The sequence below is a fragment of the Dermacentor variabilis genome, chromosome 5 (assembly GCF_050947875.1).
Source record: "Dermacentor variabilis isolate Ectoservices chromosome 5, ASM5094787v1, whole genome shotgun sequence".
Taxonomy (NCBI): Eukaryota; Metazoa; Arthropoda; class Arachnida; order Ixodida; family Ixodidae; genus Dermacentor; species Dermacentor variabilis.
In genome coordinates, this window is record NC_134572.1 from 113,531,004 (window position 1) to 113,603,092 (window position 72,089).

Consider the following 72,089-nt stretch of genomic DNA (forward strand, 5'->3'; position numbering starts at 1 on the left):
TGCCCACACCTTGGCCTCGTACTATATTTGCATTGACGGCTACGGAGTAACAAGATGCGTTGGTGGAACAATATCGGCGGCTTGGGCCTATTTAATCTAGAAGCATCCTGAATTTAGAATGGCTGTATGATTTGCGTGCAGTGGTGTGCAGTGTTCTGGTGCACTTGAACATGTATTTTTATGCAGCTGGTAAATTCGTACAAGTGATCTTGTTGTTTTCGCTAAGCTGATTGATTAGCTATACCCTCCATACGCTGCCACTTGGACTTTGGTGAATCACCATAGTTCGAGGCATCTCGCTCCAGGCCTCGACGTGACCAGCGTATGATTTGTGACTGTGCTCCAAAATGTGTCTATGGACTTTTGTGCGCTTCGCCTTTGTTGAAATGCTGCCGCTATAGCTCGCAAAGCTATAACTAGTATAAGATACTTTCTAAATAAACGCCAAGAGCAGCAAAAAAATGTCACCGTTGATTGGTGCTTATGTATCGTTTCCATTGGCTTTCCGGCGTGACGCGAGATAGATAATCGTGCATCACTTTCCATGCACTATTTCAGCGCCAAATTTGTGACCTCCTTCTTCTTAAAAAGAAATGAGTGTCCATTGCTGCTGTAGGTGCGAAACTAAACGCGTTTTAGTGACGCACTTCTAGGGTTTATAGCTCTAGGGTTATAGCCATTATGGTGTTGGTATATCTTTCCTGGTAGTTAATCACTGACCCCAAGTCTGCTCTTCATTGTTTGGTTTCTGCCTTACACCGAGGACCCCACGAACAACTAGTTCTAGAAATCAGACTGCTGCTTCACCATCTCGTCGAGCAAGGACACGACATTACGTTGCAGTGGATTCGAAGCCACTGTGGCATAATGGGCAATGAACATGCCGATGCAGCAGCACGATCTGCACATGAGGAGGGCTTGCAAGACTCCATTCCATTCTCAAGAACAGACGCTGCAACGAAAATTCGTGTGCTTGCAAATGAAGCCATCAAAATTTTATGGAACACACCAAGCTAAAAGCATACACGTCTACACCGACTGGACCCATCCCTTCGACTTCGACCCCCATCTGGACTCTCTCGACTCGAAACAGCAGTACTTTGCCGACTGTGGCTTGGTGTCGCCTACACAAGATCCTTTGCCTTTCGAGTCGGTATGGACGACAGCGCGGCTTGCAGACACTGCGGCGGCGAGGAGACTATCGAACACGTGCTTTGCCACTGTCCTCAGTACAGCGCGCACCGGCTGTCACTAGCAACCGCGTTGGCACGCCTTGACGACAGGCCACTTTCAGAACAGTCAGTTTTTGAATGCCGACGTGAACTGTCGTCCATACCGACAGCAAAAGCCGGTCAAGGCTTTGTTGACTTTTCTACGTGACAGTGGCCTATTAGAAAGACCATAATGGCCCTATTTCGTCCCTTTTCATATTTTTTTCTCACGCTTTTATTTTTGTCACGCTCTTCTTACCGTCTTTACTTCCCTTTTCCCTTCCCCTAGTGCAGGCTAGCAAACCGGAGGTTTTAAGTCTGGTCAACCGCCCTGCCTTTCTCTCATTTGCATTTCTCTTTCTCTTCCTGGTAGTTAAACTAAATTTCCGATTGCAGGTGACAGGGCAAGCCCTGTCGCTATTTCAACTTTCACGCAGTTGACCCGAAAATAGAATTCGCTCCTTTCCTCACCGCTTGTTTACTTGGAAGAAACAAGTGATGGATGCGTAGAATTACCTGGCGTGATAACAAAATTATGCTGGGCAACTTCACTGTTCCGAAGTAGAGGTAATACATGCGGTCTTGAATATGCAGTGCACGAGGCGTCTAAATTTGACTTCATGTAATCTTTGCGACAAGAAGCAATTAGAATCCACGTAGTTTTTTTTTTTTTCAAATGTAGAAACATGGGAAGTTGTGTGCCTACTCTCGATACCAAAGCCTTTTCAGACGCGTCGTGCAGTTTTGTGTCCTCGTTGTGTACCATTTATTGGCAGTTCTCCCTTTTGTTTCCACACGTTTAGTCACTATTTAATATGGGCACTGTCATTGCTTTGGCGGTACGGTGAACGGGCGAGCACGGTCGCGCTTGTCGGGAATGTAGCAGACGCCCGGAAACGGAAGTTGGCAAAGTGTGGTGTGCAGTGATTTGTCGTGAGAGCATAACCTCGGCTACAGAGGCATGATGTGATACCACGATGTCGGGTAACTGCGCTTCTTTCATTCCTTGTCGTTCAATCCGAGCTTTGATTCCTCGTCGCTCTCATACGGTGTCGTAAATTAACTGCGCTGCCACTTCGGTGGCACTCGTATCTAAGCGTAAGAACGTTTTCGCTAAGGAAGTGCGTAAGAATGGCGCAGCTTAGTGAATTCCGCCCCAGGTTCCCATTTGGGGAGATTTTTCTTTGTAGTTGATATCTGAAGAAAAAGAGCCTCTTGGGTCTACCACCCGTAGGAAATGTCTTAAGACATGCATGCCTCCAGTATTTTATAATAATTTCTTCCTATTATCGCGCGGAGAAAAGCCTAACGAATACCGAATCCTAGCATCTACGCAGCAGAGGAAAATTTTTTTTAAAAATTGCTGGCTCTCCCGTAATTGAGAGTAGATATAAGCGTGTAATGGCAACTGGCAAAGCAGATTGGTTGGAGCTGATCCTAGCTACAATCTTAAACTGGGTGTAGTGCAGTTTCGAAAATGCACATTCCACCACACCGCACGACGCCATACTGTGCACTGCTCCATATGGACGCTGCCCAGCTAGAAGAAGAAAACCGGCTTAAGCCGGCACGACAGGCAGCGAAGGACGCCAGGGAGACAAAACGCGCTGCCCAGCAATAAGGAGAAAATCGCCTGAAGGAGCTGATACAAAATACGCGCCACGGAGCTCAGGGACCACGGGCGTTCAACAGAGCATAGGCAACCCTGTCTCAGATCCAAAAGATGACAATCAATTGTATGGTGTCTTCTATCTGCCTTTTGAGCGTCGCTATCAAAAATGGCAAATAAAATTTCAGCGTACCAGAAGATACAGCTTGAGTGATATTTGGCACAAACATTAGGAAGAACTCGCAAGCAAATTCCCGGCAACTGCAGCTTATGTAACCTTAATGTTTACCGGGAAACGCTTACGGCTAACCCTATGCACGAAGGCGGGCTTTCTGGTAGAAATGTGCCCTGTTGCGTCGGCCGATCCCGGAGGTTGTGCACAGCCGTGCCACAAAAAATATTTTAAAATAAACATCCTTTTTCAGGTTTCTGTTATTGTTTGTCACTATTAATATTTCAGTATGACAGCACATAACCTGAAAGGCATGCGCTGTCCGTGTTCTGTTTTATGACATGTGTTTGTGGGCTGTCATTCTCAAAACTCCGAGGTTTCTCAAAAGTCCGAGGCATAACTTTGTCAAGAATTTAAAACAAAGTATGAACAAGTTTAGTGATGGTATGGTGTGGCAATATAATGTCTTGTAGCAAGGCTGAGCATATATGTATACGTAAATATATAGGGGAATGTTCGCTCACGGGGACGCCGCACGCCGGCGCCGACACCGGATTTTCTAAAACACGGTGCCCTGAACGCTATCGCGTTAAACAAAAAGAAAACAATGCATTACCGAGACGCTGAATGGACTCTGTTTATAGCAAATCTACAAACACGGAACTTTTGTATTGCCAATCGTCGACGTTTAGCAGCAGATATATCTTAAATTATTCCCCTCATGTGTTGCTTCAAACCACCGTCCATTCATGCCAATTGCGATGTCTAAATGCTCTAATCCCTCATTAACAGTCAATGACCGTATGCTTACTATGGTGAGCCGACGGCAGCTTCGCAGCACGGCGAAGTTGCAACTTAGAGTAGTCGAATTATTCAATCGCACCTTACCATTTCTCGCGTTCCTTGTGGCTGGTTTCTTGAAATGACAGCCCTGAGAAGTCTATGGTGATAAATTAGATCTCCTAACCAAATAGAAGGAAAAGGAAAGAAAGAAAGAAAGAAAGAAAGAAAGAAAGAAAGAAAGAAAGAAAGAAAGAAAGAAGAAAAGCAAGGAGGAAGCAAGGAAGGGAGGTTGGAAAGAAGGAAGGAAGGAAAGAAATTGACAGAGACACCGAGGAGTGTTTACGTGTGGGAATGCGAAAGCATCGTACCGTTTGTAGACCTGGGAACGTCATGAACGCGCTCATTTTTGCACGCACGACGTGGCGCAACCCCATTGACTGCACCGTCAAATGCCCGATGAGGAACGCGCTAAGTCGCACGTTTAGTCAGCCAGATGGCTGCGCCGTGACGTGTGCACTAAGGCACGCACTAAGCACACTTTTAGTCCGTCGGAACCGTAGAGCCGCCGTGGCGTTGGGGAAGCATGCTCGACTCACACCCGCGTGGCCCGGGTTCGTCTGCCACCCAGACCGTTATGTGCTAAGTTTTCTTTTTGGAGCCGTTAATTTACTTTGTTTACATGAACCTCTCTCATAAATTTCACGTAAATCCGAACATTAGTTCACGTGTCTTAGTCTTTGCGCCGTCGGCAATTTTTGCTGCCATTTCTCGGTCCCACCGACTACGACGGATTCTCGCGTAATGGGGCATATAATGCTTTCACTTCATCCCCCCCCCAAAAAAAAATAAATACGAGAGGTAATTTTAGCCAGGGAGCATCATTCTAAATGCTTGGGATCTGAGAAAGCGTTTTGCTCGGCATTCATTACGCTATATTTCAGGAAGTTGGTTGCAGCAGTTAAAGAAATAAGGTCTTAAGGGACAGACAATAGAGAGTAGATTTTAAATCAATGTTAGTATATCCAAATTTCAAATAACCAAAATATTAAGTTTACAAGTCTGTAGCTCCGCATTGAAAAACGATGCCACAATTCTGTAAAATGCTCGTAGCGAGGCAGCTAAGAGCGACAAAATTCAGTTGTTGCACCTCACTCTGTGATGCAACACAATTTAAGTGTACGCTTTTCTCGCTAAATATTTCATATATAGACAGTAAAATATTGTATCAAATTAGGGCGATTTTGATGCTTTACCAAATTGAGTTTACTTTTTTTTATACTGAGTTACAGAGTTGTTAGCCTCGTGGGTAACCTTCTTAAATGTTTTCAAGTTTTTGTGCAGATGTTGTTTCGTACAGATGTTGTTTTTCTTTAATCTAAACTCTGCTTTAATTAATCGGTACAGTGTAACTTGCTATTTTAAATACTGGACATTTCATTTTATATAGATGAGTCCCACTGTAATTTAATTATACACTCTTTGTCTTTGACATGAGTTTGAATTCAGAAATCAAGAGTTCATCCTGAGGTACAGCTTTGTTTTAATTCTGAAGTTTATTTCTTAACTTACCCGGTTACGTTTCCTTGGTTAGTCAGTGCTACTTCAGGGGATATTTTTTTTCCTGAAAAGTTACGTGGGCTTCAGGGAATTGCAGGTTGGCACAACTTTTGGAGGCAGCAAGGCATATGTACCGTAAAGCTGAGACCACACCAGTTGAAAGAAATTCCCAGTAGTGGGATACTATCTTGTTTGACTAATCACGAGTTTGAGAGCAACGCTTGCGTTCTGATGGCCATGTACGCAGAAACTGCAGACCAGCTGTCTTGGCTTACGAATCTTCGCACGTTTGTGAGCAGAAACATTGCGTTGTGTGACTCATTTGGTTAAGTATGGCAGCCCTGTGCCGGGCAGCTAATGTATGTGTCATTTGTTCCGTAACATTTCGCCAATCGTACATGTGGAACAAGTCTTTCTCCTTTCTGAATAGCAAACAAGAAATAAAAGGCCCGCTTGCATTATCACCGTTCAATCTTCACTGCGTGAATGCGCAGTCTCGAAAGCCATTCCATAAACATAAGGAGCCAAAGTGAGGATTGAAGACTAACGAACGAGACGTCAAAGAGTTCGATGACCTCTTGCGGACAAGCAAACTGCAGAAGCCGAGCTCGACCACGCTGTACCATCAGGACCAGCGCACGGAAGGGATGATCGATGAGGTCGACGAGATGCACCCAGCATTGATTTCGTGTGCTGCTTCGTAGGCTTTCTTCTCAAATCCAAGCGTGCAATGCTTTCTTTTTCGGCGATCAATGGCTTCCGCTCAATTTCCGCCTTTTCAAGCGCTACCAGTGCGAATGGACGCGTCGGCAGGCCTAATAGATTAGGGTCAGTGAGTAGCTGCGCTTGTCTACCATTCTCGCCATTAACATCTCGGCGCACAGGTAGGGAAAAGATAGACTAAAAGAAGTACAGACATGCTTGGTTAGGTCCATTAATGGAGTTTTTTGTGGCTGGGAACAAAGGGCCTGCGCAGAACTTTTACCAAGTCTATATAATGACGTATAAGTGCACCGTTCTTGGTTTTCTACAACAAAGACTGCCCTTAGATAACAGCGGCTGTGCTTTACCACATTTGTTGATGTTTTTTTTTTCTTCTTGTTGTTTTGTGCCTCGTTTATAAACATTTGTTTTGTCGCATGCGACACTTTCTGTCGAAGAAAAATTCTGAATAAGCAGGAGCTGCACAGCAATAGTTCCGTGTGCTTAATTGTCTCAGGGACTGCGATTTGCGCTGGTTTACTTATTGCTCACCACTAGGCCAAGAAAGTCAATTCAGTATGATCGATGACCTGCTGTGTGCACGAAGAAAGCTCTCTACGACAGCAATTGCTCTCTGTACCGAGGAGGACATGCGGCGAATAATAATAAATAATAAACGCTTCAGATTTCTTTTCGCAGAGCAACTGAGGGCCGCAATTTGTTTTACTCTTGTTTTTAGTAAGAAATTATTGCCATGCATTGGTAATGGAAACCGAGTATTCTCGGAAAATATTTCTCGTTACCAAAAACACTCGCCAGCTGCGGTACATCGGTATATATCTATGTTTTCCAGCAATCCTGTTTTATAATACTACATGGTCATATGTCATAGGACCATGTCTCTTCTAAGGGGATGTCTACTCCTGGAATATGCATATTCAAGGAACTTGCAAATGCCCTGTTTTGGGGCTTACTCAGCACAGACTCACGATAGCTTGTTAAGTGTAGGAAACGAGAAGTGTTGTGCTGGCTGCGTTTTCTTTCACACTTGAAAGTCTGCATTTAAACGAGAGCGGATCTTATACATGTAAATATGGTCCCATAGACACGTATGACATTCGTTGTCGTTAGCACGTGCGAAAACCGTATTGCATCCCTAAGTGTAGCGTGTAATCCGACCACAGACTTCCATCACTCACTTAGACACCATCGTTTGCTCATGATGCAACGCTTAAGAAGCATTGGACACTCTAAATGGACTGGCGGTTATGTTCGACAGAACCTAGTGATACTGGTAATAAAAGGCCAAACTCATCAAGAATTTTTTTGAAGGAAGACGATGAGTTCATGTGCATAGCCTTTGGAGACAACCTAAGGCTGTCATTGTTTACCACAAGGTATCACGGCATAGCCAGCGCAAAGTGTAAGGAGGTCGAGGTAACGGTCCGCAATTTAGCAGTATAACTAAACTAGGATGTCTAGCGTGCTGCCTGCTACACTGGATATATGGAAGGATCGGCAGTGTTTTAGTTCATGGCTTGGCGTGAAGTAATGCCTGCTTTATGACATAGACGGGCATACACGTCATAAAACGAAGCACTACTTTACGCCGTCTAGCCAGCCTTGTCAGCACCGTTCATAATGACAAGCGATTGGCCGTTGCTGAAAGCGGATCGAAACGCTTGTCTTTCTGACTTTTGATGCGAAAGCGTCAAATGACTCATTGAGCGAAAAAGCCGGCTTCCAGTATCAGTACCAGCGAAATGGCACCTAAATTCCAATTGGCTGTGACACCACGGCCCGAGCGCGTCTCGACGGAGCTGAGCGGGCGAAAGGGGCTGCGTGCCTCAGTAGCGCACCAGGTTTTGAGTGAGGGGAGAGGGCATCGCCGCGACGCCACGTCACTTTCACTATCGCTCTCACAAGCCTGTGTTATCCGTGCGTTCCTTGTCCGCGCAAAATCTCACCTGCATTCTAACTGTGCCTCGGTAAGTCCAAATCAACACGCGCCAATTTGCGTCTTAAAGTGCACGCATGCCCGCGAGAAGTTTATAATTGGAAAGACGGCTCAGCGGCGTTCAATTGGGCAATGATGCTTTCACATTCACCGCTCATAAGAAGTGCTCAAGTGCCGCGTATTTTTTTATGACAGGCAGGCAGGCTTTGTTCTTTGAAAACGTGGCTGACAAAGCTGAAAACCAGACGCGCAAGCAATCAGGGATGTCAACTTTTTTGTAAGACACGGTCTTCTTAGTCGACTTCAGACGACTTCAGCGTACCTAGGATCTGGATATCTTGTGGTCACTTTTAGAAACAAACGGTTGGTTAGATGACTTGTGTATGCCGTATGAACATAACAATAATGCTAAATGATACCTGGTCATGCCGAGAATACGTAGCAGTATTCAGCAACTACTAATGTAATGAAAAGACGAGTATCATCATCATCATCATCGTCATCATATCATTATTATTATTATTATTATTATTATTATTATTATTATTATTATTATTAATTTTATTATTATTATTATTATTATTATTATTATTATTATTATTATTATTATTATTATTATTATTATTATTATTATTATTATTATTATTATTATTATTATTATTATGAAAAGACGAGTATAAGTAGCCCTAAATGGGATTGGATGTGAGTCTATCTGCGGCTGTCGCCCTGTGTCGTGTCGCTGCCAAGTTCAATTCTAATAAGCTACCGCGCCCTCAGCCACATGGCTGGGAGTGATCGAGTTCGATAACGTGCCTCATTGCGCGCACTCGCCGCTGAGCACGGCGGGAGGGAAGCTGCGTGCGTCGAAGCGTCATAAGTGTTCTCTAAAGCGGAGGACCGGGTCGAGCAAGCGCGTCTGAGTGCACATGCGCGCTGTGAGGAGGCGAAAGCAGCGCCGCCCTCACGCATATCTATTCTATGACTGGCACTGACGAAGTCCGACCGAAGCGTAGTATCTGTGAGTTTGTGAATGGTAAGTCATACTAGCGCAGTGCTGACCGGGTGCGGCGCAGTTGCGCTATACAGGCGAAAAGTTGATGTTCTTTTACTGTCTAGCCTCTGGAGCAGTCTGCGTGACCAGCAGCATACAGCGCGCTTTGTTGCGGCCGGCGCGGAACTAGAATGGTTCTTATTTAACGCCGAAGCCGCTAGACCAGAGTACATCGCAGGCTGTCTTGGCTGGCCGACTGGCGTACAGTTCGGGTGCCCTGAAGAGAGCATGCCGAGTTTGCCCCGTCGTCAAACGAAAAAAAAAAGACGCCCACTCGCCGCGCCCTTGCGCTCATGCACTGCGGCTGCAGCTCATGCTGCGGCTCACTGTGGCTCATGCACGCACTGCGCTGGTGCATGTCACGTTCAGTGCGCCGAAGTATGCAGGCGGCAAACCTGCGGCAATTCTGGCATCGCCGATGCGACGTGTCCGCCCTGGTACGCCTAAAATGCCAGACTATAAATTGCCCTTGAATGATTCGTGACGGCAACATGCCGCCGCGTTAAAAGACAGCTGTCGATGCTGAAAGGAGAAAACGGAAGCGCGCCGAGGCTACGCGTGTTCGACGGGACAATGAGAGTGCCGACGCACGTTAAGCACGCGTCAGCCATGCTAAGAAGACGGCCGAAGCTCATGAGGCCCGTTTAGGCTAAATTCGTGATTCGTATTGTGCCCGCGAGGAGCCGCCAAATATCGAGCAGCTTTTTGGAGGCCCTAACGTAAGAGAGTCGCCCAATTCAGATGGGTCGCTGCCCAGATTTCTGAAGAATGCTAAAAAGCCTCTTCTACGTTGCAGGGCAGCCCGGAAGTCCTGATGTCCATCATCGTAATTGTGTAATAAACATAAAAAGTAAACTAACTAGAAACATATAATCAACATTTATTCATTGAATCATTTACACAATCATGTACGTCGACGTGGATTTCTTTAGTGTCGACACTAGGTTCACGCTGTACTGCTTTCTGGACTTTTTTCAAAGCCCCGAAAAAAGAAACACGTAAAGAATACCATCTTGAAAACAACTTCACTTGGTGTTTCGGGCGAGCCCAACAACTTTTGCAATGATATGCACCTATGGCTTAAAACTATTAAACATTTTCTAAATAAAACTTAGGTAATGAACGAATAATCGTACGTTATAATATACTCTGAGTAATTCAGGATGACTGTGAACCACTTAAGATGCATCAATTTTAAAACCAAGCTTTGTTTAAATAACGCAAAACACGCCTGATAAGTAATATTGTAGGGAAAAGCTTTGCACTACGTCCTTGTGTAAATATTGCCTAATAAATTCATTGATTAAGAAATGTATCACAAAAAACAGTTTCTGATATTGGTAGTCTAGACTAATCTTGAAATTCTTGTTTGTTTAATGTATAGCTGTGTTTCTGTTATTATTCATCTTGACTTAAATAGCGATCACAACATATTTGGAGGAGGACGCACAATGGCGCTACTCGGGGCTGTAAGGCTTTAGTAAAGCCACACAAGTAAGTAGCTCCAAACAGCCCTTATTTAATCGTATGTGACACCTTATGCGAAGCCTTGCAATGGGAACCGAGCTCGCGTGATGATAGGAAACATTAATTCACAACGTGTTCGTTCAGACGATGACCGTTACCCGCTCTCGCGAACTGCTCGAATATAAACAGCTTTTTAAGCACAGGCCATAATTTATTGCAATTGTTAGTTTAGTTCATACTCATCTTTGTAAACAGACAACTATGAAAGGAAAAAAGCCACGCTATTCTCATGTCGCCACTTCGGAAGTGAAGAAGTAATCACACTATTTGTTACTAGAACAAGCACTCAAGCAACTATTTGCCTCTTACTGACAATAAATGTGAACCCTTTGTTCCTTTGAGTCATATCGTTCAATAAACAAGGATTGTCATTTATCATTGAAATCTGTTGGGAAATAAGTGCTCTTGCATACGCCATTAGGAGTACTGCTCATTCTTCAGGAGCTCCGTAGTTTCTACTATTGGCTTCTTGCACTAAAATGAAACAATGTGACCCTTTAGTTTCTCATTTCTACCACTTGAAACATACTACCTAAAATTCAAGCATCATGCATTGTTAGCCTTCTGATTGTAGCCGATCAATAAAACCGACCCTGTATAGGCGGCGTACTGTCACTTTAAAATTTCTCTGTCAGGCCTTAGCATCCTGCATACGTACTAAAACCCTCTCGAAGTTGTGAAAGTATCTGGAAAAGGATCAGATTAGGGAATGTAATTCATTAATATTTGCAGCAATTTTTAGCACACAGTGTATTCGCTTCAGCATAGTTCATAGCATCCGGATGAAGCTCAGAGGAGCGTAGTTTTATATGGGATTCTTCTTTCATTTGTGTACGTGTATATTCCTTCAGGGGGGGGGGGGGGCAGGCTATGGGCAGCCAGCAGACTAGTCCGCCTTTCTACACGCTGGAGGCGCGTTTTGAAAGAGCGTGAATGTAAGCCGACATGCAAATGGGGACAACTTGTGTACTCTTAGCACTCGATGCAGCAAGTAACCCAATTGAAATATCTGCAGCGTCAGATCATCACACTGCAGAAACGTCAGGACCACGCCTTTAGGACCATGCCCCGCAGGAGAGTAGGATTGATAAATGTGAGGTTTTTTCATCTGTGTGCGTGTGCGTGTGTGTGTGTGTGTGTGTGTGTGCGTGTGTGTGTGTGTGTGTGTGTGTGTGCGTGTGCGTGTGCGTGTGCGTGTGCGTGTGTGTGTGTGTGTGTGTGTGTGTGTGTGTGTGTGTGTGTGTGTGTGTGTGTGTGTGTGTGTGTGTGTGTGTGTGTGTGTGTGTGTGTGTGTGTGTGCGCGTGCGCGCCCCATGCCTCATGGTGAGGCACGACGCTATGTTATCGCACTATTGGGGACTGGCTAGGAATCTGCAAAACACAGAGCAGAGAATTTGTCTGGGATCGAGTACACAATAGTTTACAGCTCACCCTACTTTCTTCGAGTGTGGGCGATATACTCTCTTCTTTGTATCCCTTCTTGATGTATGAGACAACTAATCGAAGTCGAGGATTGATCTCTTTATAGCCACTGGTCTCAATGATCTGTACTGCATTTGGCTCGATGCTGATTCGTCACTCGCCCAGCCGTGCGCATGTGAAACCAGGGGAAGTTCGGCGTCGTGCAGCAGCTTGTCCCGGAAATATGGCGTATGCTGCACTGTTTCGTTTGGTCGAATAATATTGCCGGCGTACCAATTTTTCTTCGTGGTTTCCCGCGTTTTGCAGGGTGTTGGCGTCTCTTCATTCATCTCAACTTCTTTTACAGTAATGTGAACCCGTATACGATATTTGTTTCTCACATAATGATTTGTCTCAATTGTCATTGTATCCCGCTAGCTCCACTGATCTTAGCGACGCTATGGGAGCGGCTACGGCCAATTCTTCATGTCTGCCCAAAATACTTCTCGGGCTTGCTTGACTAGCTCACGCGACAACAAGCAGGTATTCTAGAAAGGGAAAAAAAAGGGGGGGTGGGAATGCCGAGTTTCCGTGCACGAGGAGTGTAGCTACAAAGTAGAGAAGCGCCGAGTTCCGGTGCAAGGCCCTTCCGGTGGCTTCCGGTGGCTTCAATCGAGGGCGCTCGACGCTGTATCCAGCCCCATAAAGTTGAGATCAGTGATTGGTTCACTTCCGCCGATAACTCCCGAAGCGTGTACGTGCCTTGTTCCAGTAAGTACATCCCCATTACCTTGCAATGGCGGTGGCGTGGATCAGAGGTAGAACACCGGGCTTCTAATCTGAACGTCGCAAGTTGAAATACCCGTCCATTCAACTACATCTTTAGTGTTGGAGTGGCGCATAACACCGGCAATAAAATGCTTAGAGCTAATGAGGCTGCACTCGTCCAGGTGCGACCAAATTGGGAAGTCCAACTAAGCTTCAACAAAAAAACACTTCCTCATCAGAACAGCTATTTGCCTTCCTGGTGGAGTGTTTGGGCACTACCGCCCTCGGGGCTCTTGCAATTAACCCGTGACCCGTAGTCCCGAGTGGCCGCGAAGCAGCTGAATAAGGCGGTGGTGAGAGTTTCGACATGGCAGATGTGGTTCAGAATCTCTGGATCCCGTAAGCCCGCCTCTGGAAACTGAACATGGCTACGTTAACACGCGAACGCTCTCGATGAGGCTAACTTAGCAGGAGTCCTTGAGGCTTTATCAGGCGTTGCCTGAGAATATAAAGAGGCAAGGGAACTGGTTGAAGCCTATCACATAGGCAAGAAAGGCAGCTTGTGCGTTAGGGAAACTTCATTATCATTATATAAGGCCGAGAAGAGGTTTCTTGAGCGTTGTATATCATGAATGTTTGATTAGATACGTGAATGAAAGTTTGCTCTGTGCGCATGTGTTGACCGACGGTATATATATGTGCCTGCATTCTGTGAATGAAGCAGTTTTGAGTGGCGCCCTGTCCCGTTCTCTTCTCTTGTGTGTCCGTGTTTTTTTTTTTGGCGTCTTTATATTTTATAATGAACAGCTACCAACTAGCCTAACAGGAAGTGATATTAAGTTGCCTGAGATATTAGTGGCTTTAGTCAGGTTAGAACTGGCGACGCATATACCGAGCTTACTAATGGCCGAGTCCTCTGCTACAGAGGTCTTCCAGAGAGGGAGAAAGGTGGGGTAGGATTTATAATTTTTATGAACTTAGCAGGGAACAATGACGAATTCTACAGCATTAACGAGAGGTTAACAATTGACTTAATAAAGCTAAATATGATATATAGATTCAAGGTAGTACAAACCCACGCTTGAGCATCCGGTCAAGAGGATGAAGAAACGTAACACTTTTATGAAGATGTTGAATTAGTAACGAGAAACGTGCAAAGTCAGTACGCTGTAGTCATGGGCGAATTCAATGAAAAATTGGGAAAAAGCTGGCTGGGGACTAAGCGATTCGCAACTACTGCATCAATTCTAGGAATATTAGAGATGTATTTAGAATTCGAAGGAAAGAATAGACTCCAAATAGTGAATATCTTGTTCAGAACGCGCAGTAACAAGAATAGGACCTCAAAACGCCTTAATACAGAAACAAGAAATGAAATGCATTTGACACTCTCTACTCATCCTAGCATAGTACATGCTGTAGAAGTGCTAAGTAGGGAAAATAGTAGTGATCTTAGGAGGTTATTGAGGTCTATATTGCTCTCAATTTGAAGAGAACGAGCGAAATTAGGCAGTAATAGAAAAGCCAACCTAAACGCACAATAGATTAAAGTGATCGAATTCAAGCTGATGCTTGCAAGCAAACAAATACGCTGTTTTTGGAAGGGGAAGAACAGGAAGAGGCATATAACATATAGGCAATGAATGAAACCTTAAGTAGGCTGATTCCAGTAGCAGCACTTGAAGTTGGAGGTAAGGTACTAAGGCAATCAGTTGGTAAGCTCGCCTGTGTTAAGAAAGGACATAATAAAGAAACGACAACGCAAGAATAAACCTAACGGAAGAAGTCCGCTGTTGCTGTCAAAGCTGATAAACTAAAAGAACCTAAGCCTTATTCGAGATTATAAAGTCAAAAGATTAAGGAAGCAGTAACAAAAATAGTAGCAGTATGATATCAGTGAGGAGAGTGCTTCGCATAGGACAGGGAAACAAACAGTGAAAGATAAACAGGATAATGTCATCAGCAATTTCTATGATATAGTAAAAGCAGCACAATAATTCTATAGTGTACAGTACCAAGATAAGCCATGCAACCTTCATTGGAAGATAATGAGGCTCCTTGTATAGCGAGCGATGAAGTTAGAAGGGCCTTGCACGACAACTGCTGTTGCAACCTCGCCTGCTGCAACGCCAATACCACCACCACCATGAAGGATATATCATGCTTGAAAAACTTGCAGCCCTTTGTAGGCAATACCTCGCGACTTCAAGTGTACCAGAGAGCTGGAAGCATCCCTGCATTATACTAACTCATAACAAAGGAGACGTTAAAGAATTGAATAGTTATAGGCACAGTAGCTCACTTTGAGTAATGCATAAAATATTCACCAAGATAATTCTTAAGAGAATCAGGACAACCCTCGGCTTCAATCAAAAGAGAGAACAGGCTGGCACGTCCGTGTCTTCATTCAGGTAATTGAGAAATTTGCGGAGTACAGTCAGCCTCTTTATATGCCTTTCATAAATTATGAAAAGTAATTTAGTAGATACCAACGATCACAGAGGCATTGCGTAATCAAGGAGTACAGGAGGCATACTTCAATATCTTCGGAAATATATACAAAAATTCCACCGCTACCAAGTTTCTCCATAGGCTATCAGTTCTCCATTGCCTATCAAGAGAGGGGTGAGGCAAGGAGACAGAATCTTAGCAATGATATTCGCTGCATGCTTAGAAGAAGTATTCAAACTATTATTGCGGAAAGTTTTGTGCACACTAAACCAAAAGAACAAGGAAAGGACACAGACTAGCGCAGTAAAGGATTAGACTTAGACACTGCGCTGATCTTTGTGTCCTTCTTGTCTTCGTTTAGTGTGCGCAAAACTTTCCACAATGAAGTCGAACCAACAAGCCCGCCTTTCAGTTTTATTTCAAGCTATTATACTGGGAAGGCTTAAGAGTGAAGATCAACGTCTAATATCTCAACAATGGTTTGTAGACGACATTGTCATGTTCAGCAACAATGTGGCTGAATTGCAACAAATTATTGATGAGCTTAACCGAGAAAGTGTTAGACTAGGGATGAAAAATAGTATGCAGAGGACACAGGTAATGTTCAATAGCCTAGCACAGGAACCAGAATTCGCGATCACCAGTCAGCCTTTAGAGTTTGTGCAGGAGCACGTTTATCTAAGTCGATTGCTCTCAGTGGACTCTGTTCATGAGAAGCAAATCAACAGAAGAAGAAAATTAGGTTGTAGTGCACACGACAGGCAATAGCGAATCCTGACTGAGAGCTTACCATGGTCGCTGAAAAAAACGGATCACTACTGTTGCATTCTACCGATGCTAGCATAAGTGGCAGACTCTTGGAGATTGACGAAGAAGCTCAAGATCAGGTTAAGGACCGCGCAAAGAGCAATGGAACGAAAAGAGTTAGGTAGAAAGTGGTGTGGATCACAGAGCAAATGCGGTTAGGCAGTATTCTAGTTGACATTAAAAGAAATACATGGAGCTGGTTAGGCCATGTAATGCGTAAGGAAGATAACCGGTGTTACCATAAGAGTTGCACAATGGTTGCCACGGGAAGGGAAGTGCAGTCGAAGACGGCAGAAAATGAGGTAGTGGGATGAAAGTAGAAAATTTGCAGGCGCAAGTTGTTATCAGATAGCTCAAGACAGGGTAATTGGACATCTCTCGAACAGACCTTGATACAGCGGCCATATAAAGAGGCTGATGTAATGATGATGGTGATGATGATGACCTCGCAGTATCAGGCGAAGTTGCACTGGGCGGTCTGAACAAATCGGTGGTTGTTTAAAGCAGGCACTGTTGATGCGCATCCAGTCGTTAACGTAAACATTTTGGTTTGACATTTCTTTTTTTCGGAGAGATTAGGCCCAACACCCAGCAACTGAAGGAACTGAAGGAAACTCACGCGACTTTGGAAATGCAATGCTCTCAAATCATATCTTAGAAAGCACAGTTGGTCAGAAAGGACAGTATCCTTTTTTCGTTGCTTTTATCCGTTTTCATGTGTCCTTCTCTCAGCGGTGACCAATAAGGCATGTTTGGCGCAGGCTCTTTTGCACTGGACCTTCTTGTCTGCTCTGCGCAATAATGCGGCTATTTCTGGAATATTGTGGTTCCTAAGACAACGGTGCTCTTACAAATTACTCCTGGACTCGTCTCTAGATACACATTCCACTCGTTATTCTTCCGACTTTTGTGCAAACAATAGTGCTTCACTAACATTGTTTTTACAGCGTTGTCTCCAAGCAGCCATTTATTTGCATGTACTGACGTCAATTTATGAAGCCGTCAGAGTTGCTTCGCATGCTGTCCAGCACGTTCGTGCAAAAGCTGCTAACTCCGCTTCTCATGAATTTCTTTTTACACTGTTGTAACCTCTAACATTAGAGGCGAATTGCTCTAGTAGACTTGAGCAAGCCATGTTAGTTTTTACGGCCTTCGTATGCAAAGCGACCCGATCGGTCTATTTGCCTGTGAATGAAGATGTATGTAGACGTCTGTTGGTTTCGCCAAGTGACAATTTCTTCTTATTTTAAGAACTGTGCTAGCGCAATAAATTGAATTTATTTGTGCCGCCCCGGCAGTCTTATGTTGGAAGACGCCAGCGCTCGCATATTGTTTCTTGTGGACGCCATAATTTGTAAAGAAACGCGCAGACTGTATAAGGCGCTTTCGTACCTCCTGTACAGGACATTCGTGCGTCCGTTTTAAGATGTAGCAACTGGGCAACTGTGCATTCTGTTGTTGTGCGACCTTTTACATTTAGAAGAACAACCAATTGTAGGGAGAGGGCAATACTTGAACTGGTTGTAGTTCCATAGTTATTATACTTTTCCATGCTTCTAGTAAATGTAAAAATTGAGTTTCGTAAACCAAGGAGTTATGTACGTGCTGGGCATCGACCGTGCAGGTTTAAATGACTCAAGAGCATCAAGTCATCAGAGCATGACAAGAGCAATTATTGCCAAGGTTCTTCGTGTCACAAATTCTGAGAGCTACTGCAGCTGCTACAAAAGCTAACTTCTGCCTGCGAACAACACCTAGCATATAAGTGAAATGAAGGAACAGCCTATACAACATAGGTAACTGGCCGCAAGATCAAAATTAAATATAGCAAGTCGGCAAACTATGTGAAAAAAAACGGTTTGATGATAATTGTTTAGATTTATCACGACAAGGAGTTCAGAGCTAAGTATACGTCTACCTCAAACCTCCTTACGTCTTCGCTTTGACGAACGGTATCAGATTCTCCAGCATGTCTCCAGCCGACTAGACGAATGGCATTTTACAGAAGCAATGATCCTGAAAATCTTGCCTTAGAGTTCATCAGCTTTGAATCCCAGACGAGCTCTGTTATGATACACCGATCAAGACAACAGACCTCAATGCCCGACTACCGAAACTGTCGGCGTCGTTAAGTACTGGTGCAAGATTTTAACTACTTTCTGTATCTCTTTCAAGCTCCCTCTCGTCGTGCAAGTTATCAAACCGGACAAAGTACAGTTAAGTTCCCTGTCTTTCCTCTCTTCCCTTTCTCACTTTCTGGCTTATTAAAACTCGGACAGGAAATAATTTTCCTTGAGCTATAAAGTTTTAGCAGAACTTAGCGATGTCTACTCGTTGGTATGCCCTCACATAAGGATAGAGGAGGCGTAGATTCCTACGAAACCCATTTTATTACAGATACAGTCAAACAGTTGAAAAAGCAGGGATGAATTCATTGAAATCGTTGCGCGTAGGTTGCTACCGTCCCAGCATGCGCCAATGCTCTGCGGCCGCAATACACGCCTATAAACACTGCGCCATCTTCGTTGGCCCAATAAAAATGAAAAGATACGTTAAGGGTGATTCAGGTTAAACGTAGAGCAGCCGCTCACGGGACAAGTGGGTTGAAAGAGGTGGGACGTGCCGGCAGGAAATTTTGGGACGCTGGGATTGTAATGCAAGCGCGGGGCAGGGATGGACCAGCAATCTCCAGTGCTCGCTGGCAGGCAATGACGCCGAATTATAACCAAAAGCATGTCCATGCTCACCATCTTTGTCCTGATTTATTGATTGATTGATTTGACTGGCGTTATCGTCCTTGAGTAACACAGGGTCTGTAATAGACACCGTATCGTGGAGACAAGATTACACGTGGCTCTGAATCCTGGGGCCCTCTAACGTCAAACCATTCCAATATGTTTTTATTACAATCTCCTGGCGTCAAATTTGCGAAACCGCCAATGCAAGCATCGGGCGGTGACCCGTAGGGTGACCTGAACAAATCAATCGAACTCTCTCCTCGCTTGTAGGAGGTTACTTTTGTTTGTTTTAAAAACGAATAACATTGCCTACAGTGAGCGGCTTGTCTTATCAAATTGGCTCACATGAGGCGAGGAGCATACTCAAGTGGAGAGGGATTCGATGGGGCCGAGCGAGTGCACTGAAAGTTGATAACCGGATGAAGAGGGTGGTGCCGGCGTCTGCGATTGGCCCGCTTTCCCCTACTTAGCTTGCGGTGGCTGGTCGAAAATGGTGGCGGCATGCAACGGAAGGTTAAGAATGCCGCTAAAACGAATCCTTAGCAAAGAAGAGTTGGCAGAGCGAGGTCGTAAACGTGCCTAAAGTCCTCGAAAACGTTGCACGGCCACGCAAAGAGGTTTATTGTACGCAAATAAACCCATGCTCTCCAGTAGGTGCGAGTAGCCAGTGCCTGAGTGATTGGCGGCAGCCATCTGTTTTTCCCTTCGGAACGGGGCAGCCTGCGGCTATTCAGAAAAAAAATTTTGTTCGGTATATTAATGCATCTTTAACGCTTACACGTCACTTTGACGTGGTGAGTTCTCGTGGTCTGGTGACGGCGCGTGACAGGCAGGTGAAGTACGTGCAGCCCGAAAATTTTTGACCAATAGCCGAGGGCTAATGACAAAAAGGCGTCGAATCAGAAATAACTATATTTTGTCCGGTCCAATTATGCATAATCAGTGTGTACGCGTTATATCAGATGGGGAGTTATCGCGGTTTTCGTGACGTCGCGTGACAGACAGGCGAAGTGGAGGTGGCTCAAAAAAGTTTTTGACCAATCACGGAGGGCTCATTGCAGAATTGGAATAGAAAAGTTTGGAATAGCTTTACGTTATAGCGCCCCTGATCCGGAACACAGTACCCGGCGGTTTGCGAGTTGACTTTTTATTCTGTTAGAGCAAAAATACCAGAATATTCATGCACCGAGGAAGGTGCGCGGATGCATTCCCTGTAGTTTCACGACACATCCTACGAAAAGATGACGTTGCCTGTATGGTGCTTCCCTCTTCTTACATTGAACTCCAAATATTTAAACAGATTTGGAAACAAATTTGAAAACATATCTCAGTACAGCTCTCTTATTTTTTCGTAAGAAAACGTTTCGTACAGGAGTACTAAGTGCCAAGTACTAAGTGCTGGCGCTTACCAACACTGAAACTGTGTGCGTATAGCACGCACGCAGACGCGAGTTAAGTCCTGCTGAAATGACATGCCGTCGAGCCTGAGGATAGTGCTGAGGTTGAGAAGGGGCTGAGATTTGTGCGTTATTGGCTGCGTTACATTGCAGTAGCAATTGTATAGACACTCCAAGGACATTTCCGTCGTCGTTGTCGTCGTTGTCATCTTTGCCGTGATGTTCCGTGTAAGATCGAAGTGCGATAACATCGCCGCAACGCGCCGTATGCTGGGGGTGCGAATAATAACGTCCAAGGGTGAGCCGCGAAGGATGACTCTATGTCGCGCACGCAAGATAGGAAGTACTTGAAGTGCGCTAAGAATGCTAAGGCATTAAAAACGTGCGCGAGCAATTTACTTTCAAGTAAAAATGCTTTCTTTAATGTGGCTTTTAGCTTACGCCATCTTTCTCGGAGGAATGAAGGAACGAAAGCTTTAATAATAATAGAAGGCAGCGCTAAGTTAGGGAGGCCTCAGTCCACGGCACCGCTAGTGAACTTTTCGAGGTACCTCTGGACGTAGTCCTCCAGATCTCGAGAACCACGAAGAAGATAAAGGCCACGGTATAAGTAAAAAATTGTCAGAGAATATTCGGGTGAAACGCAAGAAAAATTACGCTCTGCTAGTCTAATTGTGCCTTGAAAATTCTTATAGTCTCGTTCCAGGCATAGCTCAAACCACTGTAGCTATGAGATAAGAAAACGTACGTTGTCTTCTTACATCGAGGCTCGTTTGCCAATTCCGCTTTTTATAAGATTATTTTCCGGTGATGTTAATGCTACCGGCGTCATGTGCCGGAGAATGCGCGATGTATGCATTTCTGAATAATATCCTTTTTTACTGGGGTTTTTCTCTTTCCGATGATGTACGCTGGTGTACATCAATGATGTACGAATTGTGAGTGCTAGACTTAGGGCAATTAAAGCGCTGTGGTAGTGGTATAATGTTGAGCTTTCAAAGGGAAGAATTCACATCCAGCCATCTTGTAGCCACGAAACTACAAAGGAAGGCCGTACGGGTTTCTCAGAAATAAACATTTGGTGTAGAAGAAAAATTGGTCCCGGTCCGTGATAAATCCTGGTGGAGGATGTGTGGATATCAATTTTTGCCTTTCATAAGCTTTCCTTCACATTGCAGGCTTCCGCAGAACTGATTAGCCTGTGTTAAGCGTCGGTTGAATAAAAAATAGGGGAACCGACTCGCGTACTTCTATAATGGTTGTTGTCTACATACACATCACTACATATTATTCAATACTAAATCAAGTCTTATTCTCTCTCTCTCTCTCTCTCTCTCTCTCCATAAACATTGTTTATTCCCGCAAATTCCAAAAACTATTCCACATGAAGGGAAGTAAGAACAACCTATTCATCTTTATTTCTGGTCCCTGAAAGGCACATTCATGCAATAAAAGAACACTGAATAGTTATCTGCGTGAAAAGTATCTAGTGTAGTAATTAATTAATTACTGATTGTTCTTTTTAATTATCTGTAGGGATTAGTTCACACCGGCGACTCACACAGGTCGTATGGCCAAGCTAATCGGAAAGCGACCAGCCACAAATATTCTGAAATGGTCGCTTTTTCTTTCCTGCATAATCTGTTTCGGGGTACTTACAAAAAAAGAAATGTGGAGGTAAGCTAGAAGTGCTGTCCCCAGATTTCGCTAACATTTATACCACAGACACTGCCTATAGTGAACATATATAAATAAACATCAACTAAAAAGAAAACGTCCGAAATGCAAAACAGAACTGTAACCACAAATTGTGCATACGCTAAACGAGACAGTGCATATTTTCACATGGTAAACAGAGCATAAACCGAACAAGTAAATGGCTTTTCTTAGAATTTTCACTCGCTTAAAGTGGAATACAGGCATTGCTTAACGTTGGATGGTTGTTTGAGCTATGCCTAGTGGCGCTATGTTCTAATAACATGGCAAGATGATTGCTAAGCTTACAGAAAAGTAAAAACAATTGATATGCTGGTTAATATGCGTTATGTTTCAGTAGTATGTAAAACGCTGTCGTTCTTCCTTTGCAGGTAAGCAGGCCACTACTCTTATGCTGCACGTAGACGCCGGTCATGTAGGTGAGTGACGTTATTCTGTTGGGTAAAATTCCATTTAAACATGTTTCATGCGTGATTGCAGACATCTTCAATGTGTGTTGCTATACGTACCAATAGTTCAGTAACAACGTTAAGTTGGAGAACTGAACCGTAGTAATCGAAGTGATTGCGGAGGTCTCTAAGCAGCACGCATGCTATCAGTGAGGCCTTAGTAAGAAGACACGGTGACTGGAATCATTTTAACCAATTTAGTAGGGTTCATCTAGTTTGCTACTGTACATGTAGGCGAAATGATGGTGGAGTGGAAAAGAGAGAGATACAGTAGAACACTGCACGGACCAGTCTTTCAGGCCCTGGCCCCGCTTGAAACCGAATGTAGCATGCGTTGGCCCGGCCAAGCTCAGCCCAGTGACATAAATCTTGCCCATATCCGGCCGAGCCCAATAGATTCCAGTTTTGTTCGACCCATTGGTTCTTCAGCTTATACGAAGCTCGCTCGAGTTCTCGGTTATTGTTAAAAGGACACGAAAATGAAAAATGTTTTCTTCTGCATCAATAAATTACCATTTTACAACACCAAAAACACCACTCTTACAACGATAAGACGTTTGGTGAGCCAGAAAAAGCGCAAGAACGAAATACGGGTGGTGACGCCTACTTAAGTTCCCGCACCTGGGCGCTGTGACGTCTTGGATTTTGATGGCATCTTCTAGGGCCTACTAATTATATATAGCGTTACAGATTGACTACATTGTGTTCTAAAGGAACCAGATATTAAACATGGCAAGTTTCGGGAACCTTTATTCAGCCAACGCAGCCCAAATGCGAAAACATACTTTGGAATCCCTGACGTCACGCTAACGTACCGGCGCTCGGGTTTCGGCGTGAAATTCAAATACTGATACTTGGACCTTCATTTTCTCATCTAATAATCAAACTATTTTTTTTAAATAACTGCCTGCAGAATTCTCAAACAATGCTTCATTAGTCTAAACTGATTTATTGTTTCGCTTTAGTGTCCCTTTAAGGTACTGTCATGTAACCAATGGGCGGTGAGTATTCTTAAAGCAGCATCATAGCAGCTTTTTGCCTTGCGTCTCATCTTGTTGACTATTTTAACAGTGAGAGAAATAAGGCTTTCCTTATCTTTCATTGCTAGCCGAACACGCACAGATTATTGTTTGAATATTTGGTATGAAAATACACATTTTCAATTGACAGTTACGAAAATAGGGAGCTATCGGGCTGGTAACAACCATCGGACGTGGCACAATGCCTGCTCAATGTTAGAAAGTAAGATATAGACGAGTACATCCGTTGATCAACGTGCTCGTGCTTCAAAGTGGGATATGAATGGCCTACTACATTTTCTAAACAGTTGAGCCTCAATACACTATGGTCAATAATACGCATAGGTGAACACTCCCGTACTCACCGCCTGCCATGTCATCTCACTTTTGAATCTCCTAATCATTGGGATGTACAGTGATGGAACTCGAGCCAATAAAAGTTGGCTCAAAAGTTAATTTAAATATGTCGGTCTATTGGTTTTTAGGAATACCATTAAACACGGCCACTAGAAGCTTTTTTTAATTAAACAGAAATTGGCGATCCGCAAGGCTAACGCTCATATGCAATCATATTTCACACGGAATATGCCATTTTTATTGCTTTATTTGGCGTCGTGATAATGGTGTCAGTTTTTCTGTCGACAATTTGGGCATCCTATTTTCCCAATATTTGCAAATTTTAACTCTCTATCCTTGTTTCTGTACAGTTTATGTACAACGTAGGCCACGTAGTTTCTTTTTTTCCTGTCAGACTCGAATGTGATCTGCTTGTTTGTTCGCGTAAATTGGCTGGAAACCCACCTAGTGTTAATAAACGTTTACAAAGCTGTGAACACGAGGGTTGAGCCAATTAACATGCGAAAATAGCATAAAAAATTTCACTAAGGCAGTAAAATTTTCTGCGTTCTGTTCTCTTTTCCATATTTCTCTCACCAATGTTGAGAAATTTCGGAGTATTCGCGCAGGCTAAAAGTATTTCTCGAAGAACAACGGACATTTGAAAGTCTAAATTTATTCTGTTGGACTAATTGTGCGATAAACTATAGTATAACATTCAAATCGCTGGACTAATATTATAAAAAAACATAGTGGAAATCAGTAGCGGTTTGCGCTATACCTTGACACGAACAAATTATCGTGCATGAACTTTACACAATTTTCTTGCTACTACTTTATTAAGGTACTAAGAACTCGTTGAAAGCTGTCTTAATTTTTGTTTTTCTAATAAAATTATCATGCACAGGCAGCGCAAAGCGGCACATCAGTGACCGCTGTCGAAAACATACCTATTTTGTACAGCAACAAAATATTGCAGGCGACTCTGCCTCTAGGCACGTCTTCGGCTCTTGAAAGATGTAACCAGCTGTTCCAAAACACATCTTATTGATTCCTGTTATGATTGCTATAAGAAGGAAAGCTTGGATAACTGAACACAGTCCAGTGCATTTCTGATATGAAAGAGTCAAACACCTCATTGAGCGAAAAAGCTGGCCTCCAGCGTCTTTAGCAGCACCTAAGTTCCTATATTCACTGCGATGGCACGGCACGAGCAAGACTCTACGGAACAGCGCAGGCGAAAGGCAACACAGGGCGGCCGCGGTATGCTTTAGGGAAAAGGCCATCACCGCGACGCCACGTCATGCTTGTTCTCGTTCTCGGAAACCTGTGTTATCCGCGCGTTCCTTATCTGCACAAGCTCGCGCCTGCGTTCTAACTGCGCCTCGCTAAGGCCCAGTCAAAATTCGCTAAGCGCCCTAATGCACTCGCTTCGAGTTCATAACTCGAAGGACAGGTCAGCGGCGTTCAATTGGACATCAATGTTTTCACATTCACAACTCACTATAAGGGCTTAGGGGTCCTCGTTCTCCTTTTTGGCAGCGAGTCTCGCACCAAGCCGATAGCTTCCACTCTCTCTAGTACGAGTGCAATGGAAGTATCTTTCTAACTCCTTATCATTTTGATTCGTATCTGTGATGTCTAGCATCTCTTGAAGTTTGCCTTTCGCCGCCACTCCCAAACATCCCACTGCGCTTCCCCTTGTTTATATGCAGGACCGCTGTCAAAGTCACAGCGCTACTTCCGTCAAACGTCCGGCCGTCCGTCTCACGCCTGACCACGGTCACCTCTATGAATTGGCGGTCTTAGTCTTAATAACCTGGCAATAATTTTGACCAAAGGTTTTAGTGTCTCAAAGACGAAACACTTCTGGCAGAACCATTCTTAAAGTAACAATGGAAATTAATACGATTTGCATTCAAGCAATGTAGAAAGCACATAGCGACAGACCGTATTAAGACATCTTTATTTAGAATATGTCGAGGTCCTCCTGAGATTTCAAGTGCTTCAGCTGTATGCGACATACACTGTCTCTGTGATCGGCCCGCTTTGTTATAACCATCGCTCGCCAAGGTTATCTTACGATCGTCGGACGAGGACCGCATGCTTTCGGTGCATCCTTTGGCGACGGTGGAATTGCGAAGAAGGAATGACGTCGATATAACGACGGAGGCATTATGAGGACGACGGCATGACGACGATGGAATCATGCTGAAGTGACGATGATAGATAACTACGACTCAGCTACAATGTCATGACGACGGGGGCATAATCACGATTGATTGACGAAAGCGCGTGTATATCGTTATGAAGGAGAAATGTTGTTGATGCAACGACATCGCAACACTTGGATAACATTCCTGAACTCTTCAGCATATCGCTAAAGATTGCATCTCTCTCTATTTCCGAAATGATAGCGACGGTGCGACAACAGCGTGACGACTGTGGCCTGGCGACAATAGAATGACGACAAGTGTACGACGATGATGGTCTGACGAAGGCAGCGTGACGACCACTCTATGACGAAAATTGCGGAATGACGACAGCATGACGAGAATCAGGTAACGATGCTGGAATAATGAAGATATAACTACCACGACGGTATCACAACCACGGTATGACAGCAAATGTATGAAGATGACCTTATGTCGACGACGCAATTACGACGATGGCATGTCCCCCATGACATAATTACAATTAATGACGACAGCATGGTTACGATGGAGTGATGTCGATGAACTGCAAAGGCAGTATGATGGCGAGGGCATGACGACAATTTTAGGACGTTTCTGAAGCGATGACGATGGTACGACAGCGTTACGAGAATGACATGACTAGAACGGAATGACCATCACTGTATGACGGTAATGGAACTGCCATTACCCCGAGGACATACATAGTGGTTCAAGTTAGTAGGGAACAATTCGGTCCCATGGCATAATATAGATAGACGGACGGACGGACGGACGGACGGACGGAACGGATATACGGAACGGATAGACGGACAGACGGACGGACGGACGGACGGACGGATAGATAGATAGACGGATAGATAGACGGATAGATAGACGGACGGATAGACGGACGGATAGACGGACGGATAGACGGACGGAAAGACAGACAGATAGACAGATAGACAGACAGACAGATAGACGGACAGACAGATAGACGGACAGACGGATAGACAGACAGATAGACGGACGGACGGACGGACGGACGGACGGACGGACGGACGGACGGACGGACGGATAGATAGATAGATAGATAGATAGATAGATAGATAGATAGATAGATAGATAGATAGATAGATAGATAGATAGATAGATAGATAGATAGATAGATAGATAGATAGATAGATAAAAAGTGCCGGAAGGAGAGAAAAAATGCTGAAGGCATTAAAAAGCTGGGCGAACAGGGGGTGCAGTTGATGACTGGTACCGTTTTCTCAGTAATCGAAGAGCGCCCCTACTGTACACCAATCTCTTCACCATACAACTGATTTGTCGTGGCCTGCCTGCCTCCTCTTTCCCATAACCGACAGACGCCACTGACCTACCTAAAATTCACATAGGGCTCTACTTTTTATAGCCTTCAGTTTTGTGGAGTGGCAAATAGCATGTCTGGGCCTAATCTGGGCTTGACTGAGGCTGGGGCCTGACCCGAGCCCGAAGCTCCTAGGCCTTAACCTGGCCCGGGCCGATCCCGTGCAGTGCTCTAAGAGAAAGATAAGACACGAATCTAGATTATTCACATGCACAAAGCTAGGTGGAGCACATCTGCGGTCAGGCACTCAAGTCTGTAGCCTTCATATACTGTAGAAGAACTCATCTGGCTTTCGGGGCTAATGAGCTGTGAGGCCAAGTTCTTAAGACCTTTCCGTCTGTAAAAGGACGCTCGCCAAGACTATTCAAGGCACACTGCAGAGTGTGATGTTGTTAATCGAAGCGGGAACGGTAACGCAGCAATCGAAATGTTCTTAATAATTTGGTAAACGCTAGTTGAGCTGTTGTGCAGCGAAAACTAGAAAAGGGGTTTAATTTTCAGTGACCAATGAGATGTTTAATTTTCAGAGAGAAATGTGCATGTAGTTTTATTCTACCATGTCGCCATAGTGACGTGCTGCTTATTTATTTTCACTCCGTAGGCGCGTAAGCAATTGAGATTAGGCTATATTTGAAAAGACGCTTCGGTTTTCGCGCCTGGCATATACTATTCAAACTCAGACACTCTTTTTGTGACACCCAAAGCAAGGAGATCTGGATGCAGAGATTTCCTTTGGGTAATAATAAATGGGAAAGCCCTCGATGCCGGTGCACTCAATACGCTAGCGCATGGTTTTTTTTCTATCGTAGGCGGTTACGTGCAATTGCTCTCGGCTCTTGAACAACTGGAAAGGAACGATAAGAAATCGTGGTGGCGTAGTTTCTTTATTATATTGTATGCATCGCGGGGTGGTTGTGCTTATATCGCTCTGTAAGCAAACATTGAAAATGTCTTTTCGTGAACATTTAGGAGGTTGGGAAGTTCTGCAGTATGATCTCTATAAATACCACTTACTTTGAATTGCTGCGGAAGTTTTCGATTTTACATTCATTTTGGCTTGGCGAGAAACCATATTTAAAGGAGCTATAGTTATGACTCTAAACTAGGTATTTATTTACCTGGAAAGCTTGTAATACGTTATTTACTTATATCACGTGTGCACTGTTTTCTGCCATGATATGTGTTCTGTAACAAAGTAATTATAATTTGCATTTTATTGCGTGTATTGAATGTGGAGACAATAAAGAACTTGTATACCTTCGTGTAAGCGACATTTTAATCGCATCATGCTAACAGGGTGTAATATCTGAGAAATACTACATATGAAGCATTCTTTGATTGATAAACGGGCTAATTGTATTTTACCTTTTGAAATATGAAATTAACCTTTTGAGTATTCTAACTATGTTTTGCCTGCGCTTTGTTTCTAGTGTGCATTTGATGCACATTACTATTTTTGGGCTTATTTGCACTTGTTAAGAATGTCGGACCGAGAAGCTTCAAAGATATTGTTGCTCCAAAAATTACTCTTTGAAAGAGCGCAATTGCAATTCTTAACGAAAAAATATTTGTTTTCGTGGTCTAGAAAAGTTGAACTGGTGTTACCGAGGAGAAGACAGACCATAAAAATTGAATAAGTTGACATTTTGGTCAGAACGTCTATTTCATCTGGGAACGGTCTCTTGAACAAGTGGATAGTCGACTAGCCCATGCACTGTTCTCTAAATTTTGTGCAATTATTGAAGCTAAGTTGCCTTTGCACTGGGTCTTAAGCAAGTAACGACTGCATTTTTGCGTAATTCACCTAAACGAGTATACTTGTGCTGAATGCAAGGACAGTATACAATAACAATGGAATGTTGTAGAAACTTAACCATTCAACATACAGATAAGGTACAGTTGTGACCTCGTTACTAAAGCGTTACGGAGCCAGACAGCACGTTTATCTTATGGATATATCGCACGGCTGGCGCGACTACAAATTTTTGAAACTTTGATACTCCGATACCACGGTTGTTTTTGCGGCGCATTACACTACAAGATCATCTCAATAATCCGCATACCACAGGACCTTTTCTTTGATGTTCCGTGCACATTACTAGCATTAATTTTTGGGCTTGAGAGTTGCTGTTACCTACGTGTCACAGGGGCTCCCTCCAAATAAAGGAAACAAAATTGGTGGCGTCACAGCAGTCATATGGGGACGGATTACCAGCGAAGCAATTAACCTGCGTACATGGGCTGCGTACATGAGCTGCACACATGAAATCATGCATTTTTTCCGTAAAGCACCACACTACGCCGACACAAGCACCGTCGTGGTCACTGCACCTCCCATGCATCTGCCGCAACCGTCGCCACAGACGTGCCGGCACCTCCGATGCGCGTGACGTAATAACTATGAAACTGCAGGCCACGTGCAGAGGCGCTGCCGCCACACTGTTTTCCCCCTCCCTTGCCCGTCTCCATTGCTCCAGCGCCTTCACCGCGCTCTTTCCCTCTGTACCTACCCTTCTCCATTCGCCGGTATACCTCCGACGAGCATCACGTTCTAACCACAGAAGCGCTGGCCTCATGCAATGGTACCAACGCTACAGTCTTTCCCCAACTCCCCCAAATTGTCGGCCGTGCATTCCTGTCCACTCGCTGTGTGCCCTACACGGATGCAAGCCGTCGACGGTACCGCTTGCGGGAACGCATGCTGAGACTGGATGCATACGTGGGCTAGAGGTAACCAGCTTCGCTGTAAAAATAAAAAAAGCACCAGTTTTAGAAAGAAATCACCGGAGGCTGGAGAGCCGAGTAAGTCTATATGCACGTATTTATTTCCGAAGCAGATTAGGTATGTTACCCGTTCATTGTACACTAGCTTGAGAAATTATCAATGTCACACTTTCGAAATCTAGAAAAGCGTACTATGAGTCGCAACTATTAGCCCTGACTACCACAGTGGTAGGATTTCATATTCAATGAACCATGCATTAAGCGTCATTTGGCACAAGGTATTCACCTAGTTTAACACTGGACCAAATTGATCTGAAGGAAACGAAGGTAATCGCGAAAATTTTCTTTGTTCACATTTCTTAGCGAAACGCTGTTTAAGATATGATTCACGTGAGCCTCGGTAGCATGCATACTCGCGACCTGCACGGGGGATCACGCGAGAACATAACTGATAGTTACTCGTTTATCTTGTAAGAAAAAGAAGCAAGCGACCTATGTGTTTATTAATTAGAAAAGAAAAGAAGAAAGTGATAAGAAAAGTAATGTTGTAGTTCGAAATAGTTACTTCAAAGACTACACTTTCGACGCGCTGCGCTCCCAATTAGGACGCCACCACGGCGCTCAAATAGCTTTATGCCAAACGATGCCGGTCGTTATGTCTAGAACGCGGTTTTTATTTTCACCCTTGCCGTAACGAGAGCTAATTTTGGAGATTAAGATCTAATGCACGTTGCAGGAGAGTGCTGTGCAAGAACCTTGTGGAGCAGACTTCCTAGCAATTAGCGTGTTTTCCTTATAGGGTGTTAGCTGCTCTGTGTTCCGTTTCCGCGACTCCTAATTCTATTTCGTTTTTTTTTTTGCAGCAGGGTGATGGAAGGCAAGAACAGGAAGCTTCCTTGTAATTTACTTATAATAAACACTTCGCTCGAGTTCGTCGTCCTAAGTTTTCTTCGAACTACCAGCTTTTACTTTCTCAGTAGGTGGACATAACCTCAAGAATTTATGGCTGAGTGTTTATAACTTTATAAGGACATTATTTCTGCTCTGCAGTGCTTCGTTTACTCTATAAGGGTTTTAGAAAATTATGTGACTCTTTTAAACCTCTTCTTCTTTGAACTTATAAGCCAATTTTTTTATAAAGTTTATCTTGTGTGGGAATCAGCAGACATAACTACCGCTGTTCTAGAATTCTGTATATACGCGAAAGCATTATCCAGAAATATGCGCAGAAGTTCGTGCACTGAATCAACAGATTTCCGCAGAAACAAAAGCGCAAAGCTCGCTCGTGAGGTCAGCTCACATTCGGCCGTCCAGATATACTCCAGGGGAGAGTGTTTAGTGAGATAAAAGTCTTGTTTTGTCTATCTCCACAAAAAAAATATCGAGTGGATTCAAAGTGAACCTGCGCGCACCCAGTCATATTGACTGCAACCACCAAGAGAAAGCCAGCGTTGGTTGTTGCCACAAACCACAGGTGGATGCTTACCGTCATGTACCACCTGTCAACCATCAACCACGAACCTACCAGTTGCCACTCGCTAGCAGGCAACATAGTGAGGAAGCTGGCCGTGTTGTCTTAAATTGGTGTAATTTGTGTTCCTACATGTGGACAGTGTGAAGGTACCTCATGCGCAAGCACTGCTTTATTGTGTTCATTGTAACTCGCAGGACAAATGGCCTCACGAGTTTTCAGATGCAATCGAGCATAAACAGATTTCGCGTACAACATAGATCACTGGTTTATCTGCGCTGAATGTCCCGGCTTCGTCTAACTAGGCAATAAACTAATTCCAAGATCTAATTCATGCTGTTTCCTAGTTACTCTTCAACATTCTGTAAAAATTATATAATAATGTAATCTTCCAGCGATATCCACTAACATTTTAAGCCATAACCACCTCGAGAGGTTTCGACTTCGCTGCTACCCTCACTTTTACGTCAAAATGCTTTGAGATGTAATAATAATAATAATAATAATAATAATAATAATAATAATAATAATAATAATAATAATAATAATAATAATAATAATAATAATAATAATAATAATAATAATAATAATAATAATAATCTCATTATTATGATTTTTTTTCTATTTCTTTGTCTCAAACACTGTTTTCTTGACATTTCTTTTCCCTGCACGTTTTGTCTCGTATATTGCGTGTTAAGTGCACTTGTACGAAGCTGTTCTTGGGCCCTATAATAAAAAGTTGTTTGATTGATTGATTAGACAAGACACAAATACAATATACAGCAATGAAAAGAACGGAATGAGCTGGCTAACAAACGCTATCAGTAAGGACAAAACCACAACATACTCTTCAGTAAGGAGAAGACAGAAACATAAATCGAAGATAGAAAGAACGGAAGAAAAAAAAGAAAGAACAATATGACAGTTCACACTGAGAAACAGTGTAGTATCGCCGTAAAAATTAAAACGGAAATAACTGCAGTTCACACTACATGTAATGATGCCAGGCAATAGAACACATAAAATGAAAGATTACTTGTACCCGAGTGGTAATGCGTCTGGACGAAACCGGGCTCATCGCGGCCTGTTAGCTTTTTTAGAAGACGATGACTTGGCTTCTTATTTGTGGCGTATTCTTTTTTCTTCTTTGCGAGTGAGGGGAGCTCGGACATAATTTCATGCTTAGACCACGTCCACTGAAAATCTGTCATATGAACTCCTATGGCTAGCTTCTAACTTTGACATCACATGAAGAACCATGAATTAAATGCAGGGCGCATGAATATGTAAAAACTAAGTAAGCAAATAAGTGAGCTTAAAATATCTTGGACAATGTTTCGGATTCTAGCATGTTTCAGACCATCGCGTAGCAGCTGATACCTCCATTCGAAATAGCAGTCAACAGGTTACAGAGGCTGCTTCTGTAACTAGCGATAAAGTTAGGAGGGCCTTGCAAGATGTGAAAGGTGTAAAAGTGGCACGGGAAGATGCAATAACAGTCGATTAATCAAAGATGGAGGAGATACAATGCTTGAAAAACTGGCGGCCTTTTATACGAACTGTCTAGCGACGTCAAAAGTCCGAGAGAACTGGAACAATGCCAACATTATACTAATTCACAAAAATGGAGACGTTAAAGAGTTGAAAAATTTTAGGTCCGTTAGCTTACTTCCAGTATTATATAAAATATTCACCAAGATAATCTCCAATAGAATAAGGGCAACACTGGACCTCAGTCAACCAAGAGAACAGGCCGGTTTCAGCAAGGGATACTCTACAATAGATCACATCCATGTCATTAATGAGGTAATCGAGAAATCCGCAGATCAGTCAGCTTCCATATGTGGCTTTCATAGATTACGAAAAGGCATTTGATTCAGTAGAGATAACAGCCGTGATAGAGGCATTACGTAATCAAGGAATACAGGTCGCTTACGTAAATGTCTTCGAAAACATCTACAGAGACTCCATAGCTACCTTAATTCTCCATAAGAAAAGTACGAAGATACCTATAAAGAAAGGGATCAGACAAGGAACCACAGTCTCTCCAATGCTATTTAGTGCGTGCTTGGAAGAAATATTCAAGCTATTAGACTTGGAACGCTTAGGAGTGAGGATCAACGGCAAATATCTGCGCATCCTTCGATTTTCAGAGGAGAATTTCCTTTGCAGCAACACTGCGGACGAGTTACAACAAATGATTGAGGACCTTAAGAGAGACAGTGCAAGGGTGAGGTTGAAGATTAATATCCAGAAGGCAAAGATAATGGTCAATAGCCGGGCAAGGGAACAAGTGTTCAGGATAGCCCGTCAGCCTCTAGAGCCTGTGAAGGAGTACGTTTACCTGGGTCAACTACTCACAGGGGACGCTGATCTTGAGAAGGAAATTAACTGAAGAACAAAAATGGATTGGAGCGCATAGGGCAGACATTATCCGATCCTGAGCGGAAGTATACAATTAGCACTGAAAAGGAAGATGTACAATCAATGCATTCTACCGGTGCTAACGTACCGGGCAGACACTTGGAGACTTTTACCAACTTGCTCGAAAACAAGTTAAGGACCGTGAAAACAGCGATGGAACGAAGAATGTTAGGCGTAATGTTAAGAGAAAGGAAGAGAGCGGTGTAGATCAGACAGAATGGAGCTGGGCAAGCCATGTAATGCGTACGTTAGATAACCGGTGGACATTTAGGGTTACAGAATGGTTGCCAAGAGAAAAGAAGACGGCATAAGACTAGGTAGGATGATGAAATTAAGAAACACGCAGACGCTGGTTGGAATCGGTTGGCGTAGGTCAGGGCTAATTGGAGATCGCCGGGAGAGGCCTTTGTTCTGCAGTGAACATAAAGTAGCCTGATGATGATGATGGTATGATCCGAGCAATGTATGCCGAGCAGTACGCCGCCATTACTTTCGGGCACCTATGCTGAATACAAATACTGAAACGCTCACCCTCGCAAGGAAAATGTACTAAATCAGCTGTAGAGTACAGTATGAACATTCCGACTGTAAACTGTAGCTTAGACTGCAGAGATGGCAGCATGTTAGCATGCTTGCAATACTTGCAATACTTGTATTGCAAGTCTTGCAATACTTTCATGTGTTTAGTCCTTGTGAACTTTATTTGTAATGCTCATATTTAACTTTACGATCGGAGTCTTGTTGCAGTTATGCAAAGCCAGAATTTGCCATACTCTAATATTAGCAAGTGCGGATGCGTGCACTTGGCTACGGCTTACGTTTGCTCCAACCTAGGGTGCATACAAGGGCCGTGCGTGCGGCGTTATTGATGGACTGACGACACTTCCCCTGGCGCGCATTATCTTAGAGAAAGAAGAGAAAATTCCGCCGCAACCTAGTAATTCTAAGAACAATAATTAACTCGCGCGAACGTGCGCCTTGAGGTGCGCATGGTCTCCGAAAGGAGTACGAGCTTCTGTATGCAAAGCATGCACAGTTGTGGTGAAACCAGCCGTTTGTCAAATTACAATCTTGTCTGCTTCTTTTGCATAACGGAAGCACAGTGCATTCGTGGCGACGTCAAATTCTGAAATCTCATTCACCACAGTACCGCGTTCCCGTCACTTTACGAGCCGAAAGGGGATTCAAAAGTAAACATAATCGAGTTCCTTTTTTTTCTCGTAACATATATTGCTTTTCGGATACAACAACCAATAATTGTGAAAATACACTCTCTAAGCCGCAGTGAACTGATGCCCTACTTTATTCAGTGTTCAAAGCTGTAACGCAACTCTTTCAAACAAATGGCCCTCTGTGACTTCGTCGCATCGTTCTTTGTCTCTACCACATAAGGCGAAATTTACCTTTAAGCTCTCGACTCTGTCTTAGGTAATAAAGAGGGTGAGATTAGATAGTGTTGCATCCCCAGTTCTGTCAGGGACAGCTGCACGCTTAATATTGTATTGAAGGTTGCGTTGTCGTACTGCAAAAAAATTGGGGCGTTTTCTTCAAGCCGCATCCCAGAGCCACTTGGGCACTTCAGTGTGAATACTGGCTGAATATCTGACCTTGCGAAAAATTGTTATAACAGTCAGGCACTTTTGATATCAAAACCTCTCAAAAGAGAGAACAGAACAGGCTGCATGCGTCGTTCTTTAAATTCTGACATCGCTAAATCGATGCAGGTGGAGACAGAGATTCAAAACGTACAAAATTTTCTACGAAGACGTTATTTTGCGGAATAATGGGGAAGATAGCCTATTGTGCGCAACTAGCGGCACGAATCGAGATTAGCTACTTTTTCACTTCAGTAAGGAGATTCTCGTAAATTTTGAGTGCACCATCGTATCGTTGCCACCATCAGAAGAAGCAATGTTTAGTAGGAACATATTGCACAATGTACATTATGGTACAATATTTGGCGGTGAAGAAAAATATCGTACACGGCAATCTCTACCAGCACACCGGTGAACGATAAATGGTTCTTGTCAGTTACCTGAACCTTAACAGCATAACAGGAAAGCTTGGGGTCTTGCGAGTCGGCTTGATGCTATCAGTGTAGGTAGAGTGAAAGATATGTGAGCAAGAATAGCCTTCCGCCTGCACCAAGAGTTCTCCGGATGCGGCCTGAAAAGAAGCCGGACAGGATAAACTATGTGTCGACGTGCCCCTCTGGAAAAGAAATCAATTTTCTTTGCTTTTCTACCAGCTCGCCGCCCTCACCGCCCTGTAGTGCAACCCTGGCTTGTATACTTCCTGGTTTCAGGGGCAGATTTTATAAAATGCGGCGGGAAACTGCACGTGTTTGTATTGCAACAAGCGTACGTGCTCTTCGAACAGTCCCGAGAGTGATATTTCTTCTTCCTTGAGAGAAAATTGAATACGGTGAGTCGAACGATCAATTGCATGCTTCCTGGGATTGATTTACCCGTGTGACGCCATGTACGAGTATATTTCGTGGTTCACGTACCCGCTGTGATGGCTTCTCCAAGTAGAACGCGCAAAGATTTTCTTATGTTCTACGCAGCATAGGTAAAGATGCTATTGCGCAAAGACTGCATGTCTATTTCATCAGCGCACAGAAAACGTAAAGAATAAACTAGGTCACAGCTCTCACCAATTGTTGAGAAAACCTGGAGTAAATAAATGCAAACGCTCGAAGGCTGAAGACTATAAACTCATTTTCATTTTATTCTTTTTTCCATTGGGCCACGGGCGCTGTAGTTAGCCCTACAACTGAGATAATTAATTGGTTAAATGCTGCATTAACTGAGTTTGATTGGGAACTCTAAATAAATGCAGAATCGTTGTTTTTACATGTTTAAGAATATACTGCATAGTTCTTTAACTCAGCAAATGATTCTGAAATAGATTATCAGAGGGCATGCCAAATCACTAGTATCTAAAGAAGGGGTGTGTCCTTGAGCACCGGACACTTCTTTTGTTATTTCCGGAATTTTGGTGGTCTGTTGTTATATATTTAAACATACAATTTTTTACAGCCTAGTAGGAAAGCCATTTTGGTTGGTGCTATTCAGAGGTACATTGACGGGCTGTGCAGTAATACATATAGCTTTCTGAACTTTCTTTCCATATTCACCACTGTACATATTTAGTACAAGACTTGGCAACACTTGTCTTTGCCTTGGTGATACTTGTAAGTTCTTGTCTGACATGAAACCCTACTGGCTCTCTTGAGTAACATGCTAAAATGTTATGAACCAAAGGGGGTTAACCAAGGGGCCAGATTTTTAATAATCATGTCATAAGAAGCCAACAAACAAGGACACTAAGGGCGACACACGGGAAATTACTTTTACTTACTAATATATATAAAGAAATCTTGAAATAATAGAATTGAAAGTGGATAAAAAAAAACAACTTGCCGCAGGTGGGGAACGATTCCACGTCTTCGCGTTACGCGTGCGATGCTCTACCAATTGAGCTACAGCGGCGCCGTCTTCCCATCCACTTTCTGGGGTATTTATGGGCTGCTACTCGAACTAACCTTGGGAGTGTTAGCCAGCGCCACCTCGGTGTCTTTGTTTGTTGGCTTCTGATTACATGATTAATAAGAAATAATGTAATAAAATCACCTTCTCGTTTATTACATAACGAGGGTCTCGAATCCGGCAACATTGATGCCTTCAGGTAGCACGTGTGGGTTTGTTGACCAGTTGCCTGTTGCCTTCAAACAAAAACTCACGTACACCTGACTACTTCGGCAGAAAAGGTGTTCCACATCCGCCGCCAAGGCTTGTGAGTGGTGGCGCTGGCTAACATTCCCAGTGTTAGCTCTAGTAGTGACACATATATACCCCAGAAAGGGAATTAGAAGACGGTGCCGGTGGTAGCTCAATTGGTAGAACATCGCAAGTTTTATTTTTTCATCCACTTTCAATTTAACTAAGTTACAATTTCCTTACTTCGATTAGTAAGTGCAAGTAATTTCCCCTATGCTGCCTTTGGTGCGTTGTTTGTTGGCTTCTTATGATATGATGCTGAAGTGCAGCCTTTCTGAGACATTCGGCTGCCTGATATGCTTGCCGGTCTTACTCGGAAGAACGTCAATTTTTTTCATGAGCTCTTCAGATGAGAGGCAAAGTTGAGCCAATGGCCTAATGCGTGACCAGATAGATTGGCGGAGCAGGTCTACAAACTGATGAGGTGACGTTGAACAACAACAACAGCAACAAAAAAAAACAATGACTGTATTGCCCATAACACCAAGTAGTGGCGCAACACCTGGTGCAGTATTACGCGTATTAAGTATTGCTCATTTCCGCTTAGTATTTGTTGTAGTAAGCATTCGCAGATTCGCATCAGAAATCTCCTTTCAAGAAGAAGGGCGAGTCGTCTTTAAGATGCGCTCCGAGGTGATGGGACATTGTTTGTAGAGACACGGCATTTTCTTTCTCCTCTGTTCTTACCCATCATTCCTCTCGCTTACCGCTCGCTTCCTTTACATTATTTCACCTCTATTCTGCATTATTGTTACAAGTGGCCGTCACAACGCACGGAAGTTTTCAATTAGCCGGGCACTTGACCGCTCAACGAAATCAGGTTTGATGGTATCCCTGTAAGTGAACGTGCCGCAGTGCGGCTGCTGGTCCGGGACCGAGTGATGATGGATGCCGCCACGTTGATAGGCGACTCCGATAGCTGCTTTGGTTCTGCCCCAATACGTGCTCAGTGGTTGACACGCCTGAGCAGTAGAGGCTGCGCTCGTATCCACAGGCTGTTGTCCCACTGCCGAAGTGTTCCTAGCTAATGGCGTTCCATGGCCGAACCGAAGTCCGGCCTCTCGCCCATTGCCTACGTGGCGATTGAAGTGCTTTGGCCGTGGTCCTATTCACGGCCGGCTTTCCTGCTGCCCGAATCAATCTCTGTTGTTGACGAGCCTGTGCTGACAGACTGTGTTTTGAACCGCGCACAGGAACGATGACGTGCCGTTTGCTGAATGCCAACGATTTCCCCATGCAATTGCGCGGATGACACCGTAGAAGCCTGGTCATTGTCATCGCGCGACTTGGACAAGGATTTTCAATGGTGCTTCAGTGACGACCAGGAAAAATGGGTGTAATGACATGACAATCAATTCTGTTGAAGTTGGTATTGAACAAGTAATCTTAGCGTTGAACCAAACAGGCCTTCCGAACACGCTACAGGAAAATTAAAGTGCTGTCAGCAGGAATCGCTTTCTTATCATATCCCGTTCATATGTTTACTCGTCAATCAAGTCCAGTCCGTCCAGGTCTTGGTGTGGTGAAGTTGTTTTTGCCCTTTGTGTCCTTTTTCTCCTCAATGGCCGAGTTGACCCGCCATATTTATCGGCGTGCTGCACAGAATGGCGTGAGGCATTAGTAGGATGGTCATCTAGCCATAGCAGCTGGCGGCTTGACAGCATTCTCCAGGTGCAGTATTCTCGGCTATAGAGTCGGCGCTGTGGCTGATAGGTAATACCTCTGCCTAGCAATCGTGTCAATTACGCAAGAGTTAGTGCGCATAACATTGCGCCAGCTATCGCGTCACTGCTCTGCATTATGAGCGTAAGTAAATTTTTTTTTACTTATATGTAATCTTCTCGCAAAACATTATGGGATTTCAGCCTCGGATACGGGCGGAACACGGCTTACATCAAAACGACTAGTAGAGTGAGCCCATAACAGCTATACCATTAAAGCAAGACGATTAATTACATTCTTAGTATGGTCAGCTAACACCCTGCTCATGACGGAAACGACGAAGGTGAAGACTAAAGCCTTTTGATTTTATACTGCACTTTTTCAAAGAGAAAAGAAAAGAAACCATCGACCGAAGAAGGCGCTAATACATGTACGGGCTTCTCGGCGAGCCTATGGCTACCACGCTACCACCTATTTGAGGTCGAATGTCGCTCCCTCTCCCATGCGTGAGAGAAAGGTAGTGTTTTCACTGTTTCTGTGGCGCTATTTTACACTTTTCCCCCCACTTGAACGTATCTTTCCCATGGTGCGGGCACAGGCTCTTCTTATATTCTATCCTTCACAATAAAAAACTTTACACAAACACACACTCAGATGTCTACCCGCGATACAAGAGCCCGTTCATACTTGCCACTGGAAAACGGGGCTTTTGATGTTTTGAAGCGTCCTAGATGTGTTCACGGATTAAGCGATAGTTTCAACCACCGGGTGCTTTTTTTTCGATCGCGTGGCACAGATATTGATCCTGGACGCGAGCAGTAACGCTCTGCTTGCGTACAGGACTTACGCGCGCGTGCCTAAGTGCGCTGAATATCTCCAGAGAGATATGTCTGTGACAGTAAACAGGTATAGTTCACAATACAGTTAAGCAATACGTCTCTCACGATTACTGTCGATGGTAATACGTTGAGCATTGAATCGATAAAACGACACAAAGTATAGCCATCGTCGAAACTAGTTATGTACGAGGCGTTTGCTGCAGCGGGACTCCTCTTTCGCGCTGCCCTAAGAACACACGGCGCCACCTAGCCGCGCCGCTGCGAAGCCTGTGCATGGCCTCCGAAACCCCTGGGGTGCCGGTACCTGGGAATGCTCAGAAAGGAGTCATGCGGCAACCCGGCTCTTCTCTCTGGCTTCTTTCTGCAAACGCTGCGCGACCTTGTGGCCCTGCCGTGTTTTCCGCGCGTGGACTCGGACACGAAGAGCGTGGCACTCCGGGGCTTGCGAATTCGGAGAATTGTTACGTTTGCTTGCCGCACACCCATCAGCACATACACAGTGACCCAAGCACGCTAAAGCGTTAGCATGAAAGACGTTCATTGAAAACTGGTACATACCCAGTGAAATTGAGAATAAAGCCCATACTGTGCGAAACCTGCTGCCAACCTCTCATATAGTGCACCTTTCGATATATTTACTCGCATGGGAATGCACAGTTTGTGGAAAACGCGAATGATGGACCGAAACGCCGAAACGGTGGTACCTACAAGGAGACATTTTATCCGAATGACACTACACCTAAAACATGTTTATGGTGGACTCGATATACAACCGGACGTGTATCCTATTTTAGTGAGGTGCTTATTCTTACCATCCTTCTAAAGTCAAACCAACGTTTCTACTCACAGCATGGACGCTGTCTTTTCTGTGTCTGACCTTCATTGTGCCCTCCATTCTCTGACTATGCAGAACTGGTGAATGTTGGGCAGAATGCTACTGCTATAAATGCCATGAAAGAAAGAAAAAGGAAAATTGTGGCGCAGCATGCTAAAGCATTGGGTTGGTGTCCTTGGAAAGACCATGTGACGTGGGTTCAGTTCTGCCAAGCATCGGTGAAACTTTAGGTATCTTCTTTTTTTATTTTTCATCGTAGAGCAGGACACTCCTCGTGGCAAATATCTAGTTGCCCATGTTGACGTCAAAGTCGTTCATTGATGAGTGGCCCACACCTACTGGCACACACAGTGACCTAAGTCGGCCTCGGGGTGTTTCATTGAGCAGCGCTACCTACCTAGTATCGCATCTACAGTGGCCGATGTCGGCGGGAAAGAGGTTCGTTGAACAGCGGCACTTATGTAATCTATGCACATTTATGTACACTAATGCACATTTCCCAGTGCTCATTGACCCAAGTTGGTCTAACGGTTGGTCTCGAACCCTATTCCATTAGCACAGTAGCCCTATGCGCTTCATATTTAACCATGGCCTACCTATTGACTCTGGTAGGCCGAAAAGGATTAGACACAAACGTGCATTCATACAAACGTATATAGCCCCCGAAAAGTGCATGAATTGCCCCAAGAACTCTAGTGCAATAACATATAACGGCTGCCGTTTCGGCCCAAAAGAGTTCAAGTATGAGGCAACAGTGGGTGCTCAGTAGTTTGCGCCATTATTCGACTAATTTCTTCAGCCACCGCGCCCTACCAACAGATTGTTAGGACTCACGAGTTGCTTGCGAAAATGGGGATGCAAGATGGGCATGGGCTGGAAACAACAGCGATCTCAGCAGAGAGGCTTGTGCTTCTGAAGTAGTCCAAGTCAATTGCGTTCCGCCACACGAAAGTTGTTTCAGGAGCTCTGCGGAATCAACAAATCTGGTGATGAGCCTGATTCAGCCGTGATGTCAAATTTTTTATTAAAACTAGCTAAACTAGATAAACACAGCGAGCCCATAGGAGGATGTCCTTGATGTCAACGAGTTCAACCGCATGACTCATTTTAACCATAAGGCTGCGGTCGCTAATGAACCCGGTCACCTTCTCAGTGGGCGGTAACTGCGGCTGTAGAGGGCACGCGAAATCTGCTTTTGTTACGTCGCGTGGTTCAACACACGTTTGGTGCTTAGCCAAGCAGAGTACAGCGCTCTTTGAGCTGTAAATATTCGTGGGAGCAATGTGCATGCTTTAGACCTATTTGTCCGCCCTTAGCCAGCGCATGTCTACGTGCAACGTGCAGATGAGCTAGAAATGTTGACGTATGGTTCATCACAAACGGTCCTTGTTCATCGTTAAGTAGCATCACTGCTCTCCTCTATTTCTTAACAAGACGCAAACTGAGCGAGGTGTGAACTGCTGTTAAGAACGGCCAGCTGCAGTGCAAGTTTTGCCAACCACTTGCGACTGTGGAAGGAACATCTCGGGAGTATCGCCGCCAACCTCTAGCCACGGCGTGGCGAAGTCGACTTTGTGTCGATATCAATACGCGCATCCTCCACTCTCCGTCGGTTCAGCTAGGATGCGTTGGGACTCAGGGAGTTCGACGAAGCAGGCTTTGTGCGCAACACGACAAAGCGGACCTGATCTCCTACGGGCGGGGGAGCTGCCGCGGGAACGCCGACGGACACACCTTCCCACGCACCGACCGAGACGCAAGACAACGCGCTATCCGGAACGGCTCCGAGTTCTATGAAATTTGTGTGGTGTCGGTTTCGGACCGTAAACACGTGTGTGTATGCGTGTGTGCGTGTGTGTGTGTAAACCGTGTCGCGGGGAGGCGGCTAGTTTGCGATGACTAAACGAACGTTCGCATCACCTTGTATCGGGAGAGGACCGAGTGTTTAAAAACCGCTGTTGCGCGGCTGCTCAGGACGCTCTCTCTCAAGCAGTCATGTTAGACTGATGTACTTTCCCAAACAATCATGTTAGACTGATATAAATACTGTAAATAAACCCATATTCCTCGTTCTCGATGAGATGCAGTTGTTCGCTTCATCAACGTCCTCAGCGTGGATAAGTTTGACGTCGGCATGGGCCACCTACCTTCTAATTCATGCCCGACTCTTGACAACGGATTACGAGTGATGGGATTGAACCCCCAATCATAACACTGCTCGCTTCGTTCTCTGCTATGGTTTGAAGTTTGAAGTGGTAATGTATGCAATACAATGTGAAATAGTGCTCTCCACGACACCGTAGAACACAGGCCAAAGTGCTCTCACTACCAGTACTGTAGTAGAAGCCTGAAGTAAAACAGAAAAGTCGCAGTTCCGCCCGAAATTGAAGCATCGATTGCGATAGCAAATTAGCCAGCTACACAAAGTAAGGATGGTAGTTTTATCAGCCGTGTAAACTTGTAAAGTAAAATTATAAGTATGGTGTCAGCGTGCACAGGCAAGCATGGAGGCAATCCACTCGATTACTGTGGACGCTCGCTTTCAAAGCGCTGGCGTGAGGAAGCGTGGGAGCAACAGTGAGCGAAGCTACCTTCGTGCTGTCTGAGTGCCGAGAACACAGCACGTACAAATGTGTGAGCTATCTACAGATCGTTTTCGAGATAAGGCGCGCGCGACCGCGTGCAGCCGCGTAAAGTAAGCAGTTGCTGCCGGAGTTCAACGTAGCCCCTCCCTCCCGTGCGGCCTCCCCGCTTTTCTCCCTGCGCGCGATTGAGCCGCGATCGACGGCTCCCCTTGCGCGCGGTCGCTAAATGCGCAGTTGCTACCGGAGAACAACGCCGCCCCCCTCCCTCCCTCCCTCCCTCCAAACCCCCCCCCCCCCCAGGGCCTTTCGCGCGACGGAAGACTGCGCGTTTCCTCTCAGCTTTCTGCATTCGGGCTGGCCAGATTGAGTCGCGATCGTCGGTTCCCCTCGCGCGTTTTCACTCGCTCATACAGCATACGGCGCGCGGCGACGGTGTTATCGCCCTTGGACTTTATGCGTAACATCATGGCGGCGGCAAAAATGCACCTAGGATGCGCATATAATTGATATCATATTAATATTACCTTGGTCTGCAGCTGTCAAAGTAAACAGTGTGGAAGCTAAGCAGACCTTACGTTAACGCAGGCATTCTTATTAATTACCGCTGCCTCTATATTTTCATGAAAATTCCTTCATGTCTGTGCTATTCGCTCGTAAATTCCTGTTTCCTCTTGATGAAACTTGCTCATGCGACATGCGGATAATCGACTATGCTTTGCAGCACATCGCCCGCATGAGGCAGGATTAAATTGGCTGCGCCGAATTGACTTGCGAACCGGTTCGCGAGCCATTGTAAATTTTTATTTCTCCGAATAGGTACTGAAGCGGAACGAAATCGGAGTTCATTGATCTCGAACCGAAGCGGTATTTTATTTTTGACACCCTGCTGTATGTTCATTCAAAGCACATATTCTATTGCATTAGATAAATAGTGCTTGGGCAAAGTAACTGTTGCCAGTATTTGCAAGACGAAGTCCACCTTCTGATAGCAACAGCCCCTACTCTTCTAGCGTCTCTCTTTTCTGGTATATTTAAAGAAACAATAAAACAATGTAACATTTAACTCTTAACAGTACAAGGCTGATTGCAGGGGTGAGCGTAAGAAGTGAAGAACGCTTGACGTGACTCTCTCCTGTTTTAGACCAGGAAGAAGTAGGAAATATTCTACAACATCATTTTGCACTCACGATAACAAAGATATTCACTGACGATTACGATACTTCCTGATGCAAAATTCGAGTGCAGTAATATATGTGTTTTCCTTTCGAGTTATATTGGCTGCCGCAGGCAAGCTGTCGTGCGGCATGTTGCATATGGAGCGAAGTCTCGCGCGACTGCCCCGCTAATCAGGAGCTCGCGAGAGGAAGCACCTGGCTAGCTGCTAGCAGCCACCACAGACAACCTCCGCTCATGGAGTGCTTTGTTTCCATAATCACGACGCGTGCTAGTCTGACGCCGTCTCGTTGCCATCGTCGCCGCAAAGCCCCTCTTGCGCGGCACTACGCTTTTCTTCTCACGCTTTCGCCATACCCTCCTCCTCCGCTTTCCTCCTTGTGCTTTTCTCGCTCTCACCGCTTTTTTCATCCCCCGATATGCTCTGCGTTTGATCTCAGCTTTCGCTGTGCTCCTTTGCTCGCAGCAGGAACAGGTGCCGACGAGCTGCGCTCTGAAAACAAAGCAAGGAAGCTTAAGCCGAACGCAAGTGAAAGTGCTATCCAAAACACTTACGGGGCATTAACAGCAACAACCAAGTGAAATAATAAGTGAGAAGGTTAGATAGTTAGTTGGTTAGTTAGTTAGAATGCAGTGATTGTACACCTTTGTTTTCAATGACAGTGGTAAGCTCACAGTCAGGATCTGCCTTATGCACTCCAACCCATTTTTTATTCTTCTGTACATTTCCTTCTCTTCATCAGGAATAGTTCAGTTCTCAGTTCTCTAATAGCTTCTGCGATTAGGTAAGTGCTCGTGCTCATGCATACATTTTCATACCACGTCGTAGTGTTCGTGTGACGCTTGTCTGAATATTTATTCACACAAGATGGTGTGAATACATATGACGGAGGTAGGTCCGATTCAGGCCAGCAACGGGAACATCTTTAATGACATTTCTTTTTGTCATTTAAGAGCAGAACATTCCCAGTTACGCATACTGAATAATCAGAGTTTGTGTCTAAGAGGTTTATTGAAGTCGGCTCATACCCAGTGACCAATTTGGTTCCCTCAGCACAGCAGTCCGCTGCTCTATACATTAGGTAATGGACTACCCCATCATCAAGTTGGTGTGAAAGATGCTAGATGGCCTCTGCCGACGTGTTGCTGTCTCCAACGTATATAATGACCATTCACAACAAGGGATTGGTTTGCGCTTTCAATCGAAACAATAAATGTGTTTTGCCTCTCTCATCTTCCATACTTTGTTGTCCATTTTTTTTCAAGTCTGGCGTGGTTCAATTGCAGCCTTTGTTATTCTCTTATTCATTGTGTCAAGAGCTCAAGTAGAACTACGGTCTTGTAATTGTCTTCAACCATGCAAGCGGCGATGGCCGGACCACGATGATTTCGCGCACATCATTACAACCTTCTAACCGTTTTAATGGTAAGCCAGCCCGAGCTCCGGACTGACGATGTACGACGTCTGTCGTTTTCTCCTCACCCTGGTGCCGCCTCCTCAGAGGCCTACGACAAAACGAAGAGACATCACTGAGCAATGTAGAACACTCCGTCCAGCAAAGAGCAACTTTGTCAAGGCCAGAATAATAAATGGGAAAGTAACAATTGCGCGGGAAAAACCACTTCTTCACTCTTCTTCCAACGTTTAGTTCGAGGTATCTTGGGACGCATTTGCATCGCCAACGAGAGCCAAGGCTGGAGGGAGCTCTGAGTTCGATCGTGTACCAAACTAAGCCGAAACGAAGAAAAATTGCTCTCAGGCAACACGAAGGCTGGATGTGTAAAAAGGGCTTTTGTGTAGTAGCATGCTTTACGCTGGCAAATCCCGGCGCTTGCGTTTTTTTTATAAGCAGATTTTGGTGCCTTTTACATAGAGTAGCATTTTATAATGTCGTGAGAAGTGCTGATATTCAGAAAAACTACCACTAAAGAATACAGGCAACGCGTTTTTCATGTGTTCATAAGCCATATTCCTTGCGCAGGATTGCGTGATAAATTATTCAAATGAAATGTGAACAAAGAAAAATGCTATAGCTTTTTTTTTTCTCTACCGAAAAGCCGTCGCCTTAAGTGTCCTCCGCCTTGGGATAAGTAAAGTGAGTGTTTTTCAAGAAAAATTGCAGTGACCGACTTCAGGACGTGACGTCACTACTCATGCCAATGCAAAGTCTCATATTCTTCGAGCAGCTATCCGGAGGTAACGGTTTAAAGACAAGTTCTGCCTTTCTAAACACAGCAGGCACACGTAATAAGGTTGATGGATGAAACGTATTGAGCTGAATGGCCAGCAAGGTTCGCTGGCCATTTATGCCATTAAGTGATCACACTAAAAGCACAAAAAAAAAATTGAGAAATCGTTGGTTGCTTTCGTTAAGCCATTAATGATGTCTTCTTATGGATGGAAGGAAATGAGCTTAGCGCTGGGCCATGAGGCCGCCTTCTAGTAACAACAAAGTGCAAATCAAACTAGAGTTATTCTTTTCCCGTAGCAATATATTGTGTTTTGGAGGTTATTACGTAAATAAAAATCTTTAGAAAATTCTGGCAGAACTCATCTCACGATGATTTTCCAAAGTAATGCGAGTAGCATTCGAGAAATGTAACGACAGACCGCATTCTAGAAGTCATGCTTATTTAACACGTGTATAGTCGTAATCGTGAGAGTTTTGTTACCTCAGCTATATGCCACATCCTCCGATATCATCCCATTTTGCAACGGCACTCCTTCGCCAAGGTCACCCATTAGTTTCATGATGACGACTTTATGATGCCGACACAGTGATGATGGAATGACAAAGAAAACGATATCGATGTAACGATAAAGAATGTGTAACGACGAGGGCATAATACATAATACGAAGACTGACGCATGGACAGAGGGACAGGCAGGCAGGATCAAATGGCTGAAGCAAGCAAAGAATGCTATTCGCATGAAAATGACAAAAATCGCCAAGAGAGGGTGAAGCTTCGGAAAGCTACATTTGGTGATTAGAGCAAAAGCTGTGATGGACTGAATGTTGATTTTATCGTACAAGTTAACGCTATATGAGCCCGCGACATGCACAGCTTCAAAATAAAGAAAACCTTTACTGAAGTTGTCAGGGATGGAAGTGCTGCACCAATTGCGCCAACATGCGCTAAACCATCGAGCTGCGGTAACTTGCGCCAAAATACTATTGCAGAATACAGTTGTGAAATTTAGCAGGATTTGCGTGTCCAGTGACAACCACAGAGCCATAGACATGTGTTGGCTAGCGCTTAGCCCTGCAATTCAAGCCTAAGCAATCCGTTTCAGCGTTCGCGTCTTTGGAGTTTGGCTGTGGTTGGTGGCACAAATGTAATTAGGCCACAAGAAAATGAAAGCCATTTTATGCTAGACAATGCATTACGAAGGTTTAGAAAAGTGTGGCACGTTTGCATATGTGCGGACCAACTAAATATGAATGAGTTGAACTGGCGCTCATTTCATGGCACTCACTGAATCTCACTGAATGAATAAGGTCGTACAGTCTGCTCAGCGTGTAGCTTATCAGTTTCGTTATAAATCTTAGCACTCGATTTTGCTTCCTATTGGTACATCTGCGTCAATTAATGGGCGAACGCCGTGCGTGTGTCGTTCTAAGTTCTAAGGCACGCAGACAAACGATCTGCCGGCTTTCACTATACTTTCATGAAACTTCTTCGTCACAAGTATCCAACGCCAATCATAATCGTCACTCAAATTTCCGCTCAGGCTACATTATTTCCGGCCAGGCCACACCACAGGAAACTAGGCTCTTGCCGCCGCAGAAAGCAAGCCAAGGATGTAAAGTTTCATATTTACTCAACCGTATCGGCCAAATTGTGGTCATAATTAAACGTCCGGCGAAACCGCAAGCCTCCGAAATTGCGGTCGCGGCAGCGATGTTCACGATGCGGCTTGCGCGAATTCAGTCCAAAAATTTTATTAAACCTCTGTTGGGCGAACGAAATGTCGGTTGCCGTTTTAGACTGGCTTTATGGAGCCATCGGCGGAGCCGCGAATAAGCGCGAATAATTCGGCCTATTCAGAATATTGGATGACGACGCAGGCTGGAAAGCCAGTAAACATGTTTATCCCTTTATTATCTTCAAAATATTTTGGAGCTGCTTCTCGGCAAGATATGTGAAATACTGGCAAAGGTACAATGGCCAGTACGTCGTTTCACACTTATTCTGCGGTGCTCTGCTATCTTATCTGAAGGTCACAAATAATTAAAATATTGCCCGCGGGCGCTACTCGAACTCGCGTTCACGAACGGTTGTTGTTCATGGTGGCCACTGGGAATATTTCTCATTCATTTCACACGAGTACGCTAAATTAGCTAAATTTATTAATTTAGTTTATCAATAAGATTTCAATAAAGAAAGTTGTGGATGACGTTTACAAATGGCCGATGACAGCATTTAAAATTTCGTGGACGCTTCAGCTTCGTCTTTAAGAGTGGAACGCGAAAGCATTGAAAGATTTCCTATCTGCTTTTCACGCTTCCCGGCCACTGCAGTTTAAGTAACCGCGATGTTTACCGGGAAACGCTGGCGGCGTACGCTACGCACCAAGGTGAGCGGGCGAGCTTTCTGGTAGAAACGCGGCTTTTTCCGTGAGCCGCGGATGTGCGGAGGCGAGCGCCATCTGGATGGTATTGTTGCAAGGAACTTAGCGCAGCCATGGCTTTGGCGCAGCACGCCGCTCTATGATTGCTAGAAACACTGGAAGAGGGGTTTTTGTTTGAGCTTCCGCGTTACAGAATGATGTTTTATGGTGCGTTAAAATTACATTCCGACGCTATCACGTCTGCAGGGGGTGTTTAGTTTCTACTTTACGATTTTTTTGACGCATCTTACTTCGAGGAATTCTGTTAGTTTAGTAACGCCTCTGCGCCCTGCGGAGGGCCTGCGTGGTTGTGGTTCGGAATTATTTTTGCTAATACTATTACGTCGTATAAAATTACGATCGAGAATTTGTTCTTGATCACTTCACATAGCCGGAAATCCCTGTCAAACTTGAACTAAAAAAAGAAAACATACGTGTTTGCTTCTTTAGTGTATGATAAGCTGTCGAAGTGCCCCAACTCGCGGAACTTCCTTGTGGAAATAGACATACTCTTGAGGGAAAATAAATTGCGATCAAAGAGGATGGAGTCGAATGAAATAGGTTTGTACGTATGCAGCGTAAATGCATAATGCGACAAATATTTCAGAGTCGGCTCCTCAACGTTGCTTCCCTTTACTCCGAAGTAAGCTCGGTTTGCGGAAAATGAAGATGCCGCCAGGCGCTGTCTTTTCTTCAAGGCATCCCGGCATTACGCTCGGATTTATAGCTGCACAGTTGTAAGCTTTGCCTTCTTGTACCATGCGACAGAGACGAACACAAGTACACGCAGCACGTATAGCACGGGAAATGCATTAAAACATATATTTTATTCCCTCCCATGTCTTGCCTCAGTAAACGAAATGCCCCAGGATAACTCCACCAAAGGCGCGTTTGCATAATTTCTTAGAGTTTTGGTCAACGAAGAAGGCTCCTCAGGAGGCAAAAAAGAAAGAAATGATGAAACAGACTGTTTAAAGTTGCTTATGTCGGGTGTGAGTCGGCCCCTCAACAACCTTCTGTGACTAAAGGATTTCACAGAGCTGCCCCCCCCTCCCCTCCCCTCTATTGCACTCGCACTCGCACAGCGCAAACACCGGCGTGGCAGTGCAAATAAGGAATTAAGGTCAAACTACACGTACGGCTTGGCTTGCCCGCGTGCGAAAGCTCGCGCACGAGCGCTTACGCTTGTGCAGATGGTGCGGGACAGATCGTACGCGACTAAGCGCAGCGCGAGCACAGATATATTTATTCCTCGGACAAATATCGGTGCTCTGGCTGCCTCACAAAAATACGAAGCGGTGGCTGCCAAGGTGAAAATAGTGAGCCAAGTGGGCGCCTGCTGGCGATAGTCTAGTAGGTTCGAACCGCCAGTCCTCTCGAGGCGCGGCAGATGCAAGAAGCGCAGCGCTAGCTTTCGCGAGCCGGCATGCCTACTTGTAGTTTGGTCTTTAGCGAGTCATCGTAGTGTGTGCACTGTTAAGCCCTTAGTCACATTGACGAGTATGTGTCCTGAATTTAATACAGGACGCAAAGGCGTTATCAGATGCAACCAAACGTGGAATGACCCTGCGCGCAAGCGCAAGTGTCGTTTCGCTCTGCGATATCATTGGACATTGGATATTAGACATTGGGCAAGTTTTGCGTGCTACATGCAGAACTCCTTTCCAATCCTAAGTAATCTGGTCCTTGGAGCAACCCTGAATGTAACAAGACATTTCTTTTTCTTTAATATCTGAAGGACGCATTTCCACTGTTCTTACATTTCTATGTATTACTTTCACATGAAAAATCCTCTCTTCAGGGTACCGATGCCATCGAGCTTTCTCTAGTTTCGTCATTGCTTGATTGTGTTTAACTGTTTGTTAGGTTCAGAATTCCTGAATCCTATCACTTCTGCATCTCCGTCCCGAAGTTCGACATTGCTGTGGGGCAAGTACTCGGAAGTTGTCAAATCGATGCGCCCCTCGGTAATTACGAAAGCAAATCTCCCCCCAGGTCCCTGGTGACCGCCTGCAGATGAACTGTCTTGAATAAGTTGTACAGCGATAAGCAGAAACAGTTCTCCCCGAAGGCCTTTATTCTTGTTTCGAAGCGCTTCCCGTAGGCTGCTTTTTTTAGTTGGTTGTAACATTTTGGTTAGCAGCATAGAAATGATGCTCCCGGCAGTGTCATTTCACGCCAGCTGTACTGTTTATAGTTTGCTCTTTCTTTTCAGGTAAAGCGACACATGGCGCTCCGCCACGCCTCGGCAACATAACCGCGCTAAATTTTAATATATTGGTGGGCTTGGACAGCTTCACAACTGATAAAGCCATCGCTTAGCAGGTGTAGCGATTAGCTGGTGCCAGAGGTGGCAGCTTCAGTTATCCCTCGCGCAGCCGCAACGCAATGCAAGAGATGCGCAAAAAGGCTCGCGTTCATTCTAGTGTAGCTGCACATTTAAATATTCCAGTCTATCAGATATAATTTTTAATTATGGGCTTTTATATGCCAAAACCATGTTCTAATTATGATGGACCGCGTAGTGGGGGAGTACGGAATAATTGTAACCGCCTGCTGTTCCTTAACAGGCACCTAAATCTAAGCATACAGGCGTTTTGGCAGTGTGCCGCCAACGAAATGCGGGGCCCGAAGCCGGGATTTGATCCCGCTATACCTCGTGCTTGGCAGCGCAACACCGAAGCCACTAAGCAACGACGGCTGGTCTACCACAATTAATGCGAAGCTCTCAATTTCATCGTGTGTCATAACGTAGGCATTTCTTTTTGGCTTGTTAAAGTGCATATATGCGTGAAACTTCCACTCAGTGCGTTGCAGTAGCCAGAGTTTAAAAATATGCAAATGCCACGCAGCTGGACAGAATTTATGTAATGTTGTTTGCCGTCGCTTGGATTTACTCAAACAATTTTTTTCATTGTGCCTAAGTAGGTGATTAGTCTTAATTAATTAATCAACTTTTCAAGTATTATAATTAGAACAAAAGTGTCAATGAGAAAACTGGGGAGCAACATGAAAAAAAATCGCAGTTCCGCCTGAAAGGCGAAGCACTTATTGCAATAGTAAATTAGTAGACAGCTGTACGAAGTAAGGATAGCAATTTTAACGGCCGCATAATATTGTAAACATTCGCTTACTAAATAAATTAACAACGATAGAATGTGTAAGCGTGATTGAACAAGGATATAGGAAGAAAACATACACAGACACAGCGCTGTAGTTGTGTGTCTGCTTCTTTCTACGTCCTTGTGCAGTCGCACTTACACATTCTATCGTGGATTCAAACCAACTAGCCCGCGAACGTGTTTTAACTAAATTAACCAGCACGGTGTCACGCGTGCACAGGTAAACGGGAACACATCTCGCTCGATGAGCGCGGAAACTTGCTGTCAGAATTCTGGAGTGAAGAATCGCGGTCGCCGCAAGCGACCTGACCTTGATGTATCTCTCGCTTCAACGTGAACGAAACTTCAAAAGCACGGTGCACATGAAGCTACTCGTTCTACGCGTACTCTGCAAACATCGCAGATCGCTTTGAAGATGAGGCATGCGCAGGCGCGCACTTTGGCCACGTCGCAGATCGCCTTCAAGACACACGAGCGGCCGCACCGCGTCCCAACAGCGTCCGCCAAAGGCGTCTCTACGGCGTCCGCGATTTGCGTGGTTAACGCCGTAATAGACGGTGCGGTTGTCTCCAGTCTGTTAACACCACCTAGACAAGAGAAAGCCTGAGCGTTCCTCAGCGACGTCATCGCTACGTCACGTGGAGATGGCCGCCGCCAGCGGCGGTGAGGCTCGTACTATGGGTGCGCTAGGAGCGTTCGTGCATGAACGGACGCGTCCATGGTGGCACTGTGCCCGTGACGCACTGGACCGCAGGGCTAGCCTTCCAGCGCGGCCGTGGCGCGGGCGTGTTCAGATGTGTTTTGGGGGGTTTGCTTGTGTGTTATGCTTTTTGGGCTGGTTTGTGCAGGGCTGGACTGCATGTGCGAAAAAACGTTCCTCATGCTTGCGTACCTGCTGCTTGTGCGGTGTGTTTGCGCGAATGTGTGCTGTCTTCTCGACAAGCTTTTGCCGTCTAAATGCCCAACTAGTGCTGTGTGCCGAATAGGCACGACATTTATGCGGCGGGAGCGAAAGTTAATCTTTTCAGGTCGCAATAAAACTTCAAGTACAGCTTTCTGTTGCACAATACGTGCTACATGAAATTGTTTTGCGGAGAGTGAAACAAACCCGCCAATGCATGCAAAATCACCGCGAAGGTAGCCGCAAGAGGCACTTTGCGTGTATTCGCGGGCTTCTTTCACGCTCGGAAAAACACTTTTATGTAGCACGTATTGAGGAAGAGAAAGCTGCAGGTATCGGGAGTTTTTCATCTCGCTCTACAATTTTCTTATTGACACTTTCTATCTAATTGTAATGTTCGACAATTTGAATAATTAAGACTATATATCCAATTAGGCGTAATGAAATAAATAGTTTGAGTATCTCCAAGCAACGGCAAGCAACATTACCTTTGTTCTGTCGAGCTACGCAGCATTTGTATGTTTTTACAATGTGGCTAAAGTTAGCGAGGACAGCCTGTATATAGTCGGTAACGACCGACTGCATACATATAAGCAAGCTCTACCCCCAATACTCTTCACATCTGAAAGAGGGCCGAGCCAGGTGAAATCCACTAACAGCTTAATGACGTAGACCGATATCGACAGAGAAAGCTATTGTTTCAAACTGAGGAAATCAGATGACGTACAGTAACTCCATTTTCTGGTGCAGATTATGGGAAGTTGGGAACCGTACTTCACTTCTTGTCAGGAGAACGCTGCGGACCTCACCACGCCAACGGCCAGTGGAGCCAATCAATCCGAGACGCAGCAGTACATGCTACCTTCAGCATCTCTCAAGCTTGCTCTGGCTAGATTGCAGAGTTTGTCCTTCATATCTAATTAGTATTGTGTAATAACAAAACACAAACAACTTGAGATTAGACTCTTCAATGCTGCTTTATATCCTTTATGCCAACTTCTGAAATCGTGGTGAATTGGAACTGTGACATTGAAATCTTTGCTATTATATTACGTGCTCTTTCCTTGGTGCAAGTGGCAATTTTTCGACAGTTGCTGCCACTAAAAGTGCCTGCCGTGATTTATCGCTCACGGCCAACGCCGCGGACGCCGACGCCGACACCGACACCGACGCCGACGACACCGGCTTTTCTGCGACAGGAGCTCCTTAACGCTATCGCGTTAAAATACAGCCCTATGCATCTCTTATTCTACCGTTGAACTGACACGCTCTCGTTTGTATATACCATCTATTATACAGTCAACTGTATAATAAATAAATAAATAAAATAAATAAATAAATAAATAAATAAATAAATAAATAAATATAAAAATAAATAAATAAATAATGAACGGTGCTACGCGACGTGACATAGGTGCAAATCTTCTCCGGGCCAATTCCGATGCCAGCTATTCGAAAACACAGAAATGCTTGTATGAGAGAACCACTGGATTGATTCGAAATAAATTTCTTGCGTTTGAGAGAAAAGGGTAAATTCTACTGACTGCTGGACGCATAATTCTGATGTGCAGCTGGCAATTTTGTGCAAATATGTTCGAAAACCAGTAGGCTAAAAATAAATTTAAAGCACGATGTTGACAACTATGTAACTAACTCTGCACTTATAAGAGATATGACAATTCAACGACCTGCGCCGTTACAGCATGTAAAGCAGATAAGTTTGTAATATAACATGACAGATTACGTTAATTTGTTGCAATATTTACAAGGGCTTTGGGGAAGTCGTGCTCACATAATATTGGTCTCTTCGAGCATGGTGAATAATAACCAAGTTTTGTTCACTTTAGCACTTCAACTTTTTTCTTTTAAATACAATAAATTTTATCATATTCACTAAATTGGACGAATGTTGTTGCATTTAAGCGAAACAAGTGAATATCTGCGACTGCTGGAAGCATGTTAGTGATTTAGGTCTGAAACTTTTTTTAAAGTTGTTCAAGCTTTAAATTATAAATTTTGAACACCGTAAGCTGCACCTAATAAGGCATCTAAAGTGCAGAAAATAAATGTTTTCGATATCCCTCTGAGATATACCCTTGACGCCATGCATTCATCGGCAACTGGTTCTTTGTGGTTGGCGCTTAAGACGTGGTACCGAGGACACGTGTACAACACCAATTCAGCGGTTTTCGCCTGCCTACATGGGGCGGTACGCTACAGTATGAAACAAATGAAGCTGCCGAAAAGCTAATCCCAGGCTTGCCAAGTTTAGCGGATTTAATGGCATAAAGGTAGGAAACGTTCATCTCCAGTGGCATTTATGAAATACGTGAGCACACAATTGGATTTTTGTAATCTTTAACCGAGCGAAGATATGCAGTTTAATTGGACTGTTTGTAATTGTGCAACTATTGTGGAAATTCTGTTTCGCGTGAGAAAACCGGACCGCCCCAGCGATATTGCGCACCATGAAAGAGGATAAATATCGGCCTAGCACCGATGGAGTTCAGCTGGCCTAGACTTCGTGAACGTTATTTCACTCACACTATATACAATTAGAATATACTTAGTCGGACATATTCCTTAGTTATGATTAATACCATGCAAGGATAAGGATTACGTATAGAATATCAGCAGATGAAATTCTGAAGCTTTCCAATGCATGAATATTGTAAGGCACTTTATCGCATTGTATAGCGATTGCGTTCCTGTTGGGATGTGTTCATAACAATCCCACCCGTAGTTGAATTTGATAGGAGGCTTGTGAGGCAGTTCTAGTTGTCGCACTACAAAGCTGGCGCTGTACTTAGCTCCTGGCCTTCGTGCAGTAACCTTCGACCTAAAACATGGACTGAGCACCTCCGATGCAAAGGCCGTCATGCGCCACCATTTCGGTTATGTGCGAGTTAGAAATATTCGCATACCTGAGACAGAGCAGAAATGCAACCCTCTTTTCGCGCCAGAAGGGAGAGGAAGTGCATAGGAAAAATGAGGGAGAACATGCTTCCTTTTCCAAAGGGCGTTTTTCTTATCGAGAATCTGAGTTCTATTTGCTTTTTTTATTCTAATAAAATAAAATAAACAGATTTCACTACATTATAGTGGTTGCGGCTGATACTGTTTACATAATAGCAATAACACAAAACTACAAGAAGAAAGTCACCGGTTTAGAAAATTCACAACGGAATGAGTTAAATGCGCTGAAAGAGGCTCCCATATATCCCTAACACGCTGAAACGTAGTGACGAAAAGCGAGAGCAAGTTGTACCTAGGCTGCACTGAGGCTGCGATGGGATCCAAGATGAACAGACGCAAAGATGAAGAAAATAGGCAGGTTACCTAATATGAGCTAACAACAGGTCAAAGAGGTGGGAAGCGTCACGCAAGCCCCACGCGAATGAGACAGCGAGAGCACGTACGTAAACAAAAATCCGTTCATAATCTTCGTTCCACGCCGTCTGGAAGTAACCTGCGTGTGCTCGGGCGTGCCGAGCCTTCCGGCTCGTTTGTCGAAAATTGGCTTTTGAACCACCGAGGCTTCGTGGCATTAGTGACCTGCGCGGGAGTTCACCGAGGGCGTCGTCTGCACGTGGGACACTGCACTATACAGAGTCAGCTACCGGAAGTAAACGGCGACGGATCGATGAAAATAGCTGCGCGAAGCGTTGTCTTTTTATACTCGTACGCTGTGCATTCTCAATTAGGACACTACATCAGTGCACAAGGAATTCCATGCAAAGCGATGCCGGTCGTTACGCCTAAAACGCGTCTTTTTTACTTGTTTATTTGTGTGTGTGTGTGTGTGTGTGTGTGTGTGTGTGTGTGTGTGTGTGTGTGTGTGTGTGTGTGCGTGCGCGCGCCATAACGGGAAGGTGCATTTGCCATCAGCAGCTACTCTACGCCGTTTGCGACGATTGTGCCAGAGTCTGTTTAACCCAAATGGTGTTTGTTCTCCAAAGAAGGTGATCACGGCTACTTTCTCGCCAGATGTAGTATGCCGCTGTTGTACGACGTTCAGCTTCATAATCCTATTTCGTCCTCTACTGCAAGAGAAAGAGGTGTATCTGTGAGAAGGGCATACATGAATTCGTGAATAATCCTTATCAATTTTTGTTGTGAGCACTCATTACAGTTCAGCTTTTTCGTCTGCATACGTACTCAGAATCGCTCCGTCCAGCCCGCTGGATCGATGGATAGATGTTATGAGCGTCTCCTTTGGAACGGGGTGGTGGCTTGCGCCTCCAAACTCTTGCTGTTGTACTGCCTAATGTCCTACTTAGGTTAATGTCCTACCGGCATCTTGGCTTGGCAGCGTTCGTGTTGTATAATAGAAAGAAGTGTTAAGGAACGGCCTTACACAACTAGTAGAAGTGCTTGTCTATCTTCATGTCGTCGACCCCCACGGATTCCCTGTAGTTCCGTGTGGGTTGGCGCTTGTCCCAATTCACCACCACCATGCAACCACGAGTGGGAACTGGCGCGGCCGGTGGCACAGCTTCCCAGCGTAAAAGAAAAAAAATACATATATAATTACAAAAATTCACTTCGTCACTTTAATCCAAATCAGCTCTATGTGGTCTCCTTGGATGTTTTCGTTAAGGTCAAAATTCCTGCGCCATTTTTTAGAAAGTAGTTGCAGCTACGCCCACTCTGCCAAGCACGCTGCCCACCTGCTGCCCCCTCCCACCTCTCGCCCGCTTCGACCATTTTGTTTTATCTTTTATCTGTGTAGTGATCTATGACGCCCTGTCCAAAGGAGTAAGTAAGCTCTCCAAAGCAGACAAATTATGAAGCATCTTTGTTTGTGCGAATATTAGAATTTTTGAATGCGCGCTGAATAAGTTTTCGCTAATCGATCAGTATTTGATCCGGAAGTTAGGGGTTTGAACAATGCCGAGTATTCGTTTGTTTAAATATGGGGGATAAAAAACAGTTATTGGACTCTCGAAGGAAAGCGAAGGCTACCAGTCAGAACTATTCTGACTGATTCCGTCGCAGCACACCCTTGCAGATACCCCAATCTTCATCGAACTCACCGCGCAGGCAAATTCTACTCAACAATTTCCTGTCATTCCATAAGAATTGGTCAATGTCACGCCGTCTGCACCTTTTTAAAATATAGTGCGGTGCTTTAGTACCACACATCTCTCCTTCAACGAACACAACTTTACGTGCAGTTGCACTACTTGCACTGGTGCCCTTGCAGCATTACGTCACTAGTCGTCCTTCTTTTATTGCTGACATTGTCATGGTGCCCGATAATTAAAAGCGAATATTTCTAACTTAAAAGCTCTTCAGCTGTCCTGACGTCCAATTGCAAACGGCATTTCATACATCTGTCAAATAATGCATACAAACCTTTTTTTTTTTTTTTTAATGCAAAGCCAGCACAAAATTCACAGTTGTTCAGAATAGAGAAAATATTCAATCCAAGGCTTTATTGATGGTCCGGGTGCTTGTTTTGAGCTTGTTCTTCATAGAAAAGTGTGCCATTCTGTGTGTTGTATGGGTGATTTCAATGAATGTATGCACTGCTCACTTCACTTTGCTGAGCGCTTGTAGCCTCTGCCTTAAAGGGGGATATGGGCCACTGTGCTTTTTGCTTGCTTGCTGGGGTGTGAGCTATCGCATCTCTGCTTGCCAACGGGGCTACGAGCCATTGCTGATGATGGTATTTTTTGTACCACTCGACTAGCGCCGCGTTTCTGAGGTATGAGACATTTAGTTTTAAGTCTTAAGGCGAAAGGGTTAAGTCTTTCGCCTTAAGAAAGGAATGAACACACGCCTCTCGTATATCTTCTGATGTTTTCTGTCGGTCCGTGTTAGCTGCTCTTACGCTGAATAATTGCTGATTCATTCTCGTAAAATGTGTATACAAGTGTCTTTAGGAGCAAATGCTACGCCTCAGTTGCATTTGGGCATGCGAGCAATTGACGCGAACATTCATATGTGCGCCAAGTGTGCATCAACTTGATTAGTAGAGTTTGGTCTCGTTCAGCAAGGTTTTGTGAGTTCACTAACAAAATCTCAAATAAAGTTACACCTCATCCGACGTACTGTGGCGCCAAGTATAAAACCCGCGGGAAAAGGAAGCCGCCACAGAGAACGTCAAAGTTCGACTTCCTTTCTTTGGCGTACACTATAGTGGAGCTCTTATACCGGCGCTCAACACAAAAGGGCCTTCTAATTTCCTGTTCGAGAGAGTAGCGCACAACAGGAAATTTGAATCTTGGTTCTAACACGGCAGTGACCTTCCCTACCTAGTAGCGTTTCCCTGCGATACAAAGCTTCTCTATAGCGTCCAAAATTTGAACTACTTTGTGTGTCATCGGCTCCCCGCAAGAAAGCAGCGGCCTGTATAGTCTAGTAGCTGAGAGACCAGTAGAGGTTAGTTGCTTAGATTCACACTGAAAGAAGAAAACTTATCCGCTTATTTGCATATCCGCACGAGCATTTTCGGTGAACGAAGGCGTTTAGCATATGCAACCTGTTTCATTGCTTCTGTCACAGAAGTAGTTTGTTTTACTGTTATAAGAAAGTAATGTGTACTTTTTGAACACAGTCAGCATAGAGTAGCTATCGACATCATGTAATTAAAAAGCTGCGTCGGATATTTCATGGGATCATTACGCTCCTTTTCATGTAGAAAACAGGCCGAACTACGAAAGATATAGACAGGCTTCTCTCCCTGCCGGTATTCGCGAGCAAAAATTGGTACCCCATGTATGAAAGAAGGACTTAGGTACGCGTCTTTTACATCATATTACAATAGGTTTAATATAACTTATGTTGCGAACAATGACGCAACTGTACATGTAAAGGGTCGCAGGTCATCAATTCAGCAACGAACGATCAGTGGGACGCGTTTCTACAACCAGAGGTCACAGCGCACCGCTTGCCCTCGCGACGAAAACATAACAAGGCGCATACTGAAAGCGCAAAGCTGCATAAGTAATACGCGATTTTTTGGCGTAACCCATTCGTCTACACGTTCTATAGTTGCAATATATGAAATTAGTTGTTTCGCATAAAGGGTCCCACATCAAGAACTACTGCACTGCGAAACGCACAAAGTGAGATTACTATGAGTGGGATACTTTCGCAGCTGCCGTAGCGTTACCTGCTGTTTAGAAGGGAATTGATTAGCGCCGCAGACACGACGAAGTGAAGACAGACACTTCGTCCTGTCTGTATCCCACCTCAGTACATTGCTGCAGTTACCTGCTACGCCCAGGAAATGGTGTATACAAACCTTCCCTCTTTATGCCAAAGTATACTTCGTGACAGCGTATATATGACCGAAAAAGATGATTTCGTTGACGATATTCCCAACTTGTTTTTTCTCAAAGGCACGTTCCTGCTCAGAGGAAGCGCAGCGATTGCCGAATTTCCTCGGAATATTCTTGCAACTCCTGGCTTGGTTAATCTTTCTATTTGTGTTCTGCTGGTATTTCTTGTATATTTACTCTAGTCTCATCTCTTGTGGACTTGTCCCAGAGACTTCCACTTCTTAAACTATATTTTAGAGCAAATTTAATATGATTCTTTTTCCATTCAAGTGAAATGAGGTAGCCGGAGGCGTACAGTTGCCAGCTTTCTCCAGTCGAAGTACATTTAACCGTACCTGCCTACTGGAGGCTGAATTCGCTGAGCTTTTGGTTCTAAAGTGATCCTGGCATTCAGCCGCTTTCACTAATAAGATCACAGTAATGACTGCCCGAAATTTGCTCTTACAATTACATGGTAAAGCGTTTTGTCAATACGGGCCGAGATTCGGAAGCAGTTAGCGGGCATAAATGTTTTTAGCGTTTTTTTCCGTCAGTGATGCACACAATTAATCCTGCGCATATGCGCAAACGCAACACTTGTCTTCATTGCATGTTACATTGTCCGGTGTCCTGCCCAATCAAGTTCAGCTCGAGGTCGCTTATATGACTACTGACAGGTAGTGGTACCGTGGTTGCATGCGAATTCCTCAATACAAACGTCACCTCTCTGTCTTCGTTCTCTTAAGTCCTGCAGTCCACCCTGATTGAGGCCGACCTCGGTGTGCACTCTCGTTTTCCGTTTACCTCAGTCTGCACAATCTATTTGTGTCCACAGCGCATCCTGTCCCGCAAAATTGGACACCGGTATGTTTATATGTATATATATATATATATATATATATACGTGTGTTTTTGTCGCTGCGGAGGCATGCGTTATTCGAGGACTCTCGAGACCATATTTCTCCTTGCGTGCGGGCAAATAGAATTTGGGCCGGTGAACAAGCAGAACCTTGCTTCTTATTCTTGACTCGCTCCGGGGATTCTGGAAGGTAGTCGGGTTTTGTGTATATTTTTGCGGCAATATACAATCTCGTGGCGATGCCTTATGGAAGACTCCGAATATTGTTTTGGGTACGGCCGCACAAGGAGGAGAAGCGAATTTCTCGCTGACATGTGAATAAGTTCATTGGTAGCAACGACCAGGAAACTGCGTGTGTGTCTGTGAGTTTTTCTTTTTTTTTCCATTGTAAACAGATCCGCTAATGGAACACCGATATCGAACGCTGCTTCTATCGAAAGTTGCTAGAGGAAGACAAAAATAGTTTTTTTTAATGTGTTTTAGAAAACGGTACAACAGCAGATGCGAAATCTGATCGCGGACCATAGAGGGCATTGCTGGTTTTGATGGAGAAGTATATTTTGCCTCCTTCTTGGGACTTACAGTAGGTAGGGGTACGTGGGAAGATTCCCGTCTCGCCTCGCTTTCATAAAAAGAAAATATTGTGTGACAGATGGTGGAAACCAACCTCTGCCGTCGAGCCCACAAGCCCGGTGCTCTAAGAACTAGGCCACGCTCGCACATTTAATTTCTTCATTGCATGGGAATATGAGTAATATCATGCGAACAATATTTGCTTTGCATTTAGAAACACACAGAAAAAAAACGCACACATGCTACGCAGTCCGATGAAGCTTCAATAGTCATGCAAACGAAGATAAGTGTCCAGTTGCGAGATCCACTCAGGAAAGAGATCGAAGGTTCTAAACACACTACGCACTTTAGCAGCCACTTCTGAAAAGACAAACCTTGTCCAGCGAGCGGACTCGGCATGTCCGTCGGTCATGCGGCTCCTCCATACTGAAAAAAGTTCTAATAACATCAAAGCGAATAGCGTCATACTGATTGTCTTTTTGAAAGAAAGGAACTGGATGCCATCAGATGTGAGCGAAAGTTATAATTTGATAGTTCTCGGTCTGCGTCTCGACATGCGTCACGACAAAGAATAAAACAGTGTTCTGGTGTCTCGGATTGGTTGCAAAGTCTAGAATTTGCATTCTGGGGTTTTCATGAAGCCATGTTTTAACTGGCAAAGTGGAAGTGTTAAGCCTAAATTTTTTTTTTCGCTGCTGGTGTTATTCACAATCTAAGGACACGTCAAAGAACATCTTGACCAATTAAAGTCAAATGCGGCTTGCGGTACATCGGTTCGGGGAAAAGGTTATTTATGTAGAAGTGCTGCATTTTGCGACGTTTGCTCAACGCTAAACAAATGTTGTGGATTAAATCTGGCTTTTAAAAAGAAAATATTGGCGACAATTTCTTTACCGAAGCCTCACAACGGGAATTATTTAGCTGCGTTTGTCGTGACAAAAAGAAAAGGGAGGTGTACAGCAGGATGTGTTCGAGAAACTGCAAAATGGAATGAGTGACGGGTGTTCTTAAGGTAACATAATCGTGTGACCAATTGTCGTACAAAGAAAAGCACCAGACTGAGGCCTCCCTTCTCAAGTGGAAGAAAAAGATTGTCTTTTCTCATGGTTTTTCGCAATGAGCGCAAGCTGCCGTCGCTGTGGAAGCTTGCGCAATAGTAATCTTTATCGGGAAACGCATGCGGGGAGTGCTACATGCTTCGCATTGTTATCTGGAGCACCTTATCAATTATGCGGTTCAGGTACTTGTCTTGTTTAAAAACTAAAAATTGAATTATTGGGTTTTGCGTACCGAAATGATTATGAGGCACGTTGTAGTGGGGGACCCCGGAATAATTCGGACCACCTGGGGTTCTTTTACGTGCAACTAAATCTAAGTACACGGATATTTTTGCATCTCGCCCCATCTAAGTGCGGCCGTCGTGGCCGAGATTCGATCCCACGACCTCGTGCTTAGCAGCCCAATAGCATAGCCATTAAGGAACCACGGCAAGTCGCTTGTTTTGTGCTTTTTCTTTATTGAAGCGCATAATGATCTGTATGTTGTTTGTGCGGTCCCAAAGAATGTATTCACTGTTCACTTTGCTGAGTGCTTGAAGCTTCTGCCTTACGGAGGTACGAGCCACTGCTCCTGGTCTTGCACTGCTGCTGGTATCGGCCCACATTTTTGCTAACGGACGCGGACATTAAAAATGCTGACTAGCTATAGAGGCTAAGAGAATCTCTGTAAAGCACAAATATTCTATGCAATGCCTAAACATGGACGCGAGAGCAGTGCAAGACCTGTGAAACTTAAAGAAGCTTAGAAGCAAGGAATATATTGCAGTGCTCTCGCAAACTTGGACAGGTCACGCCCCTGCCAGGTTTTCGCTTTCCGACGGATAGTGGTTATTGAGGATCATCCAATGATGTCCGCTATGACGGAAGCTAACGCACGCATACTTCTCTAGTTCCAAAGGCAGCACAGATCTTTGAAACATTCGGCTCGTGCGCCACGTAACGCTTTCTCGTCTTCTTTAATTCCCTGTGACAGCTCGCGCTTTGAGGAGCCGTGTTAGACTTCACAATTTCCGTGACTGGTCCACCTTCTCCCGTACTTCCCTCGCGGTAGTTTACGCTCGGTAGTAACTGTGAGACGTCGTACATGCACCAACTTCATGATCGCCGACGTTAAACAAGTTTTGCTACTTTCTCGCTGGAGTACAAATGTCATCGTCATTTTAAAGCACGCCACATGACACAGTCATAAATACGCACGATTGTGTAACACGTAGTATCTGGTGACACCACAATCCACCTTTTTATCGCTTGCGCTCGTCCACTGCCCATGTAGATCTTAACAATCTTAATGTAGTAAGCTGCCGTTGTACGACACTCGTAGAAATTCCCTTGCTTACGATCGCCTTCAACGTTGCCATCGTTGTGCTGCTATCGCCAGTCACACATAAGCTACCGACTCTCATGTTTAACTTCTCATTTACAACTCTCAACTTCTCGATTTACACAAGAAGGTTGCTTCAAGTGGTAAACTATTCGCGAAGCTCCAAAGAATGCTCGATAGCCAGATACCTACAAAATGCTTCAGATAACATGCGTTCCCACAGTGAGCGGAGTCTGTAGAATTTTATTGCGATAGAAATTATATGGACACTACAGGAGCATTTCTGACGTCGCCGTCACCATCGCCGCGAGGATGCGTACGAGGTAAAACGTGTGAGGGTGAGCTGGCGAACGCGGTTCAATCTCGTGTGCGTGAGCGAGCAACGCCCCCCGGATGCGTGCCCTATCCTGTGACGCGCGAGGCAGGGGGTACGTGAGGCGAGAAGGAGGGGCATTCTACTCCGGTGGCTGCTAGGGTGCCTCGAGGTCCTCCTCGCCCGCCTCTTTGTAGAGAGTGGAGGCAACCGCGGCGTCTACCACGGCGTTGCCCACGCGAATTGCTGGCGCCGTAGAGACGCCTTTGGCGGGTGCCGTAGGGCTTCGTTGCCGGCGCTCGTTTTTCTTGAAAGCGATCAGTGACGTGGCCAAAGGGCGCGCCCGCCCGGGCCTCATATAAAAGTGATCTGCGATGTTTGCAGAGTGCGCGTAGTGCTGGTAGCTTTATATGCGCTGTGCTTTCGACGTTTCATTCGCGTTGAAGCGAGAGATGCATGAAGGGCAACTCGCTTGTAGCTGCCGCTATTCCTCACATCGGAATTTTGACAGCGAGTTTCCGCACTCATCGAGCAAGATATGTTCATCTTTACCTGTGCGCATGTGACACCGGGCTGGTTAATTTAAGTAAAACAAGTTAGCGGGCTAGTTGGTTTGAATCCATAGAATGCGTAAGCGCGACTGAACAGAAACGTATAAACAGGCACACAAAGACGGCGCTGTCTGTGTGGGTCTGTTTCTTTCTACGTCCTCGTTCAGTTGCGCTTACATATTCTATCAGTGTTAATTTATTTACTAAGCGAATGTTTACAGGTTTATACGGCCAATAAGACTACTATCCTGACTTCGTGCAGCTATCTGCTATTTTGCTGTCGCAATCGGTGCCATAGGCGCGCTCCTTTCTGTTTGCTTTTTTTTTTGCAGCAGAATTTTCCTGAAAGAGCGATGATCGCGCCCACACTTCATTGCTATATGTTTTCGTTCCATTTTCACATCTAGACTTCCAAGTAAAAAGGAAGACGGTGTTGCCCAAAGCTCGAGTTACGCTGCCTGTGTGAAAAGATAAAAAGCGTACGCGTGTGAAAGTGTAAAAAAGCGCACTCTACTCTAATTAATAACGAGGACGACAACGTCAATCACATTTTCAGTAGGTAAGCACAGCACTCGCTCACGAAATAAAACGGGGCGACATTATGTACCTCGCGAATAGAGAATCACGATCAACATTTTTTTTCTCTGTCGTGCTTAATAGTTTTCCCGTGTATACCTGTCTAAAGGGCTGGCATCCCAGATATTCACAAACATAAGAGTGCTTCTCCATTTCGAGAGTCACGTTTCGGGAGTAAGAAAACTGTTTTGCTAGCACCCATTGTAGGCTACTCTACCAAAAAGAACTACCAACGAAGAAAACACAAATAAGCACGCGATCAAACTTTTCATCGGTCTAAAGGGCCATGTGGCACAAAAAGATGCAAAGGTGCATTGTTACTGTAACCAACCAGAAACTTAACCGGGAATAGTTTTCTCTTCAAGGGCTTCAGCTATACACGAATGAAATACGGACAAATTAAAGCTGAAGAGCAGGAATTTTTCATTACAGTTTCAGCCTCCTCCTTTTCAGTAGCCCGCGTACTTTGTTCTGTTCTCGCTATATTTCTATTAAAAGGAAAGCTTTTACCAAGCTTTTGCAATTCGACCTAATTGATTGCGGGGTTTGTGCATGCCCATCGGACATTCTATTTTTTCCAGACAATATGTAGGGCAGTTAACATGAGCATGTCATATCAGGGATATTCCGGATTTCGGAAAGGCAGAAACCGAATTGAGGATGGTGTGACATCTGCATCCTTCTTCAGGGCTATTTAAAGGGCGTCCCACAAAAATATAGCATCCCTGCACTCTATGAAGCAATATTCTGTAGTCTGTCCACGTAGAAATAACCTGCACTTTATTGACTATGAGACATAGCACCTTCTCGCCTGCAACAATGTTTTAACAGGGAGGGTTGTGTGTAGTTTGAAGAAAAAACTATTTAACGCATTGTGGCCACGGAAATTTTTGTCTTAGTAGAGGACTAGCACCCTTGAGAATTTGCTGCGTCCAGGAGACGTTTTCTAGCAGTCATGGTGATGTTCATTATACCCAGCAGGAGTTACCTTGTGTGCTGCGTTGCGTCAATTCCTAGCACCAGCGGTTAATTCGAACTCCGCTGAGGGAGGAGTCGGTGTTGTTATTGCCCTTGTAACTCTTGGCTCATGCCCACAATGGGAAACTTGCCTCTACAGATTTAACAGGTGGAATGCATTGGCAATTACTGGACTGTGGCGCAAGCATTCCTGTGGCTGAATTATAGATTTGAGGCCCCAAAGAAAAGGCACCAAGTGCAACGCTATTCCTTGCTGACGCTGTGAATGCTCGACCCTTAGTGCGAAGCTGCTACTCTCTTATATAATGTCCAATGCACCCGGCTTCTGGACACGTATCCCTCAACACTGTAATATAACGGACTGACATGTAGGAGAGTGTGAGACATGTAGACATGTAGATTTTATTCTAATCGCCCCTTCGGAGTCAAGAACATATTGCTTAAATTTTATATTTTTCTTGACACAATCCATGTACAGTCGGCCACAAACGTTTACGTACCACGTTATCTAAAAAAAAGTTGAGTTTCCGAGCAGGCTACCACAGTAGCCAGAAAAACAATACATCAAAATTTTGTTCGCACATACTGTACAGGCTTGGTTGCGAAGCTGGGGAGATATTCAGCTTCTCCACACATTCCGTGGCTTCTAATCTTCTATGGTCGACTGTTCGTTAAGTGCGCGCACCCCTCATGACTTCAAGTGGAACAATTGCTCGAAATCAAACATATCTCACAAACTCCTGAGACGGAAGTCAATATAACAGTACTCAATTCTTCTTTCGTCGCCGTCGCATTGCTTTACGTTTTTTAGTACATTTTAATGGAGCATTATATTCTGCAGTGCTGTCGGCGAAAATACACTATTTTTTTCGTGACCTTTCATGCTCGCATTTCTATAAAAGCGTTTCTATTTTGCGTGATATGACTGTTAGTGTATTTTGCGGCATCCGAATCGACTCTTTCACAATTTTTTCGTAGTATATCGCGGAACAAACTACATAAAGACAGATGAATGACAGGCAGGCATTCCATTCATTGTTAAAATGCGTATTTCAGAGGAGTTTTTCTAGAACTCGGAAAGAAATTAAGCAGAACCACTCTTTAACTGCGCTCGATCTCGATGGGTATTGATTGATCAATTCCACTGTGGCTCACTCTTTCATTTTTCTCAGAACTTGGGCCTATCTGCTGGTGTTAGCTTTTTGTCCCTGGGTAAAACAGAAAGAAAATAAAAGAAATACGCTTTCATCACTAAACTTATCCTTAGGTACAAAAGAAAGTGTTTTCTTTCCTTTTTGAAGTACAAGTAAGGTCTAGGAGCAATGAAAGACCCTACTTGTTAAAGAAACGATGAAGTTGGTCATGAATGAAAGGGATGAAAGGGATGAAAGCGTCCCTTTCACGCATTATGTCTCTTCGGGAAATGAATATAACAAAACAGAATGGCATATGAGTTTATTTTTTTCTTCTTTTATGAATGTTCGTGGCTGTGGATAAACTTTGTCACTGATTTATGATCGAAAGCACTCGGCATTTCGAAACAGCTGTACGTCAAATGCACTTCTACCTGATGGGGTGTCACTTCTATACAGGAGCATTCATATTCAGTAGCGAAAGCCTCCATGAATAATTTCGCCACCTCTGTGAAGTAATGATTCAATCTTTTCTTTACGTTTCAGGGCGCAAAATATTATTAATATTCGTTCTATATATGTACTTAGTACCGTGACCGTAATTTTTTTTCAAGCAAACTGCTTTGGACTGGGGAGGTAAGCGTGAATATTATTCCAAGTTTCTTTTTTGTTTTTTTTGTGTAGTTCTCACTCGAAAACGAACTAGTGAACTGTTTATTAAGCTGCATAAACATGAGCGCGAGACCTACGCTTATCAACCAACTGCGCTTGTTCGGTGTACTTTTTGTAAAAGCAGCTAAGCCGGTCAATATACGCTGCAGTTCAGTTTCCTCAACTTTTTGTACTGATACAATGGCGACCTTAGGTGAAATGTGAGTATCGAGAAAGAAAAGCTATGTCAGGAACAAAATTCTAAGGTGGTCAAAAGTTAAAATAATTTTGCACAAATTTACAGGATCCAGTGCGGAGGCGACATGCTAACATTTTCTATATAATGAAACCAAAAATGTGCATAGAACAAATGTTGTCTTACAGACGCAGAGTTTGAGTACGGGCTAGTTGGTAGTCGGTAAATTTCAACTACATAAATGTTGCAACATAATTTGTCGTAGGGCATTTGATTGTAGATAGGGCTCGATATTAAGACAACAAATGCGTAGTTCTAGGTTAAAACTGAGAGTATCAGGATCATCTCGGTGATTTATTTTTGCTTACATACAAAGCCTAATATGTTACTTTTTACAAGGAGCTTGCTAGTATCAGTTTTATAAAGTTTCAGTGAATACAACTGGCATAGAAATATGGAACTTTGCCTAATCTGAAATTTCATAGCTGGTCGTTTTTTTTTTCGTACTGGAAACGCAAGCTTCTCGCAAGTTCTTTGAGACTTTCCTGTCACCGGTTACGAAAAAAATATTACACAAGGCTTCTTAAACCGGCGTTTTCGTATCAAGCGATGAAAAGGTCCCACTGAAAAAACAATACCGCAGGGCCTTGCCGATTAGTCACTCACTTTTCTCCTTCGACCTTAAACACATTCTCTCATGCGTTCTGGGGCTTTGATGTAGTTTACATAGGCATCGCGATCATTTCCAAATTCGTGATACTAGGTTATTGCATTACAACGCGTAACAAGTACCCTCGCAAAAAACCCAAGCGGAGCTTTCGGGGAACTTTTCCAAAACCGACAGAAAAGACGTATGCGACATTCAAGCAACAGAGGAAAAAGTATCATTATGGTGTGTTTTTCCAGGTCATACGTGACCTTCCAGATTTAGAAGCCAGGGCCGTTGTTGACACTGGAATCCATCTCTCATGGGAAAAAGAGCTTAGGAATTGTGTGTCGTCCTGAGATCACGGACCGACGGTGGAAACGCACTGTCTCCTTCGCTTTGCTCGTCTGACATATACTATCTTGAACTTGCTGTCCAAATAAACAAATGGCTTCTATTCTCTGAGCGAGAGAGAGAACAAAATAAAACGGCACCACTGGCACTCGCCTGTGTGTCTGCACCATTGCACCAGCGCTCTCTGGTATCGCCTATCCGCTTTTTATTTTTATCCGGATTTGAAGTTTGACAAAAATAACGTGTGCAACAACTATAGGAAGCAGGCGAGTGAAAGTGCCGTTTAAGGCTTGCTTCCGCATGCTTCGCTGGCCTCGTATTCCCTTTTCTTTTGTCGTGTCAGCAGAGACCGACGGCGATATGCGAGTTTTCGAAGACAGTAAACGTATTTACTGAACTTAAAATTCACCCAAGGCGAAAGCCGCCAAGTATTTCTAACATATATGCAGCTGCTGTAGGACCCAACACAAGGCTCTTAAGAGGAAGGTTTAGCGCGGGGCCAGCTCCAATTTATATATTCAATTTCATGCAAAACGCAGAAATGCATTTATGAGAGAACAGCTGCCGTTTTACATGAACTATATGTAATTCAAGAGAGAAAGTTAAGTTCTGGTGACTGTAAGCATAAGAATACTTATTTAGCGGTGGCAACTATGTACGAAAGGCCCGTGATATTGATTGGTTTCGAAAGATAAATGAAAATAAATAAAAGCATGAAGCTAAGAAATCTGTAACTCTACACCTAAAAGATATATCGGAATTCGTCAAACTGCATCTGTTATAACCGAATGTTAGTTCCCTAACTTTGACGCATGAGCTTTCTGAAGAATATAACAATCGCTTTTTAGACCTGAGCCTTCAGTTTTTGACACAACGCGTGTGCTGGATGTTTGGTCAAAGGGTGAGAAGCCTTTACTTGCATTTGGGTCTGCACAGTCTCAACTCATGAAGGGAAGTATCGTTGCCTCTTGCCTTTCAAATTCCTTGACGCAATCCTGTGCGCACAAGGCGGAAGAACACTTCCGGTCGCAGATATTCCGCATCAGCGCAGCTGGATATGCCTTATGTTTGCGGGTTAGTGTCACGGAAGGCATACTTAAGAAGGTTAAAAGAGCTGGTCGCGCAAGAACACAGGTCGCAGGACAAAGTCTGAACTGAAATTAAACCAGTATAAACTGAGTTAAAGTATGCACTGAGCTTAAACCCAGCCTTGCCAAAAACAGAAAGAATTGACAAGAGGCGATGAAGGTGCGTGGCAAAAGTTGGTGAAAAAGTGCGATCGTGGAAGCACAGGCAGATTGACAACTTAAAACCATGAACGTATTTACATGCGCAGATGCACACACACATACATACATACATACATACATACATACATACATACATACATACATACATACATACATACATACATACATACATACATACATACATACATACATACATACATACATACATACATACATACATACATACATACATACATACATCTCCTAACGGAATGACGCGCGTATATTAGGCAAACCGTGCTCGTGCTTACACAGATGAATAAACAAAGCTACGCGTTAAAATAACTTGCTGTCACCTGACCACACCCGGAGCCTTGGAATGTTCGTTTGTGCTTGTTTGAATGCAGGCGTGTGTGTGCGCGTATGTGATTTCTCTATGGGAAGAATACTGAACAACAATGAACACCACCATAACGAGCGACAGCAAGGGGGAAGTAATCTATTATGCCAGTGTAACCGCAGTTATAGCTGATATTCTAATTGGCATTAAGAGTAAAGAATGGAACTGTGCAGGCCCCGTAATGCGTAGGTTAGATAACCGGTGGACCATTAAGGTTACAGAACATACCGTTCATTTCAGTATATATATAAAACTCACTATATTGCATTGTTTTAGTTTTCGTTTGATTTGTCACAAGAGATACACGTTTTATTGTTCAGAGAAAAGACGGGGAATGCGGGAGATGGAAATTCAAGACGATGAGCAAAACGTGAACAAGGTGAATGCAGGAGCCAACGTTTCGACAAGTGGACTAGTCTTCTTCAAGAAGGCTAGTCCACTTGTCGAAACGTTGGCTCCTGCATTCACCTTGTTCACGTTTTGCTCAACGTTTTATTGTTTTTTTTAGCTGTAGACTTCACCTCCAGTTTTTATAATTCCCCCGTTCCCCCTCCCCCTGTGCAGAGTAGCAGGCTAGAGCACCTTAGCTCAGGCCGACCTCTCTGCCTTCTTTCAATTAAATTATCTCTCTATCTGTTTAGCAATTTCTGTAAAACAAA